Raw genomic sequence first — 72089 nt, forward strand, 5'->3', positions numbered from 1 at the left:
AAAATACAAGGAACGTTATTTCTAAAAACTGAGTCACTGGTTGTCTCTCACCCAGGTGATTCTTAATAAAATTGACAGGAATGACGAATTTTGTTTACGACTACCAAAACAAGTACATACTTCTTATCATTCAAAATTTGTCGATGTTTACAAGAAACTTTGAAAAACAAATTTTATTATTATCCCAGTTTTGTTTTTCTGCAAGACAAGAGGTGCAGATGTTTTCAAAAGCAAATAGCATTTTGCAGTGCAGTTTTTTCAGCTCTGTATGAATTAATTGTTAATTATCATTTGACTAATGCTGTTTAATGATATTTGCATATTTGATAGTTTTATTAATCTATTTTATTATTTTATTTTTTATATTCTTTGATAGATCTACCTATATAATGAAAATCCGAACATTTTACTTAGACGGTGCTTAATGTAGATATTTGTTTTCACCAAAAACATGTACGCTAAGCATTAATTTTCAGTTCCAGTGTTTTAAAATTTGACTCCCGATGCCAGTAGGCGTCCGGTCTCTGTAAACGAAATTGTTTCTTGGAAACAAGCCAACACCTGAAGAGTCGAAATTGTAAAAGGAAAAGTTTACTTACTAAGATTTGCAGCAGATTGACAATGTATAGTCATTATAGGCATAAAATATGAAAATCCGATTTGATGTTTCCAATTTTTCGAAAAAAGAAAGTTAGCTTCCGGCAGGGTTCTTTGAACAAGTTTCTAGTTCCCTGTCGTACTAATAAATATTTAATACGTAATATTATGAACCCTCTAAATGCACAAAGAATCAAATCATTTTCGATGGTTTTTTATGTATCTTGTCAACTCTTCTGGTTTATGTACAAATTAAAACCAAGTATTCGAAAAATATACATAAATATCGTGTGCCTTTTAATCTAAATAACTGATGAAGCGTATTAATTTATTTTTAATAAATGCGTTCAATTACTAGTTTTTGTTAAAATTACGTTTGTGTTAGAAAATATGTTTTGAAGGTGATGGAGTTTATTTATTTTTATTTATTTATTTATTAACGAAAAACTTCTTTTTACATACTTAAAATTATACCAAAAATTCACAGAAAATTATACATTAATTAAATAAAAATAAAAATAACTTAAATTCCTTGTTGGAAGTACTACAACGTAACTTAATCTAATGTAACTAAAAATTAAACTTATATACAAAAAGCAACTAATAATTTCTAACATCAATTTTAAACTTTAATCTTTTCGAATCAAAGATTGATATTTGACTATGGCTAGAAATTTTATTAACAGAATTCATCATTCTAGTTAGAGGGTGGTTTTGAGCAAAATTTGGTGTTCTTGTCGCAATTCTGAAAATGGTTTTGCTCCTTGTCACACGATTACTCACTGTAAGCACACAGAACGAAAGCTTAGTTAACAAATTCGGACAGTCTATAAGTCCGTTAATTATGCCATATTAAATCATTGTCCATATAATAATCGAAATTAATGTGTGACTTTGTATTAAAAAAAGATATTATATGGCACTTTTTAATATTTAAAGGAAGCCAGTTTTCATCACACCAACTATACAATTTATCCACATCCAGCTGCAGTCGTTTCGAATCTTAAACAGAACGTATTATTGCAAATAATTTCAAGTCATCCGCATACAACAAATAATTGCAATATTGAAAACACCATGTCAAATCATTAATAAATAGTATAAAAAGAACTGGCCCACAAAGTGAACCTTGAGGAACACCAGATGAAGCCCAAAACGAATCTGAAATAAAATTATTAATACGAACCTGTTGCCATCTATCATAAAGAAATGAAGGTAACCACTGCACTGTCAAATCTTTAAAACCCAGTTTTTGAAGTTTTATAATCAGTAACCGATGACATGATCAAATGCGGACTGATTACATACAACCCTGTAGTTTTCAATTTTATCATGTTAGCCCGATTTAAAAATAGGAATGATGTAACTATTCTTCCATCTTTTAGGAAAAATACCTCTTTTGTATGGAATGCATTACTCAAAGCCAGCAAATATTATATCATAGAAAAGTGCAATCATTTCATCTAAATCCTTGCCCACCAAATAAAAATCCCAACATATGGAAGAATAAAAGTCATTTAAAAGAGTATAGTTTCCATTAGCAAAATCATAAAAACGACTTTCCGAACGTACTCCAAGAGCAAGGAACATGATGAATACTTTCGGGAAAAATAGGAGCTAAGGCAGAAGAAATTTCAAGATTGATAATGTTGAAAAAATAAGGTCTAAAAATGCATTTCTACTATTAGGAATTGTATTTACTTCTTTTAGATTTAAAAATGGGCAAGTCGTGCTGACAACATTATGCAACTTCTGCGATGCAGATGACTGATAAGTTTCATTACCGTCCTTAACAAAATTCGGCAAATTGAAATCACCAGCGATAATAAATGAAGAATCGGGAAATCGTTTAAAAATTGTTTCTAAATCAGAGCAAAAGTCCTCATAAATATTTAAGGCAGAAGCAGGGGGAATATACACTCTCCCAACAATCAGGTCTAAGTCATTATATTTTAAATGTACAAACATACTTTCAACCGACTGACCCCGTAGAACAACGTAAGTGTGCACGCGGGGTGCCGTGACTTAACTTTGCGTGAAGGACCGAGAATAACTGAGAAGTACCACTAACCTGGAGTATCCTGCTGGCGGTGACAGGGGCCCCTGGTTCTTGGTAGCCTGATTTTGAGAAGTACAACGAGGAACACGCGAGAGGAAAACCGTTCACTCATGCACCTTTTACGTTCAGTAGCGTACTACTTCCGCTCACTCGCGCGTGCGCCGGAATGGAGCACTTACTGTTCGAACATAACCGCCCACCAATTTTAACAAAATTTAACGAAAAATTAAACGAAAATTAAAGAGAGTTCTTTATGCACATTATGAGAGCTCACTCAATTCTCCATTGAGAATTGGGTTGGGAGAATCACGAGCTTGTTTACCGGACGCGTATATAAACCGGTCGAGGTTTTCACTGTGGCCACACGGACGACTCCATCGGTTCCAGGATGTACCTCTTGTACGCGTCCTAACGGCCATGAAAGGGGGGTAGTTTCTGCGCCATACAATGCGACAATGGCGCCGGGTTGAATGTTTGGTTGATCCTTATTCCACTTCTGACGTTGGAGTTGAGTATGGAGATACTCCGTAGACCACCTCTTCCAGAACCGCTGATACAGCTGGGAGAGCAGTTGCCACCGACAGGTCCAATTCAAGTTGTCCTCCAAGGGAGCTTCAGGAGGTTGCAATAACGGTCTGCCGACTAAGAAATGTCCAGGGCTTAGGTAATCTACAGCGTCTTCTGGGTTAGAGGTGACGGCACATAAGGGACGGCTGTTCAATACCGCCTCAATCTTACAAAATAGCGTGCTGTACTCTTCGAAAGTTAAGAGAGAGGTGCCGATTGATCGATACAAGAGACTCTTTGCGGATTTGATCGCAGCCTCCCATAGGCCGCCAAAATTGGGGGCGGCTGGAGGGTTAAAATGCCATTTTATCTCCAAAGAAGTTAAGGAACTCGTTATCTCAGAGGAGTGCGAACGTAGAAACTGACTCACCTCCCTCAGGTGGCGAGCGGCGCCGAGAAAGTTACGTCCGCAATCAGAGTATATGTCAGAGGGTAGACCACGGCGTGCGGTGAATCTGTTGAGCGAGGCTAAGAAGGCTTTCGTGGAGAGTTCCGAGACCATTTCTAAATGGACCGCTTTCGTAGACATACATATGAATAAACAGAGATACCCTTTGTATGTGTGGGCCTTACGTCGACGACTTTCCCTGACCGTGAAGGGTCCGGCAAAGTCAATGCCAACAGAGGAAAACGGTTTGCTAGGTTGAACTCGAGCTGGTGGTAGATCAGCCATGAAGGGAAATACAGGTTTCGATTTAAACTTAAAACAGCGAATGCAGCGAAAAATGCGCTGCCGTAGGAGGGATGGAATCGATATTATCCAGAACTTCTGCTGTATAAGCGTCTGCACGCTTCTAGGTCCAGCGTGGCAAGCGTACAGATGATAGTAGTCGCAAATTAAAGCCGAGAGATGAGCTTTCTGAGGTAAAAGCAGAGGGTGTTTCGCATCTAGGGGAAGGGCGGAGTGTCGTAGCCGTCCGCCCACCCTAACTATACCCATTGCATCCAAGAATGGGAACAGCTTCCTTAATGGAGTTGTGGTGTGACCTTTGGAACGCAACTCTTCTATAAGCAGAGGAAAATGGTTTTGCTGTGTGAGACGCACAAGCGATAAGGTCGAGTATCGCATCTCTTCGCTTGAGAGTGGACCCTTCATCTCGGGACATCTTATTCGGAGTAGCCATCGGCGAATAAATGCGAAAGCGCGTTGTAGTCTACTAAATGAAGAAAATCGTGACACAACTTCATACAGAGGATTTTCTGGGTCGGCTTGGATGCGCAAAACTATAGGATCGTTTTTACGCTCAGGGAGCTCTTCGGGTGCGACATAATTATCGCCTCTTACGGGCCACTTGGACGGCGGATTCTGCATAAAATCTGGTCCATTCCACCAGGAATGACAATCCATGATCTCTTCGGGAAATAATCCTCGAGACGCAAAGTCGGCTGAATTTTGATTCGACACTGTGTGTGCCCATTGGTGAAGAGATGTATGCTCTAATATGCGAACTACACGATTGGCCACGTAGGTTTTGAGAAGATGAGGAGAGGTGTGGAGCATGCAAGGACAATCTGAGAATCGGTATAGAGATGAACATTTTCAAATCTTACGGCTTTAAGAGATTTAATCACATCACGAAGTAGTCTAGATAATAACAACGCTCCAGACAGAGTTCCAATCGAGGAATAGTCAATGTCTTGAGGGGTGCCACTTTGTTCTTGGCCTTCAAAAGATAATTGCTACAAGTGCTACTGGAATCATACGCATGTAAATAGATGCAAGCGGAGTATCCTTTAGAGGAAGCGTCCGAGAATCCCACCAAGAGCAAACGTGGCAAACTTTGGAGAATGTATCGAGGAATTTTAAGTGAGCGTAGACACCGCATTTGAGAAGAAAACCTTCCCCAAGCCTCCGATAGGGAAGGCGGCAGGATATCATCATAGCCCACTTTAGAGATCCATATCTGTTGCAGAAAATGCTTAGCCCAAAATACAATTGGAGATAACCACCCCATGGGATCAAAGATTCGAGCGATATAAGAAAGAACAGTGCGCTTGGTAACTTGAGAATCAAATTCTTGTACATAATAGGTGAAAGTATCAGACCGAGGATCCCACCGTAATCCAAGAATCTTAATAGAAGGATCGTCACTTGAGAAATTCAACGGAGATTCACGATGCTGTTCTGGAACATGATCTAGAGCAATTGGATCATTACTAGCCCATTTTCTCAGCTGGAAACCGCCACGATTGAGTAGGTTTGCGAGTTGTAACTGTAGCGACTTCGCTTCCTCAACCGTAGAGGCACCATGCGCAATATCGTCCACATAGGTGCTTTCTGTGATAGCTTGTACTGCCAATGGGAACTCATGCCCTTCGTCCTCGACGAGCTGGAGAAGGACACGTTGAGCAAGATATGCTGATGGTGCTAAACCATATGTCACTGTTTTTAACTCATACTCCTGCACATTAGAAGCGGGATCTGGCCTCCAGAATATGTGCTGGAGATAACGTTGCTTTGGATTCAACCAAATCTGTCTATACATCTGTTGATTATCCGCTGTGACTGCTATAGCATGAAGGCGAAAATTCATGAGAATGTGGCTCAAATCCTTTTGTAGCTTAGGACCGGGCAGAAGTTGCTGATTAAGCGTTGTCCCGTTTGAGTCAGGGGAGGATCCGTTAAACACAACTCGCACTTTGGTAGTTGAACTAGTTTCCTTTTGAACACAATGATGAGGCATTACGTACATGGAAGGTTGTGCGGCTAGTTGCATATGTCCGAGATCGCGGTATTCTTGGAGAAAAGTAATATAAGCAGCGTTGAGTTGGGGACGCCGAGACATTCGAGCTTCCATTTTGAGATAAGTGTTCAGAGTTGTCTCTCGGTTGCTGAGAAGCGGCGAGCGCTGCTCACGGACTGGCATTGATACCACATATCTGCCTGAGCGATCGCGATAGTGCGTGTCCTTGAAATGAGCTTGACAAAAGTCATCTTCAGGATTTGAGACTGAAAGGTTATCAGCAAGAGTCTCGGTTTCCCAAAACTTACGAACGGTATCATCAAGAGAATCGGTGCATGTGAGAAGAGAACACAAGGGGGAATTTGTTGAAGATGAAATCGAGCCTATAATTATCCATCCAAAGATTGTGTCAATGGCAGAGGGTTGTCCTTGAATAACATTAGGCTGCGTATTACATAAAATGTGAGGATATAGATCTGCTCCAATTAAGAATTCAACTCGAGCAGCTTGATGGAAGTTTTCATCAGCTAACGTTAGATGACTGAACTGATCCTTAATGTGAGAAGGTAACGTCTGACTAGGAAATTTATTAGGAATATCCGAAAGTACAACAGCGTGAACGTTTACGACATCAGCACGAGTTCTAGAGCGTAGAGTGGTACGAATGAGACCTTGAGTTCGGACAGGAAAACTGGCGATGCCAGTAACTTCAATGGGAGATCTGCTTCTTTTTAATCCCAAATGTTGCGCCGTTGATGAAGTAATCACTGATACTTGAGAGCCGGGATCAACCACAGCTCTTATCTTGTGATAATCTCCATTACAGTCTTGGATCTGGGCTGTCACACTCGCTAGTAAAACAGTGTTGCGCTCCGCTGAGGTCTTGCACGAAAACACAACGGGAGATTTTCTTTCCTCTACAGAGGGAGAAGTACTAGTTCCGGAGGTATCCACCTTGGACTCCTGGTGTAACACGGAGTGATGCTTGTTGCTGTGACAAATACGACAAGTTTTACGAGATTGACATTCATTTCGATTATGAGCACCCAAACAGTTGAAACATCGTCTCAATCTCTTCAACGTATCATATTTCTGTTCATTTGTTTTCTGGAGAAATTCGTTGCATGCCGGAAAGGGATGTGAACCTTTGCAGAGCACGCACGGGACAGAGCACGTAGAGGAGGCATCGGATTTGGCATTTGTCATGAGTGAAGCACGGAATGACTTAACTGATAGAGATTTACATTTCGGTGATTTTGTGTCCTGAGAGAGAAGTTCGTACGTTCGATTCTGATCCGTTATGAAATCAATTAACGCCTGATAGCTGGGAACGGAATTTGAACTTTGCCTATTCTCAAAAGCTTTTCTAGATACAGGATCCAAATTTGCAAACGATAATTGAAACAGCAAAAAATCACCAAGGTCTTGAAGATTCAAAGCCTTAAGAACATTAATGGAATTCGAATGAATATTCAAAAAATGTCTCAAACTGCTAGAACTTGGGGATGATAAAGGAGTAAAACCTAGAATTTGATTGACGTAGTGAGTCGCCAACCGTCTTTTATTCTGGTAGCGAAGTTGCAATGCCTCATACGCCAGTGCGTAATTTTCGGGGGTTAAATGAAAATTGGCAATGACTGTTAATGCGTCATCTCGCAGATAAGAGCGCAAATACTGGAATTTTTCAGCTTCTGATAACGCATCGTTTTTGTGGACAACCGAATCGAACAGTGAGAAAAACGCCGACCATTCTTCGATGCGACCGGTGAACGTAGGGATATTTATTCTGGGCAAATGCTGGTTGCTGTTGGCGACCGAATTACTGCTGGTTTGCTGCGGAGGTTGTGTCTTCACCAGGTCTAAATAACGACCACGTGTGTTAAATACTAAATCATCGAAAGCTGTTTGCACCTTACAGACTTCGAGAGCATGGCGATTATCCAATAAATCTGCATTTAGCTGAATAATTGCATTCTGAGTCTTATCCATTTCTATCTCAATAACCTCTAGTTTTTCGTACCGAGGCTTGAACTGAAGAGCTGTATCAACGGTGGTTCTCTTCACGGAGTCATAACAGTTTTGAACTTGAGCAAATAACTTTTCCAGTGTAGATTTCAGTACGGCGAGCTTCTTAATTTGAGATTGCAACAATTCTTCGTTAGTCATTGCGGCGATACGCGATAAAGCGTCGATCGAGAAACCGATAAACCGACAAATTTGAGGTTATGATCCGGCTTCGATTAGGACCAAATGTGCACGCGGGGTGCCGTGACTTAACTTTGCGCGAAGGACCGAGAATAACTGAGAAGTACCACTAACCTGGAGTATCCTGCTGGCGGTGACAGGGGCCCCTGGTTCTTGGTAGCCTGATTTTGAGAAGTACAACGAGGAACACGCGAGAGGAAAACCGTTCACTCATGCACCTTTTACGTTCAGTAGCGTACTACTTCCGCTCACTCGCGCGTGCGCCGGAATGGAGCACTTACTGTTCGAACATAAGAATCCAAATCTTTTTTTACTGTTATTAACACTCTACCACCACGATATTCAGCTTAACTTCAACATCACGATCTGTACGAAAAATGTTATAATTATTTAAGCACAATTCACCATTAGAAATACTACTGCACAACCATGATTCTGGAATAACAAGAACATCATAAACACAAGAACTGACGTTCAAAGAAAAATCTTTTAACTTAGTCCTAATACCGCCTACATTTTGATAATTAAAATTAATTAATTTTTTGGAAGAATGTTACTGGAAGTGCTCTTACTAGTAATATATGCCAGATTGTTTTTATACTTAACAGTTAGATCGGATTCACCTTTGGACAACCTATCTCTAAAATCGTTCAAAACAGATTTGTTAAAATCACGTTGAATCCTGGTCAGATCAGGACGAAAATGATTATTTCGATTGGAGTTGTTTTTATTAGAGCGAAGAATTTCTTTAGCCACCCCTTCATTATTACACACAATCTTTAAAGGACGAATACTGTCAGGTTTGTAAGAGCCAATACGAATAACTTTTTTGGGTTTAGGGAATGACCCTAACGGAGACAATATATCCATAACTCGATTAATATCATTATCGACTTTTTGCTGAGTTGACGATGCTTCAGATTCAGGAATATTATAAATTAATACATTAGAACTACAACGTTTCCGATCCTCCATTTCTGAGATAATAACATTTATGTCACCAGCAGCACCAGTGGTGTTTTGGACTGTATTTGGTAATGATTTTTTAAATACATTCCATTCCTCTTGAATTGTACAAACCTTATTTTCTACCGCTGTTAGTCTGTCATTGATATTCTTAAAATGATCATCTATAGTTGCTTGAATCTCTAGTTTCATAATAGTTAATTGTTTCTTGATAATATCTTCAATTAATTCAGCGGATATCACATTAGCAGAACTGGAAGCAGAACAACATTTAGAACATATCCATGGAGATCTTTTATTAATGATTTCGGCAATTTCGTCCTCACTAAATTTTAAACACATACGCGGTCCGTCGTGGTGACTAACAATAACACATACAAATTGGGCCACGGAAGGGAAAAATTAGAGGAAGCACAGGAAACAATTTGTAAGCCACAGTCTTATGGATGTGTGTACAAAATTAATTGAAATAGCAGTGATAATTTTTATCGTGTAGGTGGACTTACACAAAACAGAAGAAGTCATCGAATATCCTCACAATCTCAAAACTCACTCAGTTTAACCGTATCAATCTTAGTTCATGAGATACACAATTCTAGTCATCAACCACCTTCCAAAATTCTCGGAAAATTTCCCATTTTTTACCACTTAAAACCTTGAAAAGACAAGAGCACAAACCTCGAAGGTTTTTCTTTAAAAGTTCTACACTCAACAGAGTACATACCGGTAAAACTTCTATAGTCTGCAATAACATTGGTTAAAAAAACTACTTTTTATGCATTTGAATGTGGTAAAATCCCATTTTTGAAATATGCATAAATTAGAGATGTACCGACTATAGGTACCTGACCTGACCTGACCTGACCTGACCTAACCGACTAGCCGATTGTTCGGCCAGTAAAAACCGACTGTTTTTTTTTCTATTTCTCTGACTACCTTAAAAATTTGTTTTATTGTAATAAAAGGAATAACTAAAGTTCCTTTGTTTTCCAAAAAATGTGTTAAATTTGTTTGGATAATTTTAACATTTAATTTTTTTTAGTAACTTAGTACAAAAATAAAGAATAAGACAATTTAGGGCCAGTTTATACAATATTTTAACTAAGATTAAGTTGATCGCGCATTCAACAAGGCCATTAGCGACGTCTAATTGGTGTAGAGTAGGTCACATGGTACTTTAACGCGGGGTTAAAAATTAAATCGCAATTAAATATTTAATTGAGGTTCTGTAAACCGGGTTTAATTGTTTTATATACTATTTTAATTTTAATAAAAAAAGCCGACCGATCGGCTGTTTAGCCGACTAGTCGCCGACTGCCAGCCGACGATGAAAAACGGCCGAATAGTCGGCTTATCCCACCGGTCGGCCACTAGTCGGTACATCCCTAGCATAAATATAAAACACGATTTTTTTCAAAATATTTAAAATGTTTTTATTTTTTGACATCCGATTGACATTGACAGGCCTTTTACTACTAAATTATATGCCCTTAAAAAAAGTTGATCTGTTCGAGCTTTTTTTTTCTGGAAATAGATTTGAACGTAATGATTCAATTACTAGAAACTACATCATTTAATCCAGAACTCTTTTTTTTTTTAGAAAAGTGCAATCAATAAGCCGTACTTCAGTTAAAGTTGATAGTGATGTTAATTTGAATTTTGTTAATGACACTTAGTTGAATTAAAAGATTAGTCGAGGGGGCTAAAAACGTTTTGCAAACGACATATAAAATTCTGAAAGACATTTAAAAATAAAATTATTTTTTAGGATCGATCTAGGTCTGTTTTGACTAATGACTGTATTTCTTCATTATCTCATATCGTTTTTCACTTAAAAAAAACGTCTAGAGTTAATTATACAGAACTTTCTTCGCAACTGAAGTTGAACATTTAAAATTATTAAAATAAAAATTAAAATTGTCGCAGAGGAAAAAATTAAGACGAAGATGGGAGTCGAATGCACGCAGATGGGAGCTTAAGTCCTTACCCACTGAGTAATCATGCGCTTGTTATGTGTGATAGGCAAATATCATGATATAAAAACTTCGCAATTATTGTATCATGGTCAAATATCGGTTACGTGAAATTCGCGGCAAATATTGTACAAGAGTTTTTGTAACCTAATTGTGATAAAAATCAAGATTGATTCATAAACAACAGAACGCCCTGAAATCTTGCAAACGCTTTAAATTTATCGTAATCCTGGTAAATCGTTAATCAAAATTTATTCGTTTATCTTCTCCCAAAAAATTGATGGTCATTTCAAAATTTTTCAGAAAAAATAATATTTAAAATGTGCAAAATATTATGACTGTGTGCTTGTAGTTTACTAATGGACGCATAGTTTTTAGAATTACTTATACTGGAGGATCCAAAAAAATTAATGAGTGAGACATTTTTATTGTATTGATTAAATTAAGGACGACTCACTCCATTTTCCCGTAAATTTGGCAATACAGTACTGTTGTTATTAGTATTACACTGCATCTATCCAAACTGATTTTCGGTTCTTGCAAAAATGTTGATGACGTGATCACAAAATTTTGTATTGGAGAAACTCACTTTAAACAAGTGCGTAGCCTTTGCCTTTACTTTAACACTACATACACATTTTTATTTTCACTTAAAAAGGTCCACATAAAAAAAAATAAATTCTTAAAATCAAATGATTTTCGAAAAAGCTGGAGTTGTACCCAAGGGAGGAAAGTTCTGTCGAAATAACCTTCGACTTATTTTTTTTATGGTAACCCTTGGGTTAAAATAATACGTTGTTGATACGTATCATATTAGCCAGAACAATCATAAACATGTAATATAAATATCAACCAAAAATTGTTTAAGCTTTCTGCTGGCCATCGGTAAATGTATTTTTATTATTTTATTTTGAAAGTCGTTGAGCAGCGTACGTTTCGACAAAAATTGAGCATTTTTGCTAGATTAAGCATCCCAAAATACTTATTAGTTCCCATGAAAATTTATTATTTATGGCCCACACAGTAGGGTCTTTTAAATACCTCAGACATAAAGGATGATGTAGGTAAAATTCTTACACGGTATTAGTTGAACAGATATATAGGGCGCAGTGTGCACTTTCACTAATTTTAATGACGTTTAACCATCCATCATTGTAAATCTGTCTACTTACTTGGACCTCTGTCTTTGAAATATATGACCGTATAGTAAACCCACTTGTTCGCTATTGTTCGTTAATGAGGCTGCAAAGATTTACTAGGTATACTCAAGGCATGCAAAAGTGAGACACTTAACTTTTAAGGCACCTTAGGATCTCCCATACTCAGATACTGAGAATTTGTAATCAAATATCCCACCCAATTTTTTTTGACAAAGAAAAACAATATATTTGCCAACGATAAATGAACAAATGTAATAGTGGTAATGTTTGAGGCACATAGGCCGTTATTTAGCATGATCAACAATTTTCTAAAACGTTTATTTTATTCCCTCGTGTTTTAAATACTGGCAACAGCATTTTCATTTTTAATTTTTCATGTAAGACCCTGTAGCTGTATCTATTTAGAAAAATATTTATTAAAATTTTGAAAAATAAATATTAATTAGAAATTATATAAAAAGATGTACAGGATGTCTTCCTTGTACATAGTTTTAAGTCTACAGGGTATGATAAATAATTGCGAATTTACTGGTCCCTAAAATTTAATCCGTCAAATTTTGTCCTTTGGAGCGACCTTAAATGTATAAGTATCTCAGCGTGTCTATAAATGTTTGTATAGTAGACCAAAAGCTATAAGGTTATATGGCCATCATAAAATCGTCCCATTGTGTCGAAGTTAAGTTGTTTACAATAGAAAATTTTTTAGGGTCGTAAATAACGTGCCCACTGCAGCTCGACCGTCTGTTGTGGTCTCGTTCAGGGGCAGCTTTTACTAAATATGTAAATCCACCACTCCACTGTCTCTTTACTCCAAAATAACCACTCGCTTTGAAAGCCGGCCCTGTTAAATGTGAGCAAGAAATATTTAGAAGACCATTTATTGCCAACCGGTAAGCTTAGTGCGAACCACACAAACGGGGTATTTATTTATATTATACCTTTTGGACTAGTATAAGTCAAGTGGATCATGGAAAAATTGACCGCTTAAAAAAACAATGAACGTTATTATTACAAACTTAACTACTGGTTGTCCATATTCTAGGCACCACATATTAACTAGAAAAAACAAGAGGGATAAATTTTGTTTACAACTACCAAAAACAAGTAGGTACTGCTTATCATTTAAAGTTTGCGGATGGTTTCAAGAACAATGTGTGTCAACAAAAAATCAAGTTTTATTAGTTTATTTTTCTGCAAGACCAGAGGTGTGTATGTTTTTAAAAGCAAATTACAGAAATAGAATTTTCAGATGAGGCTTGTCGCTGAGGTTTTTGCACTCGTTTATCTATATAAAACATTGGTCTAAAGAGTTTAGACAGTACTTCCCTCGCTGTCGGAAACTTGACGACTGCATGCCTATTGTGTTTTTTTTCTCATTACATTTTTGTAGTGGGAATTTAAAAAAAAATTGCGATGACGTCATCAACATTTTTGCAAGGACACGTATATCAGTTGGGATAGATGTAGTGTAATACTAAGAATAAAATTATTATATTCTCAAATTTTCGGGAAAATGAATTGGGTCGTTTTGAATATTAATTTGTAATAATCAATAAAATAACCAAACAATTTACTCACGTATACGTATCAGAGGCAAGTGAAAATCGTGTATGTATAAACATTCTTAATTTAAGATGACAGGCGTAACAGCATACGTGAGAGTCAAACAGAGAAATTGTAAACAAAACGACCATCGGTTTTATTGCCTCGACTTCCGCTTATTATATAAAACATTGGGTTTTATTTTAATTCTTGACGGTGAAATTCACAATTGGTTGATTATAAACATGTCTATTTCACATTCGCGGAACCAAGTGAGCGCATAAAACAAATGCAGGTCTGTAATGTTAAAGTCGATGTAAATAAGCGTGCTACCCTTATGTTTCAACCGAGTTTTTCCTTTAACAAATTTTGTGTCTACCAAATTGGGTTGGTTGGGGTGTAATACTAATAATAAGTGTTGCCTTTAATTTAATCAATAAAATAAATTGACTTCATTAATTTTTTTGAACCACCTCTTAAGAAAATCTAAAAAATATGAATGGAATGATAAATCACAAGTACAAACTCATCATATTTTTTGCATTTTAGATAGGATTTATTCAGCAAAATTTAAGGGTGACGTCATCAATTTTTTTAGGAGGGATGAACAAATACATTTTGAACAAAAGTTTACCATGCTTATAATAACTTTAAAATATTCCCAAGATTTCAAAGCATTCGGTTTTCTAATTCCTGATTAAATCGATAAAATAAATTCACGCCTTCATTAATTTTTTTGAGTCACCCGGCATATGCAAATCCAAAAATATGATTGGAATGATAAATCACAAGTACAGACTCATCATATTTTGTACATTTTAGATACGATTTATTCGGCAAACTTTTGAGCTGACGTCTTCAGTTTTTTGTAGAAGATAACCAAATATATTTTGACTAAAAATTTATTATGCTCTTTATAACCTTAAAACATCTGCAAGATTTCAAAGCATTCGGTTTTGTAGTTCCTGATTAAATCAATAAAATAAATTTACGCATTCATTAATTTTTTTGAGTCACCCTGTATATGCAAATCGAAAAAATTTGAATGGAATGATAAATCACAAGAAGAGACTCACCATATTTTGTACATTTTAGATAGGATTTTTTCAGCAAAATTTTGTGGTGACATCATAAATTTTTTAGGGGGGACGACCAAATACGTTTTGATCAAAAATTTACCATGCTTATGATAATTTTAAAATATCTTCAAGATTTCGAAGCATTCGGTTTAGTAGTTCCTGAGTAATTCAGTAAAATAAATTTACGCTTTCATTTATTTTCTTGAATCACCCTGTATATGCAAATCCAAAAAATATGAATGGAGTGATAGATCACAAGTACAGACTGATCATATTTTGTACATTTTAGATATAATTTATTCGGCAAATTTTCGAGCTGACGTCATCAAGTTTTTGGAGGGGATAAGCAAATATATTTTGACTAAACATTTATTATGCTCTTTATAACCTTAAAACATCTGCAAGATGTCAGAGCATTCCGTTTTGTAGTTCCTGATTAAATCAATAAAATATATTTACGCATTCATTAATTTTTTTGAGTCACTCTGTATATGCAAATCCAAAAAATATGAATGGAGTGATAAATGACAAGTACAGACTCATCATATTTTGTACATTTTAGATATGATTTATTCGGCAAACTTTCGAGCTGACGTCATCAAGTTTTTGGAGGGGATAAGCAAATATTTTTTGACTAAAGATTTATGATGCTCTTTATAGCCTTAAAACATCTGCAACATTTCAAAGCATTCTGGTTAGCAGATTAAAAATTAAATTTCAAAATGTTGTTTTATAATTTTGATTTTTTTTCCAAAAATCTGGACGTTTCGGGTGAAAAGTCGATTCAGAGTTGTAAACTACATGTGTAGGACTATGTTATTTTATACAATTGAAAACCCATTTACTATGTACAATTTTGAAGTGACGTCATCGCATTAGTGGTGGGGATGATTAGACAAATTTTGGTTAGCGTTTTACCATCTACATGATATTCTTAATATAAGTTCAAAATTTCACAACAATCGGTCGAGTACTTTCGGAGATTATCTGTCTAATAAAAATCCGGGACAACAGACGGACAGACGGACGGACAGACGGACGGACAGACGGACAGACAGACGGAAATGGGAGACCTATTTCTTCGTCTTCTAGGGGTCATGAAAGATCGAGAAAACGTAAAAGTAGAGAGTCGGCCGACGGACTCGATTACAATACTTCCTTTGCTTACGCTCGGGAAGTAAAAATCAATTGCTGTTCGTTAGTCTCGCTAAATCTCGAGAACGGCTGAACGGATTTATCTTATCTTGGTTTTGAAATGTCCGTGGAGGTCTAGGGAAGATTTAAAAGGTGAGAAAAATTCGAATAATTGCCGATAAAAGCCTAAAAACAGCACTTTTCTTCTTGACAACCAAGTGACAATCTTTTATTTCTAAAAAGACAAAAGACATCAAATGTTTCACAGCTCAGAACATGTTGTATTGGAAAATAGAATTTCTGTATTTAGTATTTTTGTTTCTCACCGTTTAAACCTTCTCTGAATTTCCATAAATATTTCAAGACCAAACTCTCAGCTAAAAGATAAAAAAATTCTAGAAATTTTGTATGGGGATCGCCACTTCGAATTAATTTGAATAGTTGGCGTTCCTGACGGACCTGTCGTCTAACTGACGTGTCATACAAAACTAATTCTTCTGTGCGATTGTGAAAAGTATATTGCATTTCAAGTCGTTCTTTGTTTTTTCGTAAAAGAAAAAACGTCGTTTATTTTAAGAAAAGTCTTGGTTATAGTGAATTTAGTTACACATTGCGAAAGTGTCTTATTAATTTTGATCTGCCATTCTATTTACCTATAGTCACTTTGTTGGTTTCGACAAAACCTCAAACTTTACCGTTATTCGAGGATTTAATTTGAAATTTTCAATATTTTAAAATTCTCAAAACAAAACTTACAGATTTGATTGACTGTGAAAATAATTCTGTGTCGTTTTATGAAGTTCATTACAATGCCGAGAAGACGACAAGTTGACATAGGTCCACGAAGTCAATCCGCAATGAATTATTTCATGAGTAATTCGGATATGGAAGTTGATCAGCGTTGTGCTCTTAATCAACATAATCAAACATTGAAGCGAGACATTGGGTTGTATGAATAAAACTGAATAGATACTCCTATTCGAAGTACGAAGTACATATACTTCATTATTAATGGTAAGGAACGGACCGACACAAGGAGAAATCTTTCCCAAAAGAAGAAAGTATGTAGCTTTGGGAGCAACGAGGACAGGAGTGGTACTACCGGAACATCTGAGACTAGTGTACTAAATTGTGAAAATTAGTACCAAAAATCAATAAAAATCGTACTATTACTCTTATATACCTGAGCATCTACTCTATGTACTGAGTACCTACTTGAAAACATTGCATTTCCCCCGGACACAAATTGAACATCTACCTATGCGTTTTGTGAGCATTTAATCTAAAAATGAGCATCGGCGTGGCAAATGACTGAGCTGTCTGTAAACCAGTTTAGAAAACGAGTAGGATCGTTGTAAGAGTGAATTTTGACTAAACATGGATACTTTCATGAACGTGGAACGTCGTCAAAAGGTGCATTCAGTTTGAAATACACACTCGGAGCGGGAATATCGAAAATTTTGCAGGTAATTGACTTTTATTTATGCATAAATTGTGCAGTGCGTTTTTTCTAACAGAGAGATTCCCATCTCAAGGTGTCTACCCCATACTAACTTATATTTTGGTGAGTCGATTTTTGCCTTGATGGTTGAACACTGTCACTGTTTTCCTTTTTTGTTGTATAGAGAAGCTACTTGAGCATCAACTGTTACTTATTTGCATCATCTAAAAAAACTAGAAATATTTTGATTTGATATTCGAATAGATACTTCGTATTTCGAGTATGAAACTCTACTGAGTTTTATTTATATCAACCATTGTCAAAAAATTGATCGACCGTTGTTTTGACAGAACTTCCTTCGCATCAAAAGTATAACGAAACATATTCAGCATTTTCGAGTTGAGTCTTTTCTTCACACAATTTTGTGATGACCTAATCAACATTTACGATCAACACGTATACCAACTTGGATTGATGCAGTGTAATACTAAAAATAGCTGTATTGTATTCCCAAAATTATCTGCGAAAATCGAGTACACCGTTCCATCAATTTTTTGGGGGGAGTAAATAACTATTCTTAACAATTTACCATGCTTACAATAATTTTAAAACGTCTGCAAGATCTCAAAGTATTCATTTCTGCAACTTGAATTATTCTCTAAAATAAATTGACTGATCCATACATTTTTTTGAGTCACTGTAAAAGCAAATCTAAAAAATATGAATGCAATGATAAATTACGAAAATATACTGATGATATTTTGCACATTTTAGATAGGATTTATTCGGCAAAATCTTGAGATGACGTCATCAAGTTTTTGGGCTTGATAAACAGATATATTTTGATTAAAACCCTACCATGTCAAACAGTAACTTCAAAACGTCTGCAATATTTCAAAATTCAGTTTTGCAATTCTTGATTCGATCAATAAAATAAATTGACTCAGTGATTAATTTTTTTGAGACACCCCCTAATATAAGCAAAACTAAAAAATATGAATGGAATGATAAATCACAAGTATAGTCTCATCCTATTTTGGACATTTTAGATAGGTTTCATTTGGCAAAATTTTGGGCTGACGTCATCAATTTTTTGGAGGGGATAAGTAAATATATTTTGAATAAAAATTTATTATGCTTATCATATGTTTAAAACATCTGCAAGATTTCAAAGCATTCGGTTTTGCAGATTCAAAATTAAATTGTAGGTGAAACGAAGTTCTCAGGGTCAGCTAGTGCTTAATAAAATAAAGACTAGAACTAGAACTTTCGAGTGCAGTCTTTTCATCTGCGTATGAATTGGTTATTAATTATAATTTGAATATTGTTTTTTTAAAGATGTTTACATATTTGTTATTTGTATTGATCACTTTTACAATTTGTTAGAATTCTCTTGATAACTCGAACAATAAAAGTACAAATATCTTAACAAACGGTCTTTAAGGTATATGTTTGTTGTCACCACATTTTTATTTTTAGGCGTTGATAACAATATTGATATTGCTCGATTGTGCTTTTCAGTCTAAATAACTGATGAAACGTATTTAATTTACTTTTAATAAACATCTCCAATAGTTTTAGTAAAAATTACTACTGTGTTAGAAGCCACGCTTATTATTACCAGCTATGTTTTAAAGATGATGGAGTTCTACAGTCATTAGTTGGAAAAACATACTGATAACTTGTCTAAAATAAAAATGGTTCAAGGGAAACTGTAGGTGTATTTGATAAATTTTGATGTGCTGAATTCAAATCTGTCAACACAACTTCTCTTTCACATCCCATTTTTGAAAATCAAAGATTCATGTTTAAACAAGCTTTATTTTTATATTTTACGTTTTTTAACATCTTATTGACTTTAACGAGCCTTTTGTGACAAAATTATATGCCCTTAAAAATTCGAGCAATTTTGTCAAAAATTCTGAAAATAGATTTGAACTTAGTGGGTCAGTTCCAACAGGAATTGCATTGTTTAAATTTTTTGTAGACTATCGATAAGGGGTATTTCAGTTAAACTTGATATTGATCATAATTTGAATTCTGTTATTGAGACTTAGCGGACACATACAATCTTGGATGATATTTGAAAAAAATAATTATTTGTGTATCAATTCCATAAAGAAACACTTTTTCGTGTTTTTTAGGATCGATCTGTGGCTGTTGAATAATGATTTCAGTAATCAATATCATTTTTTGCTTAAAGAAAATCATTTAAAGTTATTCATGCAGAACTTTAAATGATTGACCTGACACAAAACATTCAAACAAATTCAGTGTCCTATCTTGTCCACTGGGCCATCATTCGCTTGTGTGCGTAAGTCTGATATCGGCTGTGTAAAATATGTAACAGTAAATATTGCGCAGAAATTTTTGTAAATCACTTGTGATAAAAACCAAGACGGGTTCATAAACTAGAAAACAAGAAGTTGTTATTTAATAAAATTAAATTATGCAAAATTATGAAATGGCATTATCAAACTGTTGATAGGAATGATCAAAAAAATACTTATTTATTAGCGTTGTAACGCTATTCCAAATATAATACTTACGAGTTTTTTTTAAATTGACAAGAACTAATTACTTTTTAATAAATTATTTCCTTTACAATTGTTATGAAGTCAATATAGAAACACGCTTTGGATTTAATGTGTGAATTTTGACAACAAAATATTCTCACGTTTTTCACTGTTGTACAAAAAAATCTGTATTGGTTTTACAACTATAATACTTATAAACACGTATTTTATTTTTTACAATCGTTTGTTTGAAATTTTAATATCCAAATCTGTTTGGAGAATCACTTATCAGTAGCTTTTGTTACGTTAAAGTTTATATCGTTCAGAAATTATTTATCTGCACAATATTTTGTCTTACCTGAAATCTTTGTAAACATTATCAGACCACGATGCATAATTTCTTAACTTCTTTCGTGTTGAAATGTGACATACGTTTATTCAATGAAATATGGAGTGGCTATCAATTTGGACCTGCATCATTTATATTTAAAAGGAAAACAGAACTTTTGTTACTTTTAATGAAAGAATAAGTGGACTAAATTCCAATCATCACATATCTGTAACATTTAGTTGAAATTAGTGTTATTATAGTCTATAAGCCATAAACCGGGGTGATTGTAAATCAACAATTATCACCCAGCTTCTTTTGTTAAAGAACAACCTGTTCCCTTTTTTTCGCTGGTAAGCGGTGAATCTAAGGGTGTCTTTCAGTATAGGGCAAACTAGTTGAAATAAGAAAACACGTACATAGTACACGTTCAGTATGGTTGTATGATGTAGCGATTTACTCAATGCTTAAACCAGTGACGTTAAAAATGTCGAAACACTGCATTTACATGTAAAAGAGAAACTTAAATAGCATTTTTTTAAAGGTAACCTATTGCTTTATTATTTACAATTAATAAAACAAAACGAACCGTTTGCTCTTTTGTGGCAGTGATTTTTGAGAATTATCATCTGTCAAGCGACCAACGTTTGAGAAAGCCTGGAATCTGTCAATGTTTGGGGCAGTTTATGACTTAAGGTCGAGTTATAAACTTGACACTGACGTTGCTGTTCGCCGTTGACGTTGCCGTTGGAAGATAAATATACAGCAAAGGTATGCGTTGTTTATATCATCCGTTGCCGTTGCCGTTGGAAGTTGGCACGCCGCTGGGGTGACGTTCGAGATGACCAACTTTTATCTTTCACCGTTATGTTGCCGTTGACGTTATGTTTTCAACCAATCAAATTGAGGTGGTGCAGTGCTGTCAACTTGAAAGAAAATTTCCTGAAGTAGGCGGAACATTTTTCTGGTTCATAGCACTAATTCCACGAAAATCAATTTTTGGTAGAGATAATGAGGCCCACAATATTAAAACACCTAAACACCTCTTCACCGAAACCCTCATATTTTAAATACCTGCCATCATTGTAGCTTTCTGTCGGTGCTTGTGCATTGTTAAGGCTCCTCCTCACAGTCATTAAAAGATGCCAAAATAAGGCAAAACGCCAACTCATTTTGCGACTTCATTTTAACAGTTGAAGAGTAGGGCGATACATCTGCGTGCTCATGACATAAAAATCTTTATTTCATACTTGCTCTTTTTTGCCAATTTACCGGACTGATTTGCGGCCGGTAAATAAAGCTTTACGGTACTAAAATTTTACATAATACAACAAGAACAAGAAACAAAAAATAAACAAATTTATTCATAATAAAAAATACAAATATACCTTAAACTTAATAGTTATATTAATTGTACAGTTAGTATTTTCTGTAACTTTAACTGGAGGAATGTTTTCAGTTTTAACACTTTTAATCTCCGTTAGATTAATTGCTGAGGAAGTAGATGCAAAGTTTTCATTTCAGCTCTGTTGTGGTTGCAAAACTTGCAGAAAGTTTTCTCCACCTAGGATCATGCGAGCAATTTTTGTTTTGCCTTCCATCGATTCTTCAATGTATTTTTCCGCCACTGTTGAGCTTTTCCAACCGCCGTGTCTCTTCAATACACTTAAATCAACTCCAGCATTTGCCAAAAGCGTAGCTGAGGTACGTCGAAAGCTGTGGCCTGTGTATGCTTTTGGGTTTTCTAATTCAAGAAATTCGGCTATCTTACTAGGTATTGCTCAAGTATGAATTCCAACTCTTTGAGAAATGCACCTGCCATTTCTACATCCCACAAATAGCATCTTATGAGGTAAATTTTTGGGCCTCAATTTAACATATCTTTTATACAATTCCAAAAACTTTATACCTTCGACCTCGTTGATTACTGTAAAACCCTCTTTTGATGTGTTTTGCTGATAGGAATAGTCATTACTAACTGCGAGCTCGTATCTTGCACATCATCAAGAGATATATTGTACAACTCTTCTCGGCGGCAACTTCCAGCTGTACCAAGCATTGCAACGACCTAAAACACAACTTGGTTTTATATTAGTAACTACACTTTTTGTTATTCACCTTTGCCAATAGGTACTCCTTACCAGAAGCTTCCTTCAAAAATCGATTTACGTCATCTCTAGTGAGTGTCTTCGCTTTTTTAGGTTCATATCCTACTAACATCTTCATTAAAAATGCCATAACTTTTGAAAAACGTGAAATGTCGACATTTTCATGTACCAGCAGCATTGATTTCACCATTGAATGTTTTGACCACAGTGAAGAACTACTCATTTTTTTAGACTAGAAAAGTATTTCAGACAGTGAAGGTTTATTATTAAAATAAATATAACTTCTTACCAAATCTAACATATAAGCCAACATAACTTCCTCATTGATTGACTTAACGTCATTTATTTGCTTCCATTGATTAAATAATTCCAATTCCTTCTTATATCGATCGATCGACTATGCCGGAATTAATTTTTCAGTGGCTTCGACCCATTTTATAATAATATTCTCTGGAATTTCGTCTTGTGACATTTTTATAAAAATATCAACATAAATGAAACAATTTATGATAGAAACCGTTGCTATCAAAATTATAATTCAATGGCTTGATAATTGTTTTTTTTAATTTTGAATAATCCATACCTAAATTAAAGAGCTTAAAAATCGACTGAGTATAAAATAAAATACATAACGACATACGTCCGGTAACTCTTTTCACAGTAATCGTCTCGAAATTTAGAACTCGGCTCCTTCGTCGCCTCGTTCTGAAACATCTCACTCGTACTGTAAAATGTGAGTTACGTTAATTACAATTAAGGAAGAGTCTTGTATTTTTTAAAAAACGTAGCAGTTTTTAAAATAAAAAAACCGAGCAGATTTTTAGCGAAAACTATAACTCGGTGTGCTTTTAAAAACTATCGAGGTGATAGAGAATTTTTTTCTACTTTAGGCGCCATTTTTAATTTTCTGTTAAAATTTTGCTTCTTTTAGTTATTGTAAAAAAAACTGCAAAGCCAGTTAGGCAACCCAAAATATTAGCTGACGCGGTAAGCTGTAATTTATAAAATATCATTTAACTGTCCTCTTTTATAACAAAAATAGCTTGCACATTGTTCGTGATTGCCAAATACCTATATGCTGGAAAAAAAAAGGAAGAAGCTCATTTTTGCTAAATTTGATAGCACTTATAACAGCTGTTCTAAATTTTAAAATACTATTTTTAAGAACATTTTTAATAGTGATATCTGCTTTCGTTGTTTTAACTATTTCTCTAATGTTGGAACATAATTACGAAGTATGTGATTTCTACATTCAATTTTTTCTATAAAATAATATGCACCATTTGGTTTTGAAGAAGCTCATTTTTGCTAAATTTGATAGCACTTATAACAGCTGTTCTAAATTTTAAAATACTATTTTTAAGAACATTTTTAATAGTGATATCTGCTTTCGTTGTTTTAACTATTTCTCTAATGTTGGAACATAATTACGAAGTATGTGATTTCTACATTCAATTTTTTCTATAAAATAATATGCACCATTTGGTTTTGCAGCCCGAACTTTTTTTAATACGCTACTATCCTCGTCGCCTATAATTCTCCTATAAAGTATCTAAAGTAAATCCCTCTAAGATAATTGAAGCTTCCATGAACATACATAGATGTTTGCTCCCAGTTTTTAAAAGAGTTATGTGTTGGAATTTCTTTTTTCTGTTTCATATAGATTTTACTAGAAACTACAAAGTTTGTTTTTGACTCCAACATAAAGTATTTTTTTAGTTCTGGAACCAATTATGCGTCCTACCCCAGACAGTGCATTGTAATGGTATTTGTAAGAGCGTTTGCTCCAAGTTCCATCGACAATAACGGTAATATATGGGACGCAATCATTATCTACATCCCTCGCTTTCACAGCTAATCGGTAGTCTTCTTTACCTGCGTTTTGGTTCGTTCTTCGAAAAGTGCTTCGATGCTCTTTAGAACTCTAGCCACGGCTTTACGATATGTCGCCTGGGGTATTTGAGGGATATCTATGGCTCAGTACAAAAATTACCGAATATTCCGTACATATTACATTTGCAGTAGAAAACACTTTTTAAACCATAACAATTTTCATGAGTTATTTCAATATTCTCTAAAGTGCAACCCAACATATTATGACTGCTTGATTTCAGTGTTGTTAATAAGTGGCCTATGTCAACAATTCTGCGTCCAATACTAATTTCTCGACGTGTCATGACCCCTAGAGTACGAAAAAAGTGGTCTCCCGTTTCCGTAGGTCCGTCCGTCTGTTTGTCTGTCTGTCTGTCTGTCTGTCTATCTGTCTGTCTGGTGTCTGTATCCATTTTTTATTAGACAAGTGTTCTCCGAAACTACTGGATCGATTATTGCCATATTTTATATATACATTAGAAATATCATGTAGATGGTTAAACGCTAACTAAAATTTGGCAAATCATCTCCACCACAATGGGATGACGTCATCTCCAAAGTTTTTTAAATTTTATAAAATAAGATACTCCTGCAATTGTGGTGTGTAAATCCGTGTAGAATTTTCACCCTAGACATCTAGAATTTTTGGAAAAAATTTTAACTTATCCGGGTTCTCATAAAAAAACAAAATTCGCATAATCAAATTTTATAATTCTTCGAAAAAGCTGGGTTTGTTTTATTGCATTTCAGAGGCGAGAGAAGTTCTGTCTAAATAACTTTCGACCAATTTGCTTCATTCAAAATACATTCCGAGAGGTAACTAGGTACCTACCTAAATTTCTAAGATTTTGGGTTGAAAAATTCCAAGATTACTAGGAAATACTCACAGTAACGTACATACCTTCGTACCTACAATAAAATATTCTTGGAAATTTAATTTTACTTTTTTACCTACTTACAGAATATGCCCAACACGTACGAATTTTTATGGAAACAGGAATTTAAAAATAAGAGTAAGAATTATGGTCGGAATTATATATATGAACAAGCATTTTTTTGTTATGTGTATTGCGAGTAAAGATCTCAACAGTCTCTGACAATGATTTTATTAATTTATTTTAAAACACACATTTGGCTCTGTTAGTTTCTTATGACAGTAAATTAGGTTAAACCACATATCAATTTTTTTATGCTAAAAAAAAAGTAGGAGGTGCTATTTAAAAAATTATCGATGACGTCATACACCTGTCAAATGTCGCTCAAAACTTTTGAAACTAATATTACAAAATGGCAATTTTTATATACCAATCGACGTGTTTTTGCATTTTTACTTCCCGAGCGTAAGCTGAGAAACAGTGTTTTCTTTCGTAGTAGATAAGCTGACAATACCAGTAATAAAACTATTGTAAACGAAGCGAACGATTTTAACCCTTAGAGATGAGTGGCAGCTGTCATTATGAGATAGCATGGGTTGTTTTACAAGTTGCATATCTTTTAAAATAGAAATTTTCTTGGTGTGTGGTGGAGCCTTAAAAATAATAATTCTCGACGTTCAAACCAATGACATTCCACGAAAATCAAATTTAAAATTTAAATCCCCAAACTTAGTTTTTATATTCTTCAGTTAATTTAATTTTAATTGCTCCGCAAACACAAAAAAACTGGTGCCCTTTATGAAAATATCGTCAACAGTATTCCAACGTTTTAGAAAAATTTGTAAATCGTAACACAAACATATTAGTCACCTTGTTTTTGAATGCGGATAAACAGCACACACAAACAAATATAGAAACTTAACTTTTCTTCAACATCCATATTCCTAGTGGAAGCAAATTTCTAACATTTTTTTTCCTACATTTTTGTAAAAAAAATAGGAGAAAATAAATTGCTTTCATGATTACGTATAGACTGACTATAATTTTAGTCAATTAACGCTAAAGCAACTGATATTATTATGTGTGTTAATTAATTTTAAATTATAGCTTGGATCAAAAATGGCACATATAGACCCGGTTTGTAGAAGTTTGATTAAATATTGGATTGCGATTAAATTTTTAATACGCGTAACCACGTGACGACTCTACGCCAATCAGACACCGCTAAACGCCTCGTTAAATGCGTAATTAAGTTAATCTCAGTTAAAATACTATATATACTGGTCCTTTAATGTTGTATTTATAAACAAAAGCCATAATTTCTTTTATAAATTAGAATCATTAGAATATTACGCATATTAACGCTATAGTAAGCTTTTGCGAGAATTGAATTGATACTTAAAAAAAAATAATTTTTTCCACGGGTCAGACTCTGGTCAATTAACACTCCGAAATATGGAAACATGAAATATACATTGTATTGGATTTGATATGAAAACAAGAAAAATGTTTTTTTATGTGTGGGAGGGGAAATGCCTTTGCCAGACCACCGTGTTGGTTATCGGCGTCGTGGTGGATTACAATAAATAAACCCCTCCACCTTCTGCTCATGCACCAGAACTTTGTTCTCTTCAACTGGACCCTCACTTCTGAGTGGTCGGTCAAACGTTGTTATCTTAACCAATAGAGTTGAAGCGACCGATTACTAATCTTTGGAAAGGGGTGGGAAAACGTATATAATCCCCGCAATTTGTAGAGAAGTTCAGTTAACATCAGAACCTTCGTGTAACGGCGGAGACTTCGCCAACAGTTCAGTTATTCCAAATTTCAACGCTTTGGGTGCTGGTACTCCTGGCGTCGTAAACTATAATTTTGACTCCCAACAAACCAATCAAATGGTAAATACTAAATAGATATTGATTTTTAAATTAACCATTGCTAAACCATTTTTTCCATATTTACGTGCTTGTTTCAAAAATTACAGGTACCCTCTCCTGCTTGGAATTATCCATCTCAATATTACAACCTGCCCATCTACCGACAACTGAGCAACAGTCAACCCAATACAAGTAAGTTTACAATTAAGATTTCCCTAGATTGTTAATTTTAACACAAACTTGCTCAGGTGCTGTCCAACAGGAAACCTAAGAAAACAACTTAACTCCGAAAAGGACTCGCACCTTATATACCACTCAGCAACTTTTTGAACTCGAACGAGAATTCAATAGAGATAAATATCTCACGAGGTCGCTGAGGATTCATCTAGCGGAGAGACTGAAATTGTCCGAACAACAAGTAAAAGTCTGCTTCCAAAAAAAGGGGTGGGAAAACCTATATAATTCCCACAATTTGTAGAGAAGCTCAGTTATCATCAGTACCTTCGTGTATGTTCTGCACCATGACCATGTCAAGAGACTTCACCAGCAGTTCACTTATTCCAAATTTCAACGCTTTGGGTGCTGGTACTCCTGGCGTCGTAAACTATAATTTTGACTTCCAACAAACCAATCAAATGGTAAATAATAAACAGATATTGATTTCTAAATTAACCATTGCTAAACCATTTTTTCCATATTTGCGTGCTTGTTTCAAAAATTACAGGTACCCGCTCCTGCTTGGAATTATCCATTTCAATATTACATCCTGCCCATCTACCGACCACTGAGCAGCAGTCAACCCACTACAAGTAAGTTTACAATTAAGATTTCCCTAGATTGTCAATTTTAACACAAACTTGCTCATGTGCTGTCTAATAGGAAACGCAACAAACCAACTTAACTCCGAAAAGGACTCGCACGGCATATACCGAGAATTCAATAGAGATAAATATCTCACGAGGTCGCTAAGGATTCATCTGGCGGAGAGACTGAAATTGTCCGAACAACAAGTAAAAGTCTGGTTCCAAAATAGACCCCCAGCAAACCAATCAAATGGTAAATACTAAATAGATATTGATTTTTAAATTAACCATTGCTAAACCATTCTTTCCCTATTTACGTGCTTCTTTTAAAAGTTACAGGTACGTGCTCCTGACTGGAATTATCCAGCTCCATATTACAACATGTCGATCTACCAACAGCTGGACAGCAGTCAACCCACCACAAGTAAGTTTACAATTAAGATTTCCCTAGATTGTTAATTTTAACACAAACTTGCTCAGGTGCTGTCCAAAGGAAACGCAACAACCCAATTTGACCCCGAAAAGGACTCGCACGGTATATACCTCTCAGCAACTTTCAGAACTCGAAGGAGAATTCAGTAGAGATAAATATCTCACGACGTCGCGGACTCATCTGGCGAAGAAACTAAAATTGTCCGAACAACAAATAAAAGTCTGGTTCAAAAATAGACGGATGAAATATAAAAAAGAATGTGGTCGAGCTGCGTCGCCTCAAATTGTGAACAATGATATGGCGGGAGAAACAACACAATCCGAGAACTTGAGGACCTTACCGGCACAGCTTAACCCCAAGGATATTTCACCAGCTACTAATACCGTACAAGTGCTTCAAGTTCCTCAACATTTGATTCAACCTTCAGTGCAGTACTCACTTCCCAGTGCAAATGATCAAAACCCAATCAAACGAGAAGATCAACAGTACCAGTTTCCGATCACTCCAGAGCCGTCCCCATAGCATATTTCGTTCAATAACTTTAATGGCACTGGAGACCAGATTCTACCGACCAATGAAGTGTACCCTTATGGTAACCTAATGAACACCCAGTTAAATGATTTTTCATCTTATCCTTACACGCAGTTGATTACGTCTACTGATGATAGTGTAAACGGTCAATTGTATGAACGGTATAACCAGGTTCCGCAGGTACTGGAACAACACCAGAATCCAGTGTGGCATGGTCAGCAGGATATGGCCAATGGATCAGCATCGTTCACTAGTTTATGATTTATAATGTTTTTATGTAACGATAGTGTATAGTACGGTATATAATGTGTAAATATTCAGCATGGACATGGTTCTTGAAATAAAATTGTAAATTATAAAATTTGAGCCTTCGAGTTTTATTTATTTTTCTTGTATCAACCCTTAAGCTAAAATAATATGCAGTTTGTTATTTATTAGCCACAGCAGTCATAAATATGCATAATAAATAATGACCATAATAGTTTAAGGCATTACCGCAGTAATGAAATGTACGCTTATGGTAATTGTATGAACTCTCAATTAAATGATTTTTCGTCTTACCGCACTGAAGACCAGATTCAATGAAATGGACCCTTATGGTAACGGTATGAACACGCAATTAGATGATTTTTCATCTTATTCGGACACAATTGATAATATGTACTGATGGTAGTGTAAACGTTGAAATAAATGAACAAATTAACCAAATTCTGCAGATACTGGAACAACAATAACGATAGTGCCCAGTACAGTGTAAAAGTGTAAATAATAAAATTGAACCCTTCGAATTTTATTTATTTTTTTTATACCAACCCTTAAGTTAAAATAATATGAGTTTGTTACTTATTAGCCATAGCAGTCATAAATATGCATAATAAGTAAATAGTCCAGTCAAAATAGGCATTTACCTTAGCCAAAATTCGTATAGAGCTGAAAATTGGTATAGACGTTAAATAAACCCTTACCAATCAAATGTCAAAAATCCCCTTGGACCCTACTTCTGCAAAAAATTTTATCCAAGGTCAAAAGTCAAAGATGCAGGTTTTTCCAATTTTTATTTGAAACCGTAAGTTTCATCGTAAAAATAGACCAGACAAAAGTTGGAGACCATACAATTCTCTACAAAATTTGTTCCAATACTTTTTTTCGTACGAATCATTGTTCGTGAGATATCGCGATTTTAAAAGTTGAAAATTTCATTTTCTACATGATATGCAGCCTGTATACGTCTCGCTTCATTTCAATGCTATGTCCTTATAATTGGTTTCAATGGTTGGAGATGTTCAGCTATTTTACTCAAATTTCCATTATCAGAAGATAGACTATCAGAAGATAAACTGTTCTTGATTTTTTTGGACTATTGAGCTGGCCTTGTGGGTTCTAAAAATTCTGGAGCAGTATTTAATTGGGAGGCATTGAGTCCTTGGAAAGGTGGACTAGACGTATATTCCACTGGCGACCAAGATAAAGAGTCAGCTGGGCGTTTGTTAGGAGGGTAAGGTACAGTGTTAACTACATCACTGGTGTCCTTAATTCTTTGGAAGACAGAAGTAGCAGGCACAAAGGTATTTAATGTTGGCAGGGAATCCTTTGCTAGACTAGGAGTGTTGAGCGGACTTTCGTTACTTGACATCTACCCTTTTTGCGAATTTTCTGGGACAACCAAGGCAGATGTTTCTTGGGGGATATTATTAGGACATGCGGTATCTATGTGCCCAGCAACTTTACAGGAGAAGTAAACCAGTTTGTCATACGTTGTGAATATTCGGTAAGTCGTTTCATCGAAGTTAATGAGTATGGATGATGGAAGCTCTACTGTATCGTTCGTACTGACATAAACAAGTCTTCTGAAGCTTAAAATGTGAACAAACTGATCGCCCGGGATGCCTGCCCTTAAGAAGGCCATACGAGACATTAATTTAAAGCCCAGCCGTTCCACAGAGTTTTCCAAAAGTTCATGGGGATGGAGGGGCAGACATTAAAGAGTATTATGCGGCGACTCGGAGTTATTAAGCGCCGAATATTTAAGGTTTGGTCGTTGATTTTAATATTTGAATAATTGGCGACAAGATCATCAATAATGTTTGTGTTCGAAAAGTAGATGCATATACGCTTGTTGGACATACGGGATGCAAAGAGAATACTTTTGGGATCAACGATGTTGGCCAGAGCAGTAACACAATCACCTAGTTTAGTTTCTTCTATAGCGTTAATAATTATGACCTGTTCTTTACTTGGGCAGGTGTTTTGAACAATAGGAGATGCCATATTAATAAAAATAAAGAGAAGTGTGTACTTTCCGGTGTAGTTAGTTCTGGGATATCTCATTATGATTGCGGACGGCCTGCTTGTGTGGCAAGCGCTAATTGATATCGCCAGTGCCGGAGATAAGTTTTTGCTGTATAGCAAAATCTTAATCTTGCGATAGAAGAACGAAATATTTGTTTGCAGTTATAGGTTATTATTACAGCAGGATTCAGGGATTCCTTACGGACAAATTGGGTGAGCACCCGCTTCTCCCGTTTGATGAGGTACAATTGCCTCGAACTCTTCTATGATTGAATCTGGTGTTGTGAATTGCCAGTTTAGGGAACACTGCGAACAATACAACCAGCCACTGTCACTCCACTTTTCAAACTCCTTTTGTACTTTAAAGTGAGTTTAGGACCCAAATTGCAGAAGCTGAATTAAATACTCATTTGATTGCGATTAAATTTTTAACATGGCATTAGAGTACTACGTGGTCGACTCTGCGCCAATCAGACGTAGTTAAATGGCTCACTAAATACATGATTAAGATAATATTGAATAAACTGGCCCTAAATATATAAGTTTATCACGATGCTTATAAATGTTTGTACGTCAAGTGGGTTACGCAAGAATTATCAAAAATATCGTTCTCAAAATTAGCACTTTAAAAAACAAGGAACCTTATTACTAAAAACTGAATCATTGGTTGTCTCTCTCCCATGTGTAGATATTTTCAAAATCAAATTGCATTTTCCAGTGCGGTCTTTTCAGCTGTGCATGAATTGATTGTTAATTATTACTTGACTACTGGTGTTTATTAAAGATGTTTGCATATTTAATATTTTTATAATCAATTTTATAATTTTTTTGGTATTCTTTGATAATTCAAATAATGAAAATCCGAACATTTTACGTAAATGAAGCTGATTGTATATGTCTGCTTTCACCAAAAACGTGTCCACTAAGCATTAATTTTCAGTTCTAGTGTTCTAAAATTTGTTTGGCGATCAGTCGATTTATAGAGAAACTTATTTGAAATATTATGTGTCCTTGGTACCCCCCGGACCTACAAGTGACAAATGCCAGACGGACAGGCGATGGGCTCACGCTGCTAGGAGACCAGGATCTCCTTATAGACTAAGCTGAGAAAGGTTAGAAAACAGATTTTCGACGAAATAATCTCTAGTACCATAATTTTTCTTAGTTTAAGCCTGGTAATTAAAGTGTCACTCCAACAAAATATGTAATATTTAACCCAGGAATGCAAAAATTCATTTAATAATTTTCCAATTATTGTTGGCCTCAAGGTGGTAAGATTGGGTGATGATTTTACCAATTTCGAGGAAAATTTGTTGGTACCAGTTGAAACAGTAATTGCTGATCACTTTATGTAACAGTAGTGCCAAGTGTAACATCCCAATTTTTTAAATCTAGTTCCTTTGTAATGTTCACACAACGTATTCCCTCTCCGTTAATGGAGAGAAGACGAAAGTAATCCTGTTCACTACGAAAAGGAAAATTGTCACACTACAGATGCCAAAAATATTTAACACAACGCTTCAACTTTCGGACGAAGTCAAATGCCTGGGAGTTGTATTGGACTGGCGACTGAATTGGAAGAAGCATGTAGATAATAAAGTGGAAAAACCACGCTCGGCTCTTTGGCAATGTCGTAGGGTGGTGGGAAGGTCGTGGGGTTTAAACCCCAAGATCGCCCTCTGGATCTACACGGCAATAGTCAAACCGATGCTGTGCTATGGACCTTTAGCATGGTGGCCCAGACCCAGACAAAAAACAACAGCCCTGCAACTTGAACACGTTTAGAGAATGGCGTGTCTCAGTGTTTATTACAGGAGCAATGAGAACCACTCCCACATCGGCTCTGGAGACACTTTTTTGTTTAGCACCTCTTAACCTTTACATAGAGGAAGCGACAATGAGGACGTCTCTAAGACTTCACTCTCTGGGAGTATGGAACAAGCAAGGCAGCATAACGAAGCACACTCGTATCTTGACGGAGGTGTTCAACAGAATACCCTTGTTAAGGATGGGTTGTGACCGAATGGGCACAAAAGTAATATATGAAAAGACATATAGAATATCAATGAATGATAATTCAGAAGGAAAAGCCGACATCGACATCACGATATTTATGTCGATGATGCCAACTGCCAAAACAGATAGTCGTTCAGGAGCCGGCATCTACTCCGAACAACTGAACGCACAAATCAGTGTACCTCTCGGCATCCACACGTCTGTCTTACAAACAGAATTGATGGGAATAATGCTGGGAGCTAGAATCCTTGCTAGAATCGGCAACAAATCAATACGCATACTTACTGACAGCAAGTCTGCACTACTAACCCTGGAGAGCTGCATGGTTTGATCTGGTCTGGAGTGCAGACAAACGCTAAGGTATGTAACCCAGAGGAATAGTGTAGAGCTTTGTTGGAGTAAGGGACACAGTGATAACGAAGGAAACGAAAGGGCAATCACGCCTTCGGTCGCCCTCTCGAACGAACTCGTAAAGCAATATACCCATAGACGCCATGAGCAAATGTGGACGACGTTGAGCAGCTGTCGGCAAAGTAGAGCTTGTATGGTGACACTAGACCGTAAGTTGACGAAATTTTGTCTCTCACTTTCAAGGGACAAATTGCGTAAACTGGTAGGAATCCTCACAGGAAATTACCACATCTACATACGATAGGAGTAGCAACAGACCCAATCTGTCGTGGACGCAAAGAAGAAGAGGAAACAGCTGAGCACATTCTTCATGAGTAGAGAGCGGATTTTATGAAATTTGCATATCCGTTATTTTTTGCATATAAGTCTTGATATTTAATATGTGAACGAATCATGCTAATTAAAAACGAATACAGCTATAAAAAATTGCATATTTGCATATATTTGCCTTCTGCTGCATATTTCACGTAACGGGTGCATATTTTGAATTTTTATCAATTTTTGTGCCAATTTGAAAAAAAAAAGATTGTTATTCTAACGGCATGTATCTAGAAAGACGAAATTTCATTAATCATATTGCAAATATTGTCCTGATGTTCAAATAACTAGTAACGGTTTGGGTTTTATGGTAGTTTGGAGAATCCATTGGGTGTTAAGCCATTCTTCCAGGTAAATTTGGGCCCTAATTACTTTTGGAAATACCGTTCATTCCCAATATTTTTGTTCGTTACTTAAGTGTATTAATGGTATGTGTTATGGTGGTTGAAGGGACGTTACCCTATTATTTTTCATCGTGAGTTTGCATTGAAAGCATTTAAAGCGATACATGTGTGTTAATATGTCGAAGATAACTCAAATTAATTTATGGATTAAACCTTTTCCTGAACCTATTCTTCAAGAAGGAACTGTTTTGTCGCGTCTGCTCTAAACCGGTAAGGATTTTTATATCTGTGGACGTAGTACACAGTTTTTCTATACCAAATATACTTTAGGATCATCGGAAAACTTTTGGTTAGAATATTTCGAAAAATATTTAAAAATAAATTGTTACCAAAATAGTAATTAAATAGTCGATTACTACTAATTTTGTAATTTGTAAATAAATTTAGTTCGGTTATTACGCTTTTTTTTAGTTTTTGGAGCATATGCAGCTGCATATCTCTGCATATATTAAGAAAGTTACTGCATATTTGCATAAATTTGGTGCATATCATATGATCATATTTCCCAAAATTTTGCTGCATATTTTCCGCTCTCTATTCATGAGTGTCCAACCCTGGCCTCCTACAGGGGTCCGTTAACTTGGCACCACCAAGTTAATGAATTTTACTCAAAAGCTAGCACCTCGTTCTAACCTAGCACCATTAATGAAAAAGCTAGCACCATCTAATTATTGACATAAAAGCCTTTTACTTTTTGTCAAAGGGTTATTTTCGGGGGGAGCTAAGTTAACGCTAGCCCCCCAATATAATTTAAAGACAATGAAAAGCTAGCACCTAATAGTTTAGAGCTAGCACCAACTAGCACTATTAGTCTTATAGCTAGCACCAACTAGCACTATTAGTCTTATAGCTAGCACCATTAAACAAACTAAATAAAATAATTGAAAATCCCTGAAAAAATAACTCACACTAAAAACTTTATTCCAACAAAGAAAGAGTAGCCGAGTGTGCTCAATACACTTTCAAGATGATTTCGAAATTTCATCTTCAATAAAAAAGAAATTGCTAGGTGAATTCGCGAAAACTACATTATTTTTAAAAAAGAACTCCGTACCTTCGCTCTTTGTTCACAACAGCCAGCTTGACTTATAAGGGTGCTTTAGCATAAGCCGCTTAAGTCATAAATGCTTTACAAGGTGTATGTCAAGTGATTTGACTGTAAGTCCACGGTTAGAATAATTATTTTTTAATAAACTGTCAACAATATGTTTACATGGAATCTCGATAGTTTGCCAGTTCGCAAATTTAAACTTATGCTTTCTGGGCTTTCAAGCTTCACTACCTCAGCTAAATTAAATAATTTTAGAAGATTATGTACTAAAATTGGTATAAGATAACGTTTGTTCAAATATGCATTAATATTCTTTTGAAAATCCAACGTTTCCGGATTATGTGCAGGATAATGACAGTTCCTTGAAATGTTAACACCCATTTTCAGCCTGAAAGCTTTCTAGCGACAAACTTACGGAGAAAAGAAAATGATTTTGTTCCAAGAATGTCTTAACCTCCACCACCATAATCTGCTACCAGCAGCTTAACTTTCAAAAGTTACTAATTACTTATCAAAGCGAAGACCACTTCTACCGCTGGATGTCCCAGCTTAGAGTTTCGCCGCTGTAAGAATAGCTCACCAATAAATGTGCACAATGAACGCCGTGTGTAACATTTCGATTCGTGTTTTACGTGTTTTACCTGTGTTTCACAAACGCTCTGTGATTTTTTTTTTTGTTTCACTGTTTGTTTTACAAGTTTTGCAAGCTTTAAACATCAGTTCTCTTCAGAACTTCAACATAAGATTTATAAGTCTATATTTTCTTTAATAAATTTCTTTTAAATTTGTCTTTCATCTAAATTTACAAATACTAAATCAGAAAATTTGGCGAAAGAGCTAAATTTCATTTCTAGTATAGTTTTTTCTTTGTCGCGTACACCAAGATCCTTAAACAACAAAATATATCTAAGCCACTGGCGGTGTTCCCCACCTACTCTTGTGCGTAGCCTGTGATGACTTAATATGTTAATCATTCTTTCGCCGGACAAACTTTAATAATAATCAGTGACATTAAATTTCCACAAACTTTACAAACTTCACAAATGTTTCTATAGTGCAAAATGTTACTCGGTGTTACTTGCATCTACCTACGAAAAGAGAAATTTGTGGGCTGAAAAGCTGATGAGAGATCGCGCCACCTTTTATTTAAAAAAATGTTGGTCAAAAACACAAGACCAAGGACGCAAAAGTAGGTTTTCGATAGCTGAGTACAAAAAAGTGACAAGTGAATCTGGAAAAAGTTCGTTTAATAATAATTCAATACAAAAAAGTGACACATCTTGGAAATGACTGAGACGTAAAACGACCAGATTTATAATGGTAGACTAAAAAATACCCCTATTTTTTTTAAGATCGATTAGGGTCTATTGACTAATGATTTCTTCAGCATTCAGTATCTTGTATCATTTTTCGCTTAAAAAATTATACAGAACATTTGTCTCACCTGAAGTAAAATATTAAAACAATTAAATGTCAGAAAAAAAAAGTTGACGAGAATGAGAGTGGAGCCCACGCGGATAGTTTTTAAATCCAATATCAACTGTGTGGAATATTGCACACAAATTTTTGTAAATTACTTGTGATAAAAATCAAGTTCATAAACTACAAGTGGTAGATATTATTTAATAAAATTTAAACAATATTTATTATGATCTCCCTAGTTTGCAAATTTTACCACAGACTTGCTCAGGTGCCGTCCAACAGAAGACTACAAGGAAGTTAACACCGAAAAGAGTTCGTACGGTAGTGTTCGGTACGGGCCTGAATCAGACCAGCCGGGCAAGCCCGGTCCTCCCCTAGGGTAAGCACCCCACCACACCACCCACCGGACGGAGGGCGCTTTCTCCCGAATTCATTCGACAACAACATTCAAGAACGACAAGAACCACCGAACGCGACGGCGGTACGGGCGCGATGCCCTCTAATACATACAACTTGTGATATATATAAATATATAATGTAATATAAGTGTTTAAACAATCGAGTATTATTACGGTCCTTCGAAGAACGGCACGACGCCACATTTTGGTCCGTTAGAGCCGGATATTCAGCGAACACGAGTGCACGCGACGTCACCACGTGGTCCATCTATAACAACGCCAAGCAGTAAGTCCCAATTTCCTTTCTTTTCATTTATCCAGCAACGTTGATTTGTGTCAAGTTTGTCTGGAGCCAGCACGTGGAGTGATTTATCTACAACTCCTAATAAGTTTAATATTTCATTTATTATATTATTTAACTATATCACAATGCCTGAGTTAGCAAGTTTAAGACAAAAACGGGGCACTGTTAAATCCAAAATTACAAGGATCGAGTCCTTTGCTAAAGCATTTAAACCAACTGATAATGTGTATCAGCTGGAAGCTAGGTTGCAAACTTTGGAAAACGCAATGAAAGAATTTGAACAATATCAAGATAAAATGGAAGTATTGGATGAGAACGATAACGATCGAGAAACAGTTGAAATACAATATTATAACGCTTTAGCCGATATTAAGGCTAATCTCAGTAAACATAAACTTTCTCTTAAAGTAAACACTTCCCAGCCTTCAACTTCTGAAGCAAATGATGGTGGTACTCAATCCGATTCGGTGGTAAAACTTCCATCATTGAATTTACCAATATTTTCTGGGTCTTATTCACAATGGGTATCATTTCAAGATACATTTGAGTCCTTGATACATACTAATAACAACTTAAATGAGTGTCAGAAATTTCACTACTTGAAATCATCACTAAAGGGCGAGGCGCTAGCCACCATCGAGGCATTAACTATTTCTGCCGAAAATTATAAATCCGCGTACGATCTGTTGAAAAGACGGTACAATAATGCCAGGCTAATTGCTCAAGAGCACGTTTTAAATATTTTAAACACACCTACTGTCACTAAGACTAATTCAGTTGCTCTGCGTAAATTAGTAATAGATGTTAGTAGTAATATAGAAGCCCTTAGAGTTCAAAAATTAAACGTTGATGCATGGGATGGGTTAATTGTGCCATTCATTGGTGAAAAATTGGATTACACCACTAAAAGGGAATGGCAGGCCACACTAACCTCCGAATTACCTACATTAAAGGAACTAATAACTTTCCTAGAAAAACGGTGTGAATTTTTAGAATCCTTTCAGTATATAAATAATAAGTCTCGCAATGATGCCAGTGCTCATAAATTTCAGCAGTCGAATAAACATATAAATAATAATAACTCAAATAAATACCGACCTATCGTTCAAACTGTCACGAATAAAGCGGTTCATTGTTATTATTGTAACGCCGATTCTCATTTCATTTATAAGTGCCCGGAGTTTAATAATTTGCCGATAAATCTGAAAATTCAACACGTAAATAAAGGCCACTTGTGTGCAAATTGTTTGCGGCCAAATCATATTGCCGTAAAGTGTATTTCTAAAAGTAGGTGCAAAGAATGCCGCATGAAACATCATTCGTTAATACACGATAGCAGACAATCCAATAATAATTCGGCATTGTCTTTATCAAATCGTACCAACGTAACGGCACTGTTGATTACAGCGGTTGTAAATATAGCAGACGCAAAGGGTACGTACCATGAGTGTCGGGTAATGTTAGATTGTGGTTCACAAAGCAATCTAATAACGCATGAGTTATGTCAAAAATTAGGAAGCAAATTGAAAAAAATCAGTTATCCAATCACAGGGGTAGGGGAAATACAAACTACTGTGAAAAACGCAACGAATGTTTCAATACATTCTCGTTGTAATCCGTTCTCGTTAAATTTACATTGTCTAGTACTATCAAAAATTACCGGTCCCTATCCAAGCGAGTCGTATTCGATTTCCGATTTAAATATCCCATCTAATTTGAGCTTAGCTGATCCAAATTTTAATAAATCAACCAATATTGATTTGCTCATTGGAGCCGAACATTTTTGGCAAATAATAGGCAACGAAGAGATTAATATATTTAATAAACAAGTTCATTTGCGGGAAACGGCCTTCGGTTGGATCGTAGCAGGTAAAATTGCGAACACCTGCACTCAAGGTTTTGTGGGTTGTACTAGAAAGTTTGGGAAAGATGAGGCTTTAAATCAACAATTGACAAAATTTTGGGAAATGGAGGAGCAGGTAACGAACACCAGTACTATGTCAGTTGAGGAATTAGCATGTGAAAGGCATTTCTACAAACCGGTTAGAAGAGACCCTTCCGGTCGCTTTGTTGTCAGATTACCATTTAAAACAGATGTTTCTCATTTAGGTCGTTCTGACCACATTGCTCTAAAACAGTTCCATTCATTAGAAAACCGGCTGAATAACAAACCTCAACTAAAGAGTGATTATATTAAGTTCATGCAAGAATATACTGATTTAGGCCATATGCAATTAATCACAAACTCGTCTGATGTTAATGTCAATAAACAATATTCATATTATTTACCCCATCATGCTGTCGTAAAGGAATCAAGCTCAACCACGAGGGTGCGAGTAGTTTTTAACGTTAGTAGCAAAACGAGTACTGGTATTAGCTTAAATAACATTCTTATGGTGGGACCAACTGTCCAACAAAGTTTATTTTCAATTATTACTCGATTTCGCACACATCAATTTGCCTTTACTTGTGACATTGTTAAAATGTATCGACAAAAAACGTGGTCGTATAAACTTGAATGGGACGATCCATTACCTGAAGATCTATATACACAATGGCCCGAATTTTCAAAGCAATTACATCTATTAAATTCGTTAACCATTCCTAGAAAGGCTGTAAAATATCATTTGAAAGGAGTTGTAGGTAACGCACTACTTTCATACGAGGAGCTTTTGACGGTTTTGACACAAATTGAGGCTTGCGTCAATTCCAGACCTTTGACACCACTATCCCATGACCCTGTTGACATTAGTTCCCTTACTCCCGGTCATTTCCCTATTGGGGACACATTAGCAACAACTGCAGAAACCGACCTAACCACGACAAAGGAAAATCGCTTATCAAGATGGCAGCATGTACAACAAATCACCCAGAACTTCTGGAAACGCTGGAGTAAGGAATTCCTGAATACTCTTCAGCAAAGATCGAAGTGGAGGGAGCGGTGCGCAAATCAGGCTAAACCAGGCCTACCGGTCCTACTCAAGGAGGAAAACCTACACCCATTGTGTTGGAAAATGGGAGTCATCAAGGAGGTCTACCCAGGGAAGGATGGTACCGTGCGTACGGTAATTGTGAAAACCAACAGCGGTGAGGTTTCCAGAGCTGTCAACCGCATTTGCCCGTTCCCACCAGAGGAAGAAGACGTTGAATCACACGGTGATTCAAGGGGGGCTGGATGTTCGGTACGGGCCTGATTCAGACCAGCCGGGCAAGCCCGGTCCTGCCCTAGGGTAAGCACCCCACCACACCACCCACCGGACGGAGGGCGCTTTCTCCCGAATTCATTCGACAACAACATTCAAGAACGACAAGAACCACCGAACGCGACGGTGGTACGGGCGCGATGCCCTCTAATACATACAACTTGTGATATATATAAATATATAATGTAATATAAGTGTTTAAACAATCGAGTATTTATTACGGTCCTTCGAAGAACGGCACGACGCCACAGGTAGTCTTCCCTATAACTTATTGCTAGAAGTCAATATCTGACAAAAACTTGCAAGATGTATCTGGCCCAGACAATTAATTTGTCGGAACGGAAGAATCGGCGAATGAAGTTCAAGAAAGAACGAAATCACGTTGGGTCGTGTCAAAATATGGATATTGGTGGGAGAAATTGCAACAGATTTGCCAATTACACAAAATTTGGGGACTTTGTAGTATTTGGAGTCACTTCAAGCGAAACCTGGATTAGTGGCATAAAAAAATTAATCTGCCCTTGGAAGGTTTGGAAGCCAAGTGTCTTGTTTAGACCTAAAAGAATCCAATAAAAATTAGCTGGTCTGCAAGAGCATGAAAACCAGATGGAATAAAATGATTGAAAAATTGATAAAACTTCGGTTGTTTTCTTTTTTTATAACATAGTGTGACTAAATCGGGATCTAAAACAGGTTTTAGTGCTCAAAGTGGATGGATGGTTGGACCAAATTTTCAGTTTGGACAATGTTGGAAATCCGGACGAAATTCTGACGACGGTGCACCAAAATAATCAGAATAATGAGTATTAAACGGAGTGGAACCTTCCCTCCTCATTCCAAGGAGAAACAAGAGGGTTCCGTTCAGACAATTTTGAAAATCCCGACGAAGTTCTGAGGATGATGGGGTAATAATGAGAATCAAGAAGAGTGGAACATTCCCTGTCAAACGGATCAAATTCCAAATTCAGTACATACAAATAACGGGTGTATTTCGTGACACTCATCAAGAATATGGAATGAACGGTTTTACACCAACTACGGTGCATTGGGAAGAATCACTTTTGCAAAACTGATGTACTTAGGGACAGCATTTTAGAATATCTTTCTGGTATACAACTATACGAGTAGGTACTATTAATACTAAGTATACATACATACTTATGTATACATACATACTTATGTATGGTTTATTGTAAATACCTACTGTTTTATTTTGCTTAATGCGCTCAACCCTTTCAGATTATTGAAATGACAAAACGTTTAATTAAGAAATAGTTCTTAACTTTTTTCAATAAAAATTAAAAAATTAAGCATCTTCATTTTACAGTCGAATTTGCTAATATTTTTATTAAGCGTTCTGTTTTTCGTCTGCATATTTCGTATTTTTTAAGTGTATTTCGTTGAAACTTCAGCCAACGTTTACGGAGCTTTCATACCTAATTGGATTAAATTCCGAATTTGTTTCTACCACCATCTGTACTTTCAATTCAAGGAGAACAAGGAATGTACGAAATATCAGCAACTCTATAGTCGCTGTATTAATCTATTAATGGAAATAGTTGAAAATGCATATAAAAGCGTGTTTTCCAAGCTTGGAAATGTAGGTTTAATTGCCTTCAATAAGATGAAAGTACTGCTGCTAAAGCATCACGGATTTCAACATTTGAAAAATATTAATGCTGCCTTGATAGGGAACACTGATTTTGCAATGTCAGACATTCTCCATTAACATCGTGCGATCTTGAAGGATCATTTTCGAGATGCAGAGGAGTTTTATTAGATAAAATGTTGAAAAATACCTACTGTTGTACTTACGCTATTTAGAAGAAGTTTAATGAATTAGTTACATTTTTGAATAAAAACTTATTACCCAATGTGCCTATTTTGCCTTTTTCTGGAGCCTTTTTTTCTACTCTTAAGTGGCCTATTTTAGTGCTTATTTTTAGATTTTTCGCAACTCAAAATCCTACGCTACGTGTAGACCAGCTCTCGTCTTATTTTGACTCTCAGTTGGATAAAGCTATAAAATCTACTGAAGATTTTAAATTTCCCTAAGAATTTCTAGAGTTTCTGAAATAATGCTGAGTATTCTGTGCTGGTGAACTAAGAGCATACCTCTATCAGTTCATAATATCGTAGAATTCTTTATATATAGTACAGAGTAATAGTAAAAAAAAAGCATTGCCATGATAACACCAATTTTATAAACAACATTTTTTGGTATTTTGTGTCAAATCTCCATTAAAATCGAGAGTTTCCAATATATAAAGAATCGAAGACTGGGTTATAATTCTACTGTACCTGAACACACAGGACTTCCTCTGCACAATCTTGATTGTTTGGGGACAGAAGTCAAGAAAATCAAAAAAATAAAAAATAGTGTGAGACAAAAGATACAAATGAGACGATGAGAGTCGCTAAAGAGGAAGACCCAAAAAAGAGTGGCACCAGCAAACAAGAAAACACATGGAGCCTTGCGGCCTTGAAGGCGATCATTGTCGAACCAAATTTTATGGATGCAGACAACGACCATAACGTGTTTTATTACCAAACTTCCTCTATATGTACATATTACGGATCTTTTTGCGAACCTGTCTAACTTGTTTTAACAGCTAAAATTACTGCTGATCCCAGAAAGGATATACGTTAGACAATTTCAAAGATCATTATCACCAATCATTGAAAAAGAAGAATAATGTAATTCTATCAAAAGCATGTTATCAAAATTAGATTATATTTAACACCAATTATTTGGTTGTAAGGAGTTATTTAGGTATCTATTTATTATCTCAATATTTACTAAAATTAAGTGATTAATGAATACATTTTGCTGAACGCTGCTGAGCGACCCTTTCGAGTGTGTTTCAATTCATAAAAATTGGTACAGATTCGGCACACCTCTCACAACAATGGTGTGTTTAAATAAATTATTTTTCTGTAAAAAAATAAATAGATTCATCGCAAAATAAATTGCTTTTACGATATGATTATCGATAATTTAAAAGGTATGGGTCGATTGCGCGCTGTGGTCAAAAAATCTACAGGTGGTCCTAATCACACAGGACAGGTGCGCGCATAATGCCTGAGACGCAAGTTGCGCGTTGCAGTCAGATAGATTTAAATTAAATTAAAGATTGTTTAACTCAACGATGCTCAACAGAATGTCGTGTGTCCAATAAAGTGAAAGGCCAATCTGTAAATTCTAAAACAAACAAAATGTGTATTCAGTAGAGCTCTTAATTTTTTTGTTTAAAATTTCAAAATTATGCATCTTCATTTCTGTTAAGAACCCCTATTTTTTATGTTATTAATCAATTAATCAAGTAATATTATAATATGTTATTCCAAATCTGTAGGCTAATGTAGGCAACTAATTATGTTTTTATCTCTTCTGATGCATTAGTTCAATAATTGTATCAATTTGTCAATATCAAACATCCGAATGGATTTTGATCTTTCTTGTTTTCCATTTAAACTGAACCATGTACTTTCTTTGTTGTAATTTGGATATATAAGGAAGCTCTGCTGTTCCAATCATTAAGAATATAGTCAAGTCTTGTTGCGGAAAGTTATTGTGATACTAAAGTGATTGCGCTATCGACTACTGTGTAAAGATCCTAAAATTGTCTTCAGTTAATAAAACCTGTTAGTAGTGTTTGTGCTGCGTTTTCTTTGAAAAAGTGTAACAAGTTGTGCTGAGGCATAACATTTTATGGTGGCAGCGGTGGGATCCGATAAAAAAAAATCGATTCCAACATTTTTTCGAAAAACACATCGACAGAAGCACTCATCATCTTTTTCTCGAGAGAAGAAGACAAGAACCAGGTCAACTCCAGGACATGAAACTAGGACTCTTCCTTGCACTGTAAGTCGATAATTGCATGCAAACACTACACACACTGTAACCGCACTTTGGACAAACTTGAAAAATTCTTCACAAAAAACAAAATCTATCAACCATGAGCGACGCCGAACTTTCTTTTGCCGACGCCCTGCGTCTCGTTCCAGAATACGACGGACAACCATCGCATCTGTATTCGTTCCTCAACAAGTGCGAATTTGCTTTAAATCGCGTTAAACCGACAGTCAAATCTATTTTCTTAGAAGGTGTAATTACGAAATTAATTGGTAGAGCCCTTGATGTTGTCAAATATAGGGAAATAAATAAATGGGAAGAATTGAAATTTATGTTAGAAGAGAGTTTTGGGGTTAAGAAAACAATCTCATTTTTGCAGCTTCAGTTAAATTCCTGCAAACAAAATAAAAACGAAGATGTCCGCGCGTATAGTCTCAGGTTTGAAGATATTCAATATCAGTTAATTAATGCTAGTTGTCTCGGTAAATCAGATGCTGAAAGCCAAGCCATTAGATCGTATATTAAATCTTTATCGTTAACCGTATTTCTAGAAGGATTGCAGCAACCACTTAAAAATATTGTAAAGGCACGTCAACCTAAAATTTTAGAAGAAGCTGTGCAAAGTACAATCGAGGAAGAACGTATCCTAAAATCCGATTTTTCGCAACGTAACTCTTTTAATCCGAACGGTGATAAGTTTTGTAATTTTTGTGGCAAACGAGGTCATATCATGAGAGAATGTCGTATGAAAAACCAAAATCAAAATTTTAATCATTCTAATCAAGCTCGTAATTTTCCAAGTCCAAATTACGCCAACCAAAATAATCGCACAAATTTTTCCGGTTACAAACCTCGCGTATCAGGTGCTGAGGCACCCAGATCCGTTTTTGTTATATGTAACTATTGTAAAAAACCAGGGCATCATATTAACGATTGCTATAAGAGAAAATTTAATAATTCTAGGTCTCACGAAAATAATCGCGGAGCAAATAATGGTCAAACTTTTAATCAACGAGTAAATAATTCCCAGCTTAGTACAAGTAAACAGAGAGATAATAATAATGACGTTCGACAATTGAGATCCCAATCTAATGTAATGATCTTTCGTTCTTTGAAAAATAACCATTTAATTCTTAAATCAAACTATTTTGAAAATACTCGTAAATGTAAGTTTTTAATTGATTCTGGTGCTGATTTGAATTTGATAAAAGTACAATCTCTAAGTGACGATACGCCATACGTCAAAGAATGTGTATCTTTGTTAGGTATAAGCGAACCCGCTGTAAAAACTTTTGGTTATAGTGAATTAAATGTTGAGGGATTTAATGAACCTATCAAGTTTTACTTAGTAAAGAACTCTTTTCCAATTCCTGAGGACGGTATTCTGGGTAAGCCGTTCCTCGAACAATTTAATTTAAATGTGAATATTAAGCAGCAGATAATTTTTGACAATGACCATTCAGGTAATAAAACCATAAATAATGATAACTCTAATACGAATAATAAATCTAATGACGAATTTGTACTACCGCCGCGATGTGAAAGGTTATTCAAAGTCTATATAAAAGCTCCAAATGGTGATTATATTATGAAAAAGTCTAAACAGGAAAAATCAATTTTTAATGCGGAATCTCTAATAAAAGTTAAAAATAATCAATCAGTCGTAGCACTTCTAAATCCTGGCGAGTCCGAAGTAAGATTAGATGAAATTGAAGCCGAAATAAGTCCTTTTAATAAATTTGATTGTTTCCCAATAAATAGACCGCCAGATTCAACTAATGAAATTAACGCAGTTTTAGACAGACATAGTAAAGTAATGGAAAAATTACGTCTGGATCATTTAAATTCCGAAGAAAGTCGCCAAATAACAGATATTTGTACGGAATACTTAGATTTGTTTACTTTTAAAGATGAACCCTTATCACAAACTAATACCATTAGTCATACAATTCCAATACCACAAACACAGCAACCTATTAAGATAAGACCATATCGTCTCCCCGAAGCACAAAAGAATGAAATTAACAAACAAGTACAAAGTATGCTGGATCAAGGTGTAATAGAACCCAGCACTAGCCCTTGGAATTCCCCTCTTCTTTTAGTCGCGAAAAAACCTGATTCCTCGAGAGAAAAGAAATTTAGGATTGTTGTCGATTTCCGTAAACTGAACGAAGTAACTCTAGGCGATGCATATCCTTTGCCGAATATCACGGATATTCTGGATCAATTAGGTAGAAGTCGTTATTTCACGGTGTTAGATTTAGCGTCTGGTTTCCATCAAATTCCGATGAATTCTTTGGATGCCGAAAAAACCGCGTTCAGTACTCCTTTCGGGCACTATCAATACAAAAGAATGCCAATGGGTCTTTCCGGAGCCCCGGCTTGTTTTCAAAGGTTGATGGACCGTGTTCTAATAGGTTTACAAGGAATTAAATGTTTTGTGTATTTAGACGATATAGTAATTTATGCGGAAAATCTAAAAGAACATGAAATCAAATTGAAAGAAGTTTTTAATCGATTAAAGGAACATAATTTAAAATTGCAACCAGATAAGTGCGAATTTTTAAAACGCGAAGTTTGCTATTTAGGCCATTTAGTAACCGATAAAGGTATTCGTCCCGATCCTGAAAAGGTCAAATCAGTTAAAAATTTTCCCGTGCCAACAAATACGAAGCAAGTTAAAGCATTTTTGGGATTAGCAGGATATTATAGGCGTTTTGTTCAAAATTTTAGTTCTATTTCTAAACCTATAAATAATTTATTGAAGAAAAACGTACCTTTTGACTGGACAACGTCAGTACAACTTGCGTTCGAAAAACTTAAATCAATTTTGTCCGACGATATTGTTTTACAATATCCTGATTTTTCTAAGCCTTTTAATTTAACGACTGACGCAAGCGGTACTGGCATCGGAGCCATTTTATCACAACAAACGAAAACTGGTGATCAACCAATCGCGTACGCATCGCGATCACTTAATAAAGCGGAATTAAATTACAGCACAACTGATAAAGAACTTCTTGCAATCGTTTGGTCAGTACAACATTTTAGACCATATTTATATGGCAGAGAGTTTAACATTTTATCAGACCATAAACCGCTAGTATGGCTTTTTAACGTTAAAGATCCTGGTTCCAGATTAATGAGATGGAGGCTTAAACTCGAGGAGTATAAGTACAAAATTATTTACAAATCCGGTAAAACTAATCAGAATGCCGATGCCTTGAGTAGGATGTTTGCATTTACTGATAGTGACAATTCAATTTTAGAGCAGTCACAAGATGCTGCTATTGTACAATTCATAACTCGTTCTCGATACAAAACTAAGTTAACGATGGAAATCTTTAAAAAGTACCCAGAAATAGAGTTTTTATTACAGAAATCTTTAAAAGAAAATCACGATGATTTGATCCATTTTATAGAAAATGAGGATTTTAAGTTTATTTTTGTCATAATAGGAAACGATTCATCATCTCAAATAAATGACGATATTTACCTTACTGAATTAATAAGAAAGTTAAATCAATTTTGTGTAGCGAACCAAATTCATTATCTGAGGATTTCGAAATGCAATAATTTTAATTGGGACCGCTTAAAACAATGTATACACAACATTTTTAAAACTCGTTCGTTTGTTCTAGAATTTTTTGAAAACAGTTCTGAGTTCTCCAATGACGAAAAATTTGAGATAATTAAAGAAAGTCACTGTTCCTTAATAGGAGGACATAAAGGTGTAAAACAAACAAGAAATAGAGTTCGCGAGAATTTCAATTGGAACAATTTGAAATCCGACGTTCAAAATTTTATTAAAACTTGTGAAGTATGTCAGAAAGTGAAAACGAGAAACAAAACCGTCAAGCAACCAATGGTTATCACTACTACGTCAGATGAACCTTTTGAATTAGTCTTTTGTCGAAAATTTGTAAGCCCTTCGTCCTTTTCACAAATTGAGCCCGTGTACAATTATGATGATTATTTTTATGAATTGAAAAATACGTTTCAGAAATCTTGGAATATTGCTCGCGAAAAAATAATTGAATCTAAACAAAAAAGTAAAGCCCTGTACGACAGAAATATCCACATTGAGAATATTCACGTCGGGGATCAAGTACTAATCAAAAATAATACCAGTAAAAATAAACTCGATGCGAAATGGTTAGGTCCTTACACTGTGCAATCAGTTGAAGATAATGAAAATCTGATAATTTCAAAAAATGGTAAACCATACAGAACTGACATTAATCAAACCCACAAATTCTTTTAGTTTACATTCGTCAAACAACAAATGTCTTCTATCTCATTACTTCAAAATCTTTTTTCGACCTCACAAACTCACAAATTCTTTTAACTTACTCTCGTCACAAGTAAGTCCACTTCTCGCCCCATCACTTCAAAGTCTTTTTCCACGTAACAAAAATTCTTAGTCATCCACAAATTCAAATTTTATCCAATGTTTAATATCATTTTGACTAAAACTAACCCGAAAGTTACGACATAAATCCTATCTCTAAATCATGTGGCTCTGTGCCCCAATTCATTCTTCTGTCCAAACTTTACCTATGACCATCTTTTATATCTTTCACTAATTCCATTTTTAATTACAAGGCCATTAGCTTCGGCTATGGCAATAATCTCAATGAAGATTATTCTTATCACAATGAACCCTTTGCATTTCAACCCGGTGTTTACTTCGAAGCCCGAGAAGACGCCCTAATCACCAATGATAATTGGCAACTAATAGTTTATAGTAATATTAGTCATCTTGTTAGAGATCAACATCTTAGCAGTAATTGGCATTCCTTATCGGCAATCGCATGTTCAGAGATCAAAGACAACAACTCCTTTAGCATTTGTCAAAATTATGAAAATATTATTTCCCCAACAATTCTAAGACTCAAAGAAAAAATTAGAAATCTTTTAGACACTCTTGGCGAAAACAATCTAAGTTCTTCAAACAGATTAAAAAGAGGTCTCGCAAACTTTGTCGGTCAAGCAAGTAAATTTCTTTTCGGTACTTTAGATGAGGAAGACGCAAACTACTATAATGAACAAATTCGAAAATTTTCAGAACGCGAAGAAACGGTAATGCAACTTTTAAAACGCGAAACTCATATAGTTCAGTCCACCTTATGTGAAATTAACAAAACAATTGCTCAGATTCAAGAGAATGAAAAAAATCTGCATGATAGTTTAACAGCAACCATTGTTCAAATTAATAAGCAACGTAAAGAACTGAATCAATTAATTTTGGCTGAAAGATTAAATACTTATTATACAACATTTTCAACATTGCTTTCAATTTATCAATCCGATGTCGATAATTTGATTCAATCCATTTTTTCCGCAAAAATTGGACAACTGCACCCTTCGATATTAAGTACTAGTCAACTTTTGCGTGAATTAAATAACGTAATTCCATATCTTCCTCCAGGTACAAAATTTTGCACAACTTTAGAGATTAATGAACTCCATAAATTCTTAAGTGTTGTTGACCTCCATGTTTATTATAGCAACTTCAATTTAGTCTTTGTGATTGACATACCTCTGGTATCTTTAAACACTTATCAACTTTATCATTTAATCCCTTTACCTGCAAGGCAAGTTAACGGCCTGCATCTTTATATCGAACCAACTTATAAGTATATGTTAATTGAAAAGAATAAACAGCATTATTTACCGCTTAACATAGATCAAATAAATCGTTGTAAGAACAAGAAAATATGTAAACAAGAACAACCAATTTTTTCCGCACATGTGCATGAAACATGCGAGATGAGATTGTTTACTTATACCGCAATGGTACCAAGAAATTGTGACACTAAGTTAGTTAAGTTAAATACGAATCTTTGGCATCAATTGTATAAACAAAATGTATGGCTATATACCTTGTTATCAACGGAATATGTAACTATAAATTGTAGAAACTTTAGTACACCTTTCAATGTTAAATTAGAAGGAAGCGGATTGTTTAAATTGAATAGATCATGTACCGCCTTTACTAGTCAATCTGTGTTAGAACCACATGAAAGTTTATATTCTACTATCCATTCTAATTATTTACCGTCTTATAATTTAAATTTAGATATATGTTTAAATAAATCAAAAATTGTTAACAATACTGATTTCTCACTGTATGTGCCATCAATGTATAAGATTCATGATTATCATCAGTTAGATTTAGCTAGTAAAAGTCTCAAGGAAGTAACCTCTCTTATTGAAGAGAATGAAAGGAATAATCTTAACTCATCTACACTAACCCACTATTCATTCTTATTTTATATATTTGTTATACTAATATTCCTGTATATTTCATATAAATGTTTACATTGTTATTATAAACGTTGTAATTCAGATAACGATAGCGCTAGAATAAGTAATCGCAATTCCGTCACTAATAATATTATTTCAAGGTGCTGTAGGAAAAAGCCTCGACAGGTTGCACCTTCTGAGCAGATTCATCTTCGAAATCTGACTCACCACACGGCAGATATCACCAGTGATGACGATGATGACGACCATCCAGTATCACAGTCTACACCTGGCTCTGCCTTGGGGACTTCACAAGAACTTTCGCCTAAATATAAATGACGAAATTCTTTTTAAGGGGGGAGGTGTTAAGAACCCCTATTTTTTATGTTATTAATCAATTAATCAAGTAATATTATAATATGTTATTCCAAATCTGTAGGCTAATGTAGGCAACTAATTATGTTTTTATCTCTTCTGATGCATTAGTTCAATAATTGTATCAATTTGTCAATATCAAACATCCGAATGGATTTTGATCTTTCTTGTTTTCCATTTAAACTGAACCATGTACTTTCTTTGTTGTAATTTGGATATATAAGGAAGCTCTGCTGTTCCAATCATTAAGAATATAGTCAAGTCTTGTTGCGGAAAGTTATTGTGATACTAAAGTGATTGCGCTATCGACTACTGTGTAAAGATCCTAAAATTGTCTTCAGTTAATAAAACCTGTTAGTAGTGTTTGTGCTGCGTTTTCTTTGAAAAAGTGTAACAAGTTGTGCTGAGGCATAACATTTCATACTCAAATTTGTTTAGTATTTTTCGTCCAATATTTAGGTTGAGTAATTTTTATTCGTTGTGTTATTTTTCAACTGCATATTTCCAATAGATACAAAATGAAACTAAATCAGCAGTATACAATTTTTTAAGTTCAACATTAAAAAAAAAGAAAATTGGCGTAAAAATGACCTAAACGACATAAATTCTTTCAAAGGGCACACTTTAAGTTCAGTTGAGTAAATATAAAAATTAACCTAAGAATACCGAATGTACCAATTTTAGGAGCTAGTCAACAAAACAAAATGCATATTTTGGCTCCTTTTAAAATTTGTTGGAAGTAGATATCTTTGGTATTGTCAACGTGGAGTCATGCTCACATAAATCCCGTACAACCTCATTTTTACATTGTGTCAAAATCAATACAAAATCAACAGCATGGACAGAAAATCAGATTGTCATCTATACGGGATTAATGTGAACATGACTCTTCATTATCCTGTGTGATCTTTTAAATTTTGTAGGTTGATTCTTAGAACATACAAATCGTATTGTTGTTTCAACATAACCTAACCTAAACTATGCCTTTGCTTTAATTTTGTTTTTCAATGTTAAGTTACAGCCTAATTTTTGACCAAATTTGTTCGGTTAACAAATTCGTAGGTGCCTAGATGAGAAATTTAAAAAAAATCCGAATATGTTATTTAATCGTACAAAGTTCAACTTTGCCCACCCTTTGATATACCTTCAAGACCCTGGGAGCGTTCGTAATCAAATAAACAAATTTTTTAATGCGGTACTAGACATTATTAAAACCTGAATTCCTACTTCCGACTCTGATTCATAAACTATTTATTGTTATTAAAATTATGTTCGGGTAGAGAAATCTGTTATGCCCACATAAGGCTGCAGGTAGAGTTACAAATTAATTCAAATATAATATTTCCAAATATATACTTCTACGGTTTCAAAAAATTTAAAACTGGGAACCAAAGCACTTTCCACAATCTTAGGGAATAATGTTAGTGTTATTAGTCGAATGGAGGTTTGAAAATTGTTTTTTTCCAATTTGAAACGCCAGCTCCGTCAACTTAATCTTCAAATAAAAAAATTGTCTCATCATTGAACTAACATTTGTGAAAGCCTACAATGTTGTCAACGTACACCTCGGATATCTCTGGCAGCTAATAATGCCAATTTCACGAAATCTATGTCTGCCAACAACGTAAGAGGCGCCATTCGGTCATACTGTATGCTCAAACATCGTTAGCATATTCTAATATTAGTCTATTAGAAGCATATAGCAATAGTATAATAATATTAGCAAATATCTTTCTGAGAACATATATGCCTATCTTTTTCTCTTGTTCGTTTTTTCCATGATTATTTTGATATGACCACTTACAAATGGTAGGTATATCCCTCATTAAGAATTCGTGAATAAAACAAATAAGGTATTATAGACCATCACATCGTGAGTATACTTACAATGCCCTTGGAGAGATTAGTCTTTTCTATCTGTTGCAGAATCGGGATTCTAGTGCAGGCCCCTGTGGTACCGCTCAGAACTTTTATAGAAATAGTCTTTCTTGTCTAAAAATTGGGCAAGTCTACCTATAACAACAACACAATAAATTAAGCTATTCCAAATTTCGTCTGCATATTTTGAAGTTACCAGTGGAATCAAATATTCTTCTTTTTATTAAAATAGTTTGGGTAGCTACACACGTTTCGACCGATTTTTAACAAGTTGTCGATTATCAGGCTAAAATAACAAAAAACTGACTAAAAAAAGATAACTGAAAAGAAATTACCTGTGTGGATGGGTCTTGAAACAGATTAAAATAGTATTTATACTTAGGATTGCACTACACATAAAAGATACAAATATTGGCAGCCAAATCACTAGAACGCAGCCATTTTGTTGTATGATAGTGGTATGACTGGAGCTTGTGTTGGTTCTGTCGAGTTGGTGCAGTCTGCAATGTCGTCTCCTCGTAGGGGGCTACAAATTATATGTTGATAGAAATCAAGAAAATCATAAAAATAAAAAAGAGTATAACAGAGGCGATAGAGATGAGACGATGACAGTGGTGTGGGGATGTACCACCCATGACAGACCAGAGATTTCCGAAAAGATGCGATAATGGATACCTGATGAACGTCACCGAAAAGGAACACCCAAAGAAGAGTGGCACAAGCAAACCAGACTGGGATGCGGACGATGACCATACTGTCTTATATTCCAAAACCCGCTGTATTTATACATGTGTATTATAGATATATTTGAATTTTTTACGAACCTGTCTAACTTCCTTCAACAACTACAATTTCTAGTGATCCCAGAAAGGATGTAAGTTAGACAATTTCAAAAATGGTCACACTTAAAAATAAAGATTTTAAAATGTCATGGTTAAAAAAAATACGTAACAAAATTTCAAATGTATCATCAGACTATCACGCAATCACTAAAGTGGCGTTTTTATGCTTTTTATCTTCTGTCCTCCAATATATTGCAGTTCTTTTAAAAAGTAAAAAATCACAGAAACTATCGTGTTTAGATATACAAAATACTGAAAAGGAAATGTATTTATTGTTAATATTTTCTTGAATTCTTATCAATCTTATCATCCATTTGGCATAATTAAAATTACTATAATAGTCGATTGCAGATTGAATAATTCTGTACAACTTATCAGTACTTATTCGATATCATACATTGTATATGAAAATTCGTATACTTATGTCATGTATTAATAATAAAAAAAAAATTCTTAATAATAATCAATATGCAACAGTACTCAATATGAACATTAAATTAAACTTTAATTATTACTTATAAAAGTATTGTAATAGGGTCCATCCGACGAATGGCTACTTTCATGTTTTTTGAACATTTTATGATTCCTAGTGTTGGAAACAATGTCCCCTTTCCATCTGTTTGTTGTTTGTTTTATGTCTTTCTAGATTTTTATTAGAGATTCTCAGAAATTACTGGACTGATTATTGTCAAGTTTTATGTGCATATTAACAATATTTTGTCGACGGTAAAACGCTAAGCAAAATTTGTGTCATTATCCTCACCAACAGCTGGATGACGTCATCTCGAAAATTTACAAGAATAAGTTTTATTTAAATTATATAAAATTATGCATTTTAATTTTGAAAGTGCAAAATCTTGCAAACATTTATCGTAAGCATGGTAATTCTTTAATCAAAATTTTCCTTTTATCCCCCCTCAAAATATGGATGACGTCATCTCAAAATTTTGCTAAATGAATCCCACCCAAAATAGGCAAAATATTTTATTTTAGAATTACTAACATTATACTTATTAATATTATTATATTACGGTGCTTGTAAATGTATATTTACCAAATGTTTCAGTATTTTGGTTAAGTAATAGCGGATGAAAAAAAAAACTTTTTACACATGACTTTTTTTATGTTTAGATAGTTAATATGTGTGCAACCGATATCGGATATTTTCTTGAAGCCGTCTCTGGAATGAATTAGAGACGGCCGCAGGTATGTTAGAATAGATTGTTACAATTCTGGATTTGCCTTATTAACTACTCCATTGTCGGCTGCACAGTACCCTAATTTTACAGCAGCCATATAACCTTATTAGTTTTCCAAGTTCTGTAGAGTGTTGTAAAATTAGGGTATTGTACTGTCAACAATGGAGCAGTTAATATGACAAACCCACAATTATCAATCTTTTAGACGATACCTGTTGTATAATCTCTCCCAGGTAAATTGGAATTGAGAAACAAAGTCTTGAATACGAAGAAAAGAAGTTAAACATGCCAGTTTGGACTTCTTTTGGACTTATCTTTTACTTGACAAGCGCTCAATAAACCCCTAGCTTCAGCTTATAGATGCCATAAATTTATGCCGAATGCCGCGTACCATTCAGTTAGTACTTAAATAAGAGATATGCTGTGCCCAAACAGTGGAGAGTAATAAAAATTACAACCATCCTAATCACTTCAATGAGTGGCGGCACGACCGCACCCCAAACAGCATTCGGTCTAATTTGACGGCCACAATACAGTGTTATAGAATTAGCATTGTTATTACTCCTAAAAATCTAAGGTAAAACTTAAAGTATATTCTAAAGAATGCAAATTTTGGAAAAAATTGGAATGGAAAGGAACAATAAGAGACTTTCCAAATTCATATGTAGTAGTCCAAGAGCTATAAGGTTATATGGCCATCATAAAATTATCCCATTCTGTCGAAGTTAAGTTGTTTATAATAGAAAAGGTTTTAGGGTGGTAAATAACGTGTCCACTGCAGCTCGACCGGCTGTTGTCGTTTCGTTCAGGGGCGGCTTTCACTAAATATCTAAATCTAAGCAAGAAATGTTTAGAAGACGATTTATTGCCAACAGGTAAGCTTAGTGCGAACCACATAAAGGGGGTATTTATGGTATTTATTTGCGGTCAACTACTTTTATGATGGTCATATAACCTTACCTATTCTTGAGTTATGTCGTTAAGTTATGATCTGACAGATTATCCCACTCCCCCTTTCTCTTATATTGATGGGTTATATAGAATGGGATTTTAGAGGTTAACTTACGTAAAGACAAAACAAAAAATAATTTACAAATTTTATCTTTTTTAGATTTATGTAGTTACACAACATGCATGCAATGTTGTTTTCAGGCGAATTTCATTCACTTTCTTTGTAGCAACCGGTAGGTGGCTCTAGAACCGATAGATTTCCAAAACCACCTGCGATGTCTCCAAAACAAGATTATTTTAAACTTGGAATTTCCGAACTTGCCCAATTATACGTCTGCGAGCCTGGTTCATACCGTCGCGTCGTCTACGGTGCCTGACACTTTAGAAAGTTTGTCCGTTCCCGAAACATGAAAGTGCCAATAGGTGAAAATATAAAATAGAAGCCGCTGCGTTATTCCTTAGAGAAAGCAGTAATATTTTCAAATCGTGTTGAATTGATAGATTTGATATTATCATGTTATCATTTTTAAATCAAAAGTGAGATTTTTGAAAAAGTGACAACCGTTTGCAACAGGACCAACGACAGCGCAGATCTTTTCATGTTTCGTCACGAAAACAAAAGTATAGGCTATAGTCGAGGCCAAGGAACTACGAGAAATATATGTTTGCTACGAACTATGCAAATTAATTTTTCTCCGATTGAAGAAAATACGAATAAAGTTGCATCGATATTTTCTTATAAAACTTACAGTTTGACATTAAGGTACTCTTGTGTGGTTTTTGAGTAGTGTGTAGTTGGCAGACCAGGCCAAAACTGATAATCAATTTGATGTTGCTTTATAAATGTATTAGTTGTTCTTTCAAACATTTATCTAAGTAAATTTTTGTGTTCATTGTACTTCCAGTAATAAATGGGCATGCTTTTTACCACAAGAGCAATTTTTGATTAGAAAAGAAAACCAAATTTTTTATTTAAAAACAAATTCATTTATTAGACTAACAACATTTAATAAGAATTTCAAAAAAAAATTTGCTTAATACTACTATACATAATTTAGTTGTACCTATAGCTTAAATTTTATTTTTTATATACAGCGCTGAAACATTTTTAACAAACTGGAACGATCAGTAAGATCTTCTTTATATTTTTTAATATTGCTTGTTATCGCCTCTTCCTTTGCCAAAAGGTTCTTATTTATTTTTCAAATACGTTGACCCATCCCGCGAATCAAATAAAAACTTCCCCTTGCATTTCCTTTAAAACTTCGCAAAACGTAAAAACATTAGGATAACAAAAACTATAAATGAGCCATTAAATTTTGCGTGGAACGATTCGGAAGCGTTTGTTGTTGTTCCTTGAAATTTTTTCGCCGTTTGTCAACATGGTAGGAGGAAACAGTCCATTGGCATCCATGTAATTTTCTAAAAGATAATAAATAAATAAATAAATAAATAAATAAATAAATAAATAAATAAATGAATAAATACATAAATAAATAAATAAACCTTTACTTTCTACAGGTATTATACCCAATTACAGAAAATATACATTAGTCATGCTAGTTAAACGACACATTGAAATTACTTAAAATAAAAATAGAAGGAAGAGAAAAAAATTAATAAATATATAAATATAAATATAAATTAAGTTAATTTCCATTGTCCAAATAAGCTACGATGTCTCAGTTCCAAGCAACCTTATTGAAATTATTGCATATATTACATGTAATGGTGACTTGCATAAAATATTTGTTCTGCAAGATTTGTAGATAAAATGTAAAAACTTTACGAGTATGATGAGTTCTGGGACTAAAAAGTTGATCTTTTCTAGAAGCGATGTGCAGTCTACACGACTGTTCAAAAGTTTCCATAAAAACAAAATACCGCATGATATTCTATGTGTTTTGAGTGATGTGAACTGAAATGTAAAAAGGCATGATCAATACCACGTGGGGGATATGTCCCATCAACAATATAGCTTAAAAACTTCAGATATTTCCTCTGAACATATTAACAGAATGCCCTAGTCCATTTGACATTAGATCCTCGAAGAAGGCATCGTCAATTTATATCACGAAATAAACCCAAGAAATAAATTGTTGAGTTTTACCCACACCGATTTTAAATCACCGATCATCGTTAACAGTATGTACATTTTAGATATTCAGGTAGTTCGCGCAATTTGGACATTTCCCGAACAGCAAAAGGGTGTACTCCTATCATTTTCAGGTTTGTGCGCAAAAAAAAACTACTAGTTTATTAAAGCAATGTTTCTAGTCGCAGGCTGTAATACAGTAAGGTAAAAAAATAGAGGAGCTGAACATCTCAAGTAGATCTCCAATTGTAGTCTGAAATACCGTTTTATTCGTTAAATCAAAAGACTGAGATCTAAGTTTGGGTCCAACCTTGTTTTTTGCTGGTAATCAATGACGTTGATTTGAATGTTTTACAGAAAACGTACCTGAGCATCCATTATTTTAAAAAAGTGATGTTACATAGAGGCCAAATACTTGGAAAAGTAAAATTTTAAAAGTGTTTTCAATCTAACTTACTAATTGTTTACAGATAAATTTTCCAAATCATAAACAGCTCATAAAATTTTTGTTCGGACTATCAAATTTGAACAGGTCATTTGTACTCGACCCTATCTATAACTTTATATAATTTGGTCATAAAATTTTGATTTACTTCAAAGGGGACAGAACAACAGTAATAATACGAAAAAAAAAATTTTTGTTATATAAATCGAATTCCGATGAAAAAAAAAATAATCCACACTTTACAAAATATGTATTTAGCAAAGGACTTCGCTTCGGAATTTTCAGACAATTTTAACTGGGAAAACTTGTTATTTTTATCATAGATATTACCGATCAGAAACTTAAAAAATTGGTCTAAGGAGTTTAAACAGTACTTCCCTCGCTGTCGGAAACGTGACGACTTCATGCCTATTATATTTTTTTACGTATTACATTTTTGTAGCGGGATATTTTAAAATAAATTGAGTATTAATTTTTTCAATTTTGTCATTATTTGGCCTTGACATTTTTTGTCATTTTTTTGTGATTGCTTTGATTGCTTATTAAAAAAAAATTACATTGGACGAAGTCGTCTCTGAGGTGTATATTATGTTGCCTGTGCAAAAATTGTCAGGCGTGAAAAGATAAAAGGAACACCCTGCATGGTACTTGTAATTTAAGACAAATATGTCTGCAAGATTTCAAAGTATAGTGAACCAAGAGCTATAAGGTTATATGGCCATCATAAAATCATCCCATTGTGTCGAAGTTAAGTTGTTTACAATAGAAAAGGTTTTAGGGTCGTAAATAACGTGTCCACTGCAGCTCGACCGGCTCTTGTGGTTTCGTTCAGGGGCGGCTTTCACTAAATATGAAAATCCACCACTCCACTATTTCTTTACTACCTGCAGCCGCTGAGGGTTCCGAAATAACCACTCGCTTTGAAAGCCGGCCCTGTTAAATATGAGCAAGAAATGTTTATAAGATGATTTATTGCCAACCGGTAAGCTTAGTGCGAACCACACAAAGGGGGTATTTATTTGCGGTCAACTACTTTTATGATGGCCATATAACCTTATAGGTCTTGGTTCACTATATTCAGTTTTGCAAGTCTTGACTTAATCAATAAAATTAATTGACTCAGTCATTAATTTTTTTCAGACACCCCGTATAAGCAAATCTAAAAAATATTAAAGCCGTGATAAATTACAAGTATTGTCTCATCATACTTTGCACATTTAAGATAGGATTTATTCAGCAATTTTTTTTTTAAGAGGGAAGGAGCAAATACATTTTGACTAAAAATCTACCATGCCTATGATAATTTTAAAACATATCTAAGATTTCAAAACATTCGGTTTTGTAGTTCCTGATTAAATCAATAAAATAAGTTGACGCAATCATTAATTGTTTTGAGTCACCCTGTATATGCAAATCCAAAAAATATGAATGGAATGATAAATCACAACTACACACTACATTTTAGATAGGATTTATTCGGCAAACTTTTGAGCTGACGTCATCAATTTTTTGGAGGGGATAGGTAAATATATTTTAAAAATTTATTATGCTTATCATAACTATAAACCATCTGCAAGATTTCAAAACATTCGGTTTTGCAGATTCAAAATTAAATTGCAAAATGTTGTTTTATAATTTTGATTTTTTTTCCAAAAATCTGGACGTTTCGGGTAAAAACTCAATTTGAAGTCATAAAATACATGTATAGGACTATGTTATTTTATACAATTTAAAACCCATTTACTATGTACAATTTTGAAGTGACGTCATCCCATTAGTGGTGGAGATGATTAGACAAATTTTGGTTAGCGTTTTACCATCTACATGATATTCCTAATATAAGTACAAAATTTCATAACAATCTGTCCAGTACTTTCGGAGATTATCTGTTTAATAAAAATTCGGGACGGCAGACAGATAGACAAACCGACAGACGGACAGACGGACAAACGGACAGACAGACAGAAACGGGAGACCTATTTCTTCGTCCTCTAGAGGTCATGAAAGATCGAGATAACATAAAAGTAGTGAGTCGGCCGTCGGACTCGATTACAATTTGCTTACGCTCGGGAAGTAAAAATATGATTTCTGTTATTAAAATAAGTATGTAATACATTGACATTAAGAAAGAGTATAAAATCAATCCAAACTACCCTTAACTATCTGAACTGTCCTAAGTGTAAATGTCGTTTTGCGAAGTAATAAAAAAATCGGTGCAAGTGTCCATCAGGATTATTATGTTGATACCTGAGTAAGTGCAAATGTCCATTGCCGAAATTCTTAAGATACAAGATTCAATATTTTGACAATTTTTACACTTTCCTTTGTCAGCTTTGCATTCAGCATCAATCAAGCGTCGTGAAGTAGGATCTTATACCCCTCATAATCTTATAATCTGTCGTAAGAGGATGGTTCGGTTCCACTTGTAACCCTCTTAAAGTTTATTCTTTTAACAACTAATTAAAGAACGCTTGAATTGTTAAGCGCTAAGGAAGTATCGTAATCGAATCCATTGCATATTTGTATACTACAAATAAAAATTTTCCAATAACCATCATTTATCCTCTTCTGAATTACATCTTACCAAAACCAATTGGCGTTCTCACGATAACCCTTATTTTCCAAACTAAATTTCAAAAGAGTGAGAAAAATTGAAACAAATCAAAGTCCAAAAGTTTAACAGAAAATTGAAAAATAAAACCTGGTTAACTAAAAAGTGAGAGCATAAAAAAGACCAAAAAATATTCAGAAAAAGTAATCACTCACTTTGTATTATCAACAATTGTCCCTGGTAGCAAGCTTTAATTAAGACTAACATTTACGAGTACAGTTGACAGTGTTAGTTGTTGATTTGTTGTGCCATAGATATATTACACAAAGTGTTAACCGTTATTCGCATCTTCAAACTGCAATGGCTTCAGCACCATCTAACATAAAAAACACATTCACACTGCTTTCTAGTGTTAATGATCTGACAGAATTTAGGGAAAATAACTTGGATGACTACCATTTATGTAATACTTCAGAATTATTGCTTACTGATTGTGAATCTAGTAATTCGATGCCACAAGGACTACCAACCAGCACTATGACACAACCTCCAGAAAACAGCTTCGAAAAAGACAAGTTAGATGCTCTGTACACCATGCTTTCAAATACAAAGATACCAAGAGGGCTAATCGACAGCTTAGAAGACAAAATATGTACAATTGAAAATCCTGCGTTCTTCGATATAAATCTTTTGACACAAGCACAAAAAAGCAGCCTAAGAGAGCCCAATTTTGATAAAATGACAAGTCCTAGTTTTGATTTAACAAATCAAAACAATTTCGTGGATCCTAAATTACAAAATTCGAAAGAAATGGAATCCCGCAGAGAAAAAGACACCAATCAGCCTCAACCGGTAAGTAGTACTAAATAAATCAGATTTTCCAATGAAAATTTAAAATTTTTTGAAACTGTTTTATTTTTCATTTTTAAACGAAATACAAGTTTCTCATTTTTGCGATCTGTTATTATTAGTCGACATATAGGTAAGCTCCAAATATTTTAAAATCTTAATACTTCACTGCTTATTTATTTCCAATGTTTACATTTTTTTGTCATTGTTAACAAACAACTTGAGTTTCCTATTTCATTTTTGCAGATGCATCCATGCAGTTTTATTTCGCTCGACAGAAAAAACGTTGTAAATGGTAAACGTTGATCTTAGAACGTTTCAAAGAGTGTTTACCTATAATCCATATTCCACCCCGTGTCAGATCAGAAGTTTGGCCAAAACTCTTAATTTAAAATATTACCAGGTAAAAAATTGTTTTTGACAGGCGAGGGAGACGTACCAAAATCTGGAACGTAAGGTACCAATTTCTGAGACTTCACCAAGTGATCTTTTGTTGCCTAAAGAGGAGTAGTAAACTTATGGTATGTGTACACATTTTGGAGTAGTAGTTTTGTATACTTATTTTAATATTGTTAGTTAGTTCACTGATTCAATTTTAGTAGCCTTAAAGGTAACTTAATTTAGGTTGTTATGAACTAAAATTGTAAATATCTTGTTTCAGTCAAAATATAGATGAACATTAAAAACAAACGTAATAAATTTACCCCATCTGTAGTATGATTTATCTGTTACTATGTATTTCTAATGTCGTTTCAACTTCGTAAACTTTGCTTTGCTACCGATTATTACTTCATAATAAACTAACTAGGAAAAATAATTACTCTGAAGTTTATTCTAGTTAAAATCAGAAGTGGAAATGTTTTTGAAACATACTTGATGTACGCATAATGACAAATAGACTCCGATAATAACTTTATTTAGTTTTAGTTTACCTACACAACTGTAAATGAAATATTACTCTGTTTAAAGAAAGTTGAGAGTAATAACTGAATAGAGTTACGATTATACAAGTACATTTTATTAATAACTACATAAATGTTTAGGGGATTTTTTAATTAATTGAAAAATCACAGTCCATCAATTAATTGTTGCTGCTTACGAAATTGTCTTAATTCATAGGTACATACATAGAGAAAGTTGTCATAATTTCTGACTTAATGACTTATTTCTGTCTTTAAATACGCTCTCTTCTTCTAATGAACTGTGACTCTGGAATTTTATGAAATTCCACGAAATTGCTGTAGCTCACCTTCCAAAATATCAGAATGTCTAAACTGATGACGTAAAAACCACATGTCAGAAAAAGTTTAAGATATGGCTGAATCTTGCTTCGTTTGGATTTGTTAAGCCATGAATTTTAATTTTTTATTTTAATTTAGTTGTAGTGTATAAGAGCATTAAGATCATACAGCGAAAATTAGTTGTGTTTTCAGTTATTTTATCCCTCGCAATTAGACTCTGTTCACTTCTTTAATTAAACCAAAAGGAGTGTGAGTATGAAAGGTAAGTAAGTAGTTTTTGAGTAGATCCATTTTTATTTTCTTTTTATTTTATTACAATATTTAAGCTGTTTGATAATCATCACACGATTTTATTACACGCAGGAAATGTGAATTTATATTTAAGAAGTATTATAATAATCTGCATTCAAATGATTTACTATTTATGTAAATTTTTGTACATTTTAATATTAATTTCATTTTAGTTTTTTCCATAATAAGTAACTCAAATTGAAATTATTTAATAGTTAATTTAGGCGTTCGGCTATTTTATTATAATATCGAAACCTCGAATTTCTAAGTTAATCCGCAACTGTTACATAATTATTTATCTGTGCAAACTGTGTTGCTGTTTATCAAACTTAGATATTGCCTTTAACCACCGGATGATTTTAATTATTATTATTTTTTTTCTAATTATAGCAGAGTTTAATGTGGAATAATTTTAATAAAGTCCTCATTAATTGTCATTTCATACATTTTTGTTTAAATAATGTGAACGTCCTGATAAGAAAACAACTGACAATTAATGAAATGCAATTAAGAAACAATAATTCTATTATTTGTGATAAACCAAATCTCATTACTCAAACTGACTTATTTATATTCTATAATTTAGTTTTTTTTATATTTTTGATATCATTTGGGTAAAAGGGAAAATATATTAGTTTTATATATAGATCTCGTTTAACTGACGTAAATCCACCAAGTGCCAGTATCAGTAATTATTTTATAATGTTTAGCAAACTGTTACTCTATTTATTATACGCTGGTCTCTGCGTTTGTGTGTTTTTCCCTCGGTTTAGGTATTACCGATTCATATGTTTATGTCATCATTTAATTTTGTTAGCTGATAATAATTAAATAACTTACAAGAGTAATACTTAAGTATTAAGAACGTTCCAATAATCCGATGGGGAAAATTTTCGCATCCTGTGAATCACTGAAAATCGAGCGTTCAGTCTTTGATATGTTCTGACAGAACTTATTTAGGGCTATAATAATCTAAAATTACTATCAAATATACAAAGTGTTTCGTTTGAACATTAAATATCATCGCATTCTTTAAAACCCTAGCTTTTTAGTTGCTGTGCTTGAAAGACATTAAAATTGCAGAATATATATAAATTAATTATACAGGATGACTAAATTTGCAAATTGCCAGTTTCGTCAAAAAAAATTCTATATTTTACAACATCTAGTTTATCTTTAAGTAAGCTCTTTTATGTTTCTAAATTTGTTAAAATTCATCCTAATGGCTTTGAAATTACTGTTAAATTAAGCCCCGAAAAACTTGACTTTGGATTAAAACAAAACTCATTTCGAAAACGTTATGAAATACCGGATCCCTTTTGAAAAACATGAGAAAAAGTGTTGATGACGTTTTCACAAAATTTTGTAAAGTAAAAACTCATTTCAAACATAGGCATAGCACGCTTCTTTACATTTACTTTAATACTACATACATAGTATATTTACTTCAACTTATAGTAGTTCTCATAAAAAAAGATATGATTCGTAAAATCAAATTTTATCATTTTCCGGAAATACTAGATATATTTCATTGTACTCCAGGGGACACGGAAGTTCTGTCGAAACAACCTTCAACCATTTTTTTACATTTAGATAAGCTAAGAGAAAACTTTTGTGCAAAACTCCAAACTGTATCTTTTTGGACAAAAATAATATCTCGAAAAAATCCTTTTTTGTACTTTTGTGTGTAACCCAACATAATGAAGACTTGTACATAAGCAGAGCTGTTCAAAGTACTCAACAAAAGTGCTTGAAGTACCAAGTACAAAGTACTTCTTGAAATAGTGTTCAAGTAAAGTACCAAGTACTTGCTTTTACTAAAAGTACTTCAAGTCTCAAGTACTTTCCTCATGTACTTGAAGTATAATCCAAGTACATTACTTCAAGTATTTGCATATACTTACTTGAAATACTGAAAATACTTCAAGTACTTGAATATACTTGAAATACTGAAAATACTTCAAGTAACCTATCTAATAATTTGAAATACTCCAGATTAACATAACTTTTTTGTTTTCTAAATAAGCTTAATGCATTTTTAAACTGACATTGAAAAATAAACTATTAATTTATAATAAAACATCGGCACTATACGGTATTTTCTCAGGCTTCTGTTGCCTTTTTTTAATACTTTGAATTTGGGTCACCACCAAAACGTGCTGATTTTTTAATAAAGCTGTGTTAAAAATATATGAATTTAATGAACCGGTTCCGTGTTTAAGTTTGAGGGTAGTTTACAGCACCCTTAATCATTGCGCATTGTGAAAATGCACAGGGCCGGATTTGTGAAACCGAAATATTTCAGAACAAAATTTTAAGAGCAGTGCGATACATATACATGCTCGTGACATAAAAATGGTAAGACATAAAAATGGTTAAGACACCATGTTGCATTTTAAAAAAAAACGTATGAATTTTGGAAATAAAAAATGAAATGCGTAAAACGAGAGTCCATTTTCAGCGAAAACTATTACTCTTGAAAAATATCAAGGTGATCAAAGTAATCAGTCGTTTTCTACTTTTGTGTTTACCAAAAATGCTGAAAATTTTCTTGGTATCAATGCCCCATTTTCCTGAATATATCTGTCTACCACTTATGTATTTACTATTCTAAAACTATTAAATGAACCTAAATACTACACTAACTAACTAGTAAACACGAATCACTGCAATGTGTGCCTAACTAAGTATGTAACTTTACACTGACAAATCACAAATAATAGGTTCGTAAAGGCTGTTTCGTCCATTTATATATATCCTCTAATGCTACAATACTTTCCAGAATTTTTCTTTACATTTGAGATGGACTTATTTTTTATTCTTCCTGAAAACCCAAAAGAGATGACATTAGTAACTAATACAATGACTTCAGGGAATGCCTAACAACGGCTTTTGCGAAAATTCAGGTAAATATGCACTAAATTTATTATTGTTAAAATATTTTGTAGAGTGTATTTATATAGGCAATTATACTAACTAATCGTGAATTTCATTAACTTTGATTTTTTTTTATAATGCGAATATGTATTTTGTTCCATTTCCGGAAGCGGCCACTGACCCTTTTGGCTCTCTTTACCTGATATTGTAAATACAAATGTAAATTCAGTACTTCTGTAACATCGAAACCCAACGCTGCCTATTATTTCGCACAGAACAGAACAAAGGTCCTTCGAGCAATATCAAAGTACAATTCGGTACTCATCAAAACCATACATGGTTGTATCAACTGGATTACAAAAACATTGGTACTACGAGCCCAGTTGCACAAAACATATTTCATTTTGAACAATATTGGGTTTATGTGATAAGCGATGCAATGTAATACGTAAAGTTGTACGGTAATAAATAAAATCCGCATAGGAAAGATAAATGACACTAACTAGCGTGATTTTTAAAATCATTGTTTTTCTGCATTACTTCTTTTTAAATTGTAATTATAAAATTTAACAGATTATTTGAAACTGTAATGTGAGCAAATATAAGTAGTAATAGCAAACTAAGTTTATATGGCTGAATCATGTATAAACAAAAAAAGAGAAGTTGGTAAAAAACGAGTGTCTAACGTGATAAAGAAAATTAAACTGCAAAATATCAACATAAAATTGTGTTTAAATTCTACGAGGAAGAGACGAATGTGAAAGTCTGTACCTGCCATCAGCTATTGCTATTGTAATAAAAGGGATAATCCCCTGTCGAGTTCTCCGCCCTGACCAAGCTTCGTACTGACAAATGCACGGCGGGGTTAATAAACTAATGAAAGAATAAATATCTTTCTGAACGAGTACTGCATCATTTCTCAAATATTTTCAAATCCGATCTTGTACTTTAGCAGGTACGTCAACGAACCCGATCCCCTTTAGGGTACTGGGAAGGTACTGAAAAACTACCCGCAAAGTTAAGTCGATAAAATTCATATATTCACAACTTTACATCGCTGGAAATTTTACACAGATCTCCGACCCTTCTGCTGTCGTCATCCACTCTCAAATGACATATTTATGACATTAATTTTCTTACCTACCTATCTGCATTATGCAAGTACCTATGAAATATACGTAGTATTGTGGATAAGATATCCACAATCACAGATCAAAATATGACTTCACAGGAAACAAACACGATTTTACTATAAAGATACATCTAATTAAATAATTATTGAATTAATAACTTCAAGTGTTTAACAGACCCTATTTTGATATGTGAAAACTTCGTAAAATAGAGACTAAAGTATTTGCAGTTTCCACTTTCATACTTCAAGTACTTCAAGAGTATTTAAAATACTGAGTGAAGTACTTGAAGTAAAGTACTTGAAGTATAATGAACAGCTCTGTACATAAGTATATTTGAAGTCAATTGTAAAATGTAGTTACAAATGAGTTCTCTTACACTGTAAAAAGTAATTTTTAATAGCTTATAATAAATGCATAATCTTCCGCCACTAAATTGTTGGAACCACCCAACACATATAACAAACTTTAATCACAATTTTTTATAATAATGGTTCATTTATGAAGGTGTTTTTTTTCAATTTATAATCCATGATTAATAATTGAAATTATTACACAGAAAATGATATCAACGACAAATGAACGACGACCAAACCAACGAACGCCACTGGCGCAACTACCCCACCTGCAATTTGAAAGTGGACTTGACTGATCGTGTTTTCCTCTTCTGCGCACTGTGACGTTGCCGATGACGACATGTTTTTTTCTAGCAATTTGGACTTTCCCATTCCGCCCTAGCTTACGCTTGGTAACTATAATCCTTCAACATCCCAGACATTTTTCTACCACTGTGTATTTTAGTATCAGGTTTGAACATTACTACAACTAGTACACAATTGTGTATGAAGTGTTAATTTTATCTGAACAACTAATACCATTTATATCAAAAACCGACCATATTCACTAACTTTATCCCCTGACAGTACTTGTCACTAAATAAGTCATATTGGATTAATACATAAACCTAGTATTTTCTGTTATTTCAAATGCAAATATTTACGAATTTGTTCATAAATTAATATATGTGACATAAAAAATGTTATTATTTACAAAATTTTGTCGTTCAACTTTTTGTCGAATAGTTCCCTGAAAGCATGGTACATATTTACAATGTAAATTTTAACAAACACTAACTCCGATTTTTTAACTTTTAATATTCTCGTTTTTTTGAAATTTCTCACTAGATAAAAACCACAAAAACGAGTGTCAAAAAGTTTGATGCATTTATACGTTGAGTGTGTATGTGTACGGAGCCGACTAATGTTTTTAGCAATGTTTATCTGTACATTCCCGATAATGAACGTGTTTCCACCAACTTTTCGTTGAAAATTGAAACTTGTCGATATCGTCTATAAATAGTCGTAAATAGAAACGAAATCCAAATTCTTGCACCTAGAACAAAGCAGCTTTCGAAAAGTTCGATACCACGTAACCTTGCTTAATGACTGGTAACTATCTAAACTCGAAACTTGTTCAAGAAATTGTCAGTTGAAATATAACGTTCCTACGAACCACACGGGTATGCAGGTAGTGACACCCTCAAAGAATAGCTTACAAGCAGAAAATTGAGCAGAAAAACAAATGAAGTGATGTCCGAGGATTTGCAAAACAAGTTTCTGGATATAAACAGGGTGAGTCACAGTGCTGCTTCTGAGCTCAAACAGACTAGCGAAATGATGTCGGAAAGTGATAAAAGGATCTGTGAGAATTTAAACAAATGTGAAAAAGTCGACTATGCAAAATTTCCATTTTCGGGAAATTTTATCGAAAATCAGACTCCCCCAAACGTGAACAAGAATTATATGCAGCTGGGGTATAACCAATCCTTGGATGAAAACAATTCCGACGTGAGACTGAAGCACAGCCAGTATTACAACAGCGACCAAGAGGTTTGCATTAAATTTAACACTAACCTATCATAACCTATTTTAACTTCTTCCAGGTTCCTCCTTTGGGTTATTCGCGTCCCAACTGGACTTACATAAGAGACTCTCACTATGATTCCCAGAATTATGAGATATCGTTACAAACAACAGAAACTGGTAAGATTTTTAACTTTATAACCATTACCGACACTTATATTTTACGAATTAAGGTACCACTGAACCAGAACCCGATCGCCCTCGAGCCACCCCCAACGGTAAGCGAGCTCGAACAGCATACACTTCCGCACAATTAGTGGAACTCGAACGGGAATTCCATCGTAGCAAATACTTATGCAGACCTCGAAGAATTCAAATGGCCCAAAATTTGAGTCTTACGGAACGCCAAATTAAAATATGGTTTCAAAATCGGAGGATGAAGTTCAAAAAAGAGGAGAAAAATAAAGTTGTGACTCCAAAGGCTTCGCCGGATGATGCTTCTTCATTATCACCGTGCTCTCCTCCTTCTGATAATTCCGTTTCCCCTCAGAATAGGCACAATGAACAGGAAATTATCAACGTTAGTTCTTTTTCGATGCAGAAAAGTGGGTTGTTATCGAATCAGTGGAACACCGCAACTGTTTACAGTAACCAGTTTCCTGGTAATTCTATAGTCAAAAATGAAGGCTATCAACTAAATTCTGATTCTGTAGAGTGCTCTGAGGGTAATTCCTACCAAACTGGTGACGTTCCTGCTTATAATTACACGTATCAGTACAATCAGGCATATTCGAGTTTATGCAATAATTATCCAGAAAATTATACTGGTCAGTACTACCCTCTGAAAAATGAATGCGTTTCGTCTAGGTTAGAAGATAACATTAGTTTGTATTCGGGAGTTTCGTGGCAAGGTAATCAACACCTGGATTCTATCCCTCAGTCGAATCTAACGACTTTATGATTGATGTTTTCTAAAAGTTTATAAGACAATTTTACAAAAAAAAAAAAATGTATGATAGATAATATTACTTTTAGTTCCTATTTAATTATTATTACTAACAATATAGTTATAATAACAATGTACGTAAAACGTAAAACTGTGCTTTGTCCCTAAGATTAGTAGAAATTGTACACTTGTATATTCGGTGTTATTGTGTTTAGTATATGATTTTTTTAGAAATAGATATAGAGAAAACAAATAATATGAATAATAATGTAAAATTTTACCCACAATCATTATTATGAAATACAATAATTGTATATATCTATTACCTTTGAATTATTTTGCAAATGAGTATTTTGTCTTATATATTATTTAGTTTCCAAGTTAACGAGTTGTTGCATTATCACTAGTCAATAATAATTAATTTTTAATGAACCAATGTAAAAAAACAACAATTATTTGGATTGTCACCTAAGTTAAGTCAACAAGTAGTGACTGAGCAGTATTTAGAGATCTATTCGATGTTGGCTGATACAGACTCCGTGAATAAGAGGTAGGTAGGTATTTATAGTTTTCTTAAATGCTGTCAAATATTCACAGTATATTAATAACATCTTGATAATTTTAAACTTTTTGGACGAATTGAAAAATGATATTCAATTGTAAGTCTATAAGCAACTGCAAATTAAAGAAATATAACTAGCTTGGAACTTCCAAATTTTCTATTAAGTAATGTTAAATATTCTACATGGTTTTCACTTGAATCATATTTTTATTAGACCTTATGACAAGTACTTTCTCTAAATTCCTGGATGTCGAAGATTTTGAGTCACGGTCTGAATTATTTCTCTGAATATCGCACTGTTATATTAGAATATACTCATTTAGATTAAGGTTAAATAACCTTAGAGACAAAATTTCAGCAAAAGTATCGCATACAATTGACGACAGAGCATGAAAATATAAAAAAAATGAATTAGATTAGATTATCGTAGATAGCTTATAGTTCAACATGTGTTACACTTTTCAAAATTTGCTTTTTCTTACTCGCATTCTTTGAGAAGTAATTGAATGATTTTTTTTTCAAAACAAGTCATTCAATTCTAGGAAATGACCATTCTCGTATTATAATAATTACATAGTTTATTATAATTACATAGTTTCTGCCTTTTTGTTTTTAAACATTCGTTATTCGTTAACTGTACGAAATAATTTTGTTTAGGACTTACTAATAGATCTCTAGAGGCTTGTGTGCTTTCTTCCAGTTTCAAAAAGGCTCTTGTTTATCCAGTTTATAAAGACCAGGATCGGCGTAAATGTGAAAATTATATACCAATCTCGTTACTTAATACTTTGAGAAAATTGTATTTAAAGGGATCTATAATTTTAAGGAAAACAAATATGGCACTGATACGCAGAACGGATTTAGACAAGGTAGATCTGTAGGTTCAATTTTTAGAGCACATTTACAAAGAATTTGACAGACATAATCAGGGTTGTTTTTTGACTTATCGAATGCGTTTGACAGAATTAAAGTGTCATTTAGTTTATACATATTAACTGTATGTTTTAGAAAATTAATTATTAAAATTGGTGATATGCTCTCTAACGTGCATGATGTACTTTTGGACAGATAATCTCTGAAATTATTCGGCTCACTGTAAATGGACTGAAAATCGTGTGTTTCTAAAGATATTTGGAAACAGAGTCAAATACTTTTATTGCACTCTGAGCGGAATAAGTGCACCTACCATAAATATTTCAAAGCCCCGCGCCGCGGGTCAGAATTCTGCACTTCAGGACACCCGGACCGGATTATACTCGGATACTTTTATGGGGATTAAGCTCAAAGCAGGCAGTTGAAGGTTGACGAAGGACTAATGACACTC

The 72089-nt window shown here is 34.3% G+C and overlaps 6 protein-coding genes across 6 annotated transcripts; 4 read left to right on the forward strand and 2 right to left on the reverse strand.

Moving 5' to 3' along the window:
• Window positions 1–2930: 2930 nt before the first annotated feature.
• On the reverse strand, window positions 2931–4724 carry LOC135128787 (uncharacterized). Its single transcript, XM_064055867.1, has one exon. The coding sequence runs from the start codon at window positions 4722–4724 to the stop codon at window positions 2931–2933; it is 1794 nt and encodes a 597-aa protein (XP_063911937.1).
• A 67-nt stretch (window positions 4725–4791) lies between these two features.
• Window positions 4792–8073, reverse strand: LOC135128788 (uncharacterized). Its single transcript, XM_064055868.1, has one exon. The coding sequence runs from the start codon at window positions 8071–8073 to the stop codon at window positions 4792–4794; it is 3282 nt and encodes a 1093-aa protein (XP_063911938.1).
• Window positions 8074–27510: 19437 nt separating this feature from the next.
• LOC135128789 (homeobox protein Hox-A7-like) lies at window positions 27511–28050 on the forward strand. Its single transcript, XM_064055869.1, has 3 exons — window positions 27511–27621; window positions 27708–27792; window positions 27863–28050. Exons 1-3 carry the CDS (start codon window positions 27511–27513, stop codon window positions 28048–28050), a joined length of 384 nt encoding a protein of 127 aa, XP_063911939.1.
• Window positions 28051–28167: 117 nt separating this feature from the next.
• LOC135128791 (homeobox protein Hox-C6b-like) lies at window positions 28168–28741 on the forward strand. Its single transcript, XM_064055870.1, has 2 exons — window positions 28168–28210; window positions 28347–28741. Exons 1-2 carry the CDS (start codon window positions 28168–28170, stop codon window positions 28739–28741), a joined length of 438 nt encoding a protein of 145 aa, XP_063911940.1.
• A 15784-nt stretch (window positions 28742–44525) lies between these two features.
• On the forward strand, window positions 44526–51010 carry LOC135128792 (uncharacterized). The gene is made up of 7 exons (XM_064055871.1): window positions 44526–45318; window positions 45386–45437; window positions 45725–47714; window positions 48426–48530; window positions 49028–49504; window positions 50090–50244; window positions 50833–51010. The coding sequence occupies exons 1-7, from the start codon at window positions 44526–44528 to the stop codon at window positions 51008–51010; spliced, it is 3750 nt and encodes a 1249-aa protein (XP_063911941.1).
• Window positions 51011–68984: 17974 nt separating this feature from the next.
• LOC135128793 (homeobox protein Hox-A7-like) lies at window positions 68985–70218 on the forward strand. The gene is made up of 4 exons (XM_064055872.1): window positions 68985–69284; window positions 69338–69437; window positions 69491–69812; window positions 69906–70218. Exons 1-4 carry the CDS (start codon window positions 68985–68987, stop codon window positions 70216–70218), a joined length of 1035 nt encoding a protein of 344 aa, XP_063911942.1.
• The last annotated feature ends 1871 nt before the right edge of the window (window positions 70219–72089 follow it).

Source organism: Zophobas morio, unplaced genomic scaffold (genome assembly GCF_036711695.1).
Source record: "Zophobas morio isolate AGI-343-1 ecotype UQ-CSIRO unplaced genomic scaffold, CSIRO_AGI_Zmor_V1 ptg000014l, whole genome shotgun sequence".
In the NCBI taxonomy this organism is placed as follows: Eukaryota; Metazoa; Arthropoda; class Insecta; order Coleoptera; family Tenebrionidae; genus Zophobas; species Zophobas morio.

Coding starts and splice junctions, on each gene's coding strand:
- LOC135128793 (XM_064055872.1), top strand. CDS start 68,985: ATGTCCGAGGATTTGCAAAACAAGTTTCTGGATATAAACAGGGTGAGT. Junction 69,285..69,337: donor ATTACAACAGCGACCAAGAG/GTTTGCATTAAA, acceptor AACTTCTTCCAG/GTTCCTCCTTTGGGTTATTC. Junction 69,813..69,905: donor TCCGTTTCCCCTCAGAATAG/GCACAATGAACA, acceptor AACTGTTTACAG/TAACCAGTTTCCTGGTAATT.
- LOC135128787 (XM_064055867.1), bottom strand. CDS start 4,724: ATGCTCCACACCTCTCCTCATCTTCTCAAAACCTACGTGGCCAATCGT.
- LOC135128788 (XM_064055868.1), bottom strand. CDS start 8,073: ATGACTAACGAAGAATTGTTGCAATCTCAAATTAAGAAGCTCGCCGTA.
- LOC135128791 (XM_064055870.1), top strand. CDS start 28,168: ATGTCGATCTACCAACAGCTGGACAGCAGTCAACCCACCACAA. Junction 28,211..28,346: donor CAGCAGTCAACCCACCACAA/GTAAGTTTACAA, acceptor AGCAACTTTCAG/AACTCGAAGGAGAATTCAGT.
- LOC135128792 (XM_064055871.1), top strand. CDS start 44,526: ATGAGCGACGCCGAACTTTCTTTTGCCGACGCCCTGCGTCTCGTTCCA. Junction 45,438..45,724: donor GTCAAACTTTTAATCAACGA/GTAAATAATTCC, acceptor TTTTGGTTATAG/TGAATTAAATGTTGAGGGAT. Junction 49,505..50,089: donor TTTCAGAACGCGAAGAAACG/GTAATGCAACTT, acceptor AAGAATAAACAG/CATTATTTACCGCTTAACAT.
- LOC135128789 (XM_064055869.1), top strand. CDS start 27,511: ATGTCAAGAGACTTCACCAGCAGTTCACTTATTCCAAATTTCAACGCT. Junction 27,622..27,707: donor TCCAACAAACCAATCAAATG/GTAAATAATAAA, acceptor CAAAAATTACAG/GTACCCGCTCCTGCTTGGAA. Junction 27,793..27,862: donor CAGCAGTCAACCCACTACAA/GTAAGTTTACAA, acceptor GCTGTCTAATAG/GAAACGCAACAAACCAACTT.